A 72,089-nucleotide genomic window follows, 5' to 3' on the forward strand; every position below is an offset into this window, starting at 1 on the left:
CTGCCTGGGCAAATAGTGATACAAGCCAACCTACACTCTTTGAAATTTCAAATCGGTGGAGAAGTCCAGAATCCCAGTCCAGGGAAGTCTATGCTGAAGTGGGCTGATCTGTTTGGGCCCAGAGTAAAGCCAGGATTTCCAGCTTGGGCTGTCTGCTAATGCTAAGTATTGGTCTTTCTGCCTAAAACTCAAGGCTCAGCTCCAAGACAGGGCAATCAGGGTGTGTCTGATTTGATCAAGGAAACAGCAAGACCAAAATCTTGAGCCTAAGCCTGGGGGTAGAATTTGATCAGCCCCTGACCTTACCAAGGTCAGAGTGAAATCAAAAGCTTAAATCCAAGCCTGAGGCAACTCCTTAAGCCATCAGCATCTCATGGGTAAATTGAATCATCAGGGGGAAGGGACTCCCAGACCTCTCAGCCCTCAGATCCAGAAAATAAGTTGAGAATAATATCAAACAAGGACTGAAGTTCAAGATGGTACCCCAACTTTCCAGAAAACAGAGCCTACCTATAATTAAGAAAAGTGAGCAAACCATAAAAAAAGCATCTAACTCTAAAGAATTTTTATGGAGACAAAGAGAAAGGTAAAGACACAAAAGGGGACAGTGAAAGCAAAGGAAACATATGCAAAGTCCAAAAGAAAATGTGAATTTGGCAAAAATTCGTGAAGAGCTCAAAAAAACCCTTCAAAAACCAATTAAGATAGGCAGAGGAAAAGTGGGAAAGAGAAGTGAAAATGATGCAAGAAGAAAGGCAGGTGGTACAAGAAGAAATGGACCAATTGAAAAAGGAGGACCAAAAACTGAATGAGGAAAATTCAAGCCTTAAAAATCAGAATTGACCATCTAGAAAATAATGATTTCATGAGAAATCAAGAAACAATAAAGCAGATTCAAAGGAATGAAAAAAACAGAGGAAAATATGAAATATAATATTGAAAAAATAACTGACCTAGAAAATAGATCTAAGAGAGAAAATTTGAGAATTATTGGACTACCCAAAAGCCATAATTAGGAGAAAACCTTGGACATCATATTACAAGAAATTATTAAAGATAACTGTCCAGAGATCCTTGAACAAGAAAATACAATTGAAATTGAAAGAATTCACAGATAACCTCCAGAAAGAAATTCTCAAATGACAACCTCCAGAAATATAATTGCTAAATTCAAGAGCCACTGAGCTAAAAAGAAAATTCTTCAAGCAGCCAGAAAGAAACCATTTAATTCCATGGAGCTACAATCAAGATCACACAGGACCTAGCAGCTTCTACATTAAAGGATCAAAAGGCATGGAATATGATCTTCAGGAAGGCAAAATATTTGGATTTACAACTCAGAGTCACCTATCCAGAAAAATTGAGTGTATTCTTTCAGGGAGAAAAAATGGACATTCAATAAGATAGAAGATTTCCAAGCACTCCTAAAGAATAAGCCAGACCTAAACAAAAAATTTGAAGGCCAAACACAAGCCAGAAGAGAAGCCCAGAAAGGTAAATAAGAAAGAGAAAATTTAAGGGACTCATTAAGGTAAAAATGTTTATATGTCTACATGGAAAGAGGATTTCTATAATTCTCAAAAATTAAGTAGTAGAGAAGATAGAAGATAGAAGGAATTTTCTCAGAAAGAGGGTGGAGAAGCAAGATGATTATGATATGATATATATGATATGATGTGTATGTAAATGTGATGATATGGAACATGTATATATGATATGATATGTATGCAAATGAATGGTACGTAAAAAATCAGTTGGGGGCTGAAAGAGAAGGTTGCACTGAGAGAAAAGGGAAGGGAGAGATAGAATGGGATAAATTTTATAACATGAAGAGGCATGAAAAATCATTATAGATAGGGGAGGATAAGGATGATGATGGACAATGCTTAAAAATTACTCTCATTTTGGGGCAGCTGGGTAGCTCAGTGGAGTGAGAGTGAGGCCTAGAGACAGGAGGTCCTAGGTTCAAACCCGGCCTCAGCCACTTCCCAGCTGTGTGACCCTGGGCAAGTCACTTGACCCCCATTGCCTACCCTTACCAATCTTCCACCTATGAGACAATACACCGAAGTACAAGGGTTTTAAAAAAAATTACTCTCATTTTAACTGGTTCAGAGAGGGAAAAACAAATATACTCGGTGGGGTATAGAATTCTCTTTTACCCTTCAGAGAAGTAGAAGGAGAATAAAACAAGGGAAGAGGGAGGTAGTTGGAAGGAAGGAGAAGTTGGAGGGGTGACAAAAGCAAAATACTGGTGAGGAGGAACAGAGAGAAAGGGAATAAAACAGGATCTAAAGGGAACAATATGATGAAGGACAATACACAGTTAGTAATCATAATGTGAATGGGATGAACTGACCATTAAATAGAAGTGGATAGCAGAGTGGATTAAAAATCAGAATCCTACTATATGTTGTTTACAAGAAACACATTCGAAGTAAAACAAATTCAAGGTAAAAGGGAAGAGTAGAATTTCTTATTCATCATCTAAAGTAAAAAAAAGTAGAAGCAGCAATCATGATACCAGACTAAGCCAATTGATGTGATTAAAAGAGGTAAGGAAGGAAATTACATTTTGCTAAAAGTTACAGAAGACTATGGTTCAAATTCTGTCTCTAACACATACTATTTACGCAAAACAAGTTCTTTAACCTCTGGGCCTCACATTTTCTATTTGTATAGTCAGAGTTACACTAGATAATTTCTATGATTTCATCCAGTTGTATGCCTGACTGCTCTCTTATGATCTTTCTATGTAGAGTTCTCAAATACTAAATGGGTCTATGGTCTTATTGATGGGATGTTCCCTCTCTCATAGCAATCAGTCAATAAGCATTTATTAAGAATTTACTAAGTGTTGCTTGCCAATAACTTCCTTAAGTTTTCCCCTGGAAGTTGACCCAATGAGTGGAGGTCCTTCTCCTTTACCCCACAACATTCTGAGTGTATCAATCAGTTATTTTTGTTTCTCTCTCTCATATTTAATTGAGGAAACAAATTTTTGGAGATCTGGCAATTTTCTATCAAATATGTTACTTATTTCTCAGAATGCTATGGTTTCAAAGCAAACTAAGAAGACAGCTTTTCATACCCATAAACTATACATTATTCCATTCAATTTGGACATTATATGTGGCATATGGATGTGAGAATTACTTGAGACAAGAAATAATTTTGACATGGTTTCATTTTCTGACAGTAATGGTCATGCATATGTGCTGCTTCTGATACTAGGATAACTCAGAACATCTGACCTTGATCAGATAAAATTAAGTTTAGCTGGTCTCCCTAATGCTCTAGTTAGTTCTTTGGTAGGTGAATGCTGGCTATGAAAACTGTTTCATTACATTTTTATGTTGTGTTTTTCATTCTGTGTTTTTGTGAATAGATATTATTCCAAAGAAAGGGGCAAAAGTTATGCCTCTTCATTTATTTATTTATTTTATATGAACCCTTACCTTTCATCTTGGAGTCAATATTGTGTATTTGCTCCAAGGCAGAAGAGTGGTAAGAGCTAAGCAATGGGGGTCAAGTGACTTGCCCAGGGTCACACAGCTAGGAAGTATCTGAGGCCAGATTTGAACATAGGACTTCCTGTCTCTTAATCCACTGAGCCATCCAGCTGTACCTCTTAAAGAGCACAAATATATCAAGGACTACTAGGAATATATTAGTCCTCGTTGGTAGGGAGAAATAAAGAACTGCAAGAATTATTTAAGCCCACAAATGACATAGGAGCAATCACATTGAGGTGCAAATAAGTGTTGAAAATGAAAACTATGTCAAGAAGTGATAAACTATTGCTGCAAATGAACCCCATTAATACTTATAAAAATCAAAGACCTTCAGAGGAAACTGACAACTGAAGTGGTTGTTAATAGCAATTGGAAGAATTATGATATTAATTTTAAAAAAACAACAAAAAACCTGCTAACGGTGACTATAGGACAACTAGGTATTTCGGTGGCTAAAATGTAGGGCCTCAAGTCACAAAGACTCCTCTTTCTGAATTGAAATATGACCTCAGACACTTACTAGTTATGTGACCCTGGACAAGTTACTTAACCCTATTTATCTTAGTTTATTCATCTGACAAATTACCTAGAAAAGGAAATGACAAACCACTACAGTACCTTTGCCAAGAAAATTCCAAATGAGTTTATGAAGAGTCAGACACAACTGAAAAATGACTAAACAACAAAAATAGCTGTGAAGAAGAAAAATCATTTGGCACAGGTAAGAAAATACAAAAATGGAAGCATGAAGGTTTGGAAAAAGATAATTTTTACTGATGAAAATACAAATTATACCAAATCTTCCATCATATTCCCCTGTAAATTATAAAAATTTTCATCAGACTATAAAAAATGTCTGACCTCTACTCTCCTAAAAAAAAGTTTTCTTCCATTAGTCCTTGAAGTCTTCTCCCAATTAAGGTAATTAAAAACTCTAATAAATATTTTGTTATACTGAGAATTGATCTAGATTACAAAAATTTCCACACCATGCCATTCATCATATAAAGTTAGAAAATGTATCTGAAAAATGGAGAAAAATATATCATGAGCTTCATAGTTTCCTAAGATTATTCTGATGAGATTGATGACAATATTAATGAATATAATTCTTTAATTTATATAATAAAAAATGTGAACATTTGGAAGATCCAAATAGCTCAGTGAAGCAATATTTTCTAAATGACCAGCGAATTATGTTACAAAATCATATATGGGAAAAAGTTATATTCAAAGTACAAGATAGACCCAATGGATTTTAATGGAACTGAGTATGAGGAGTTTATTGAAGTGGTTTTGGATTTCATTATATAACTGCCTTTTAAGAGTGCAACTCCCTATAAAACAATGTATACAGTGATCCCTCACCTATTGCAGGAGTTACATTCCAGAGACCCCCATGATAGGTGAAAATCCACAAAGTAGCGGTGTTATATTTATTTTATTATTCTTTGATGGTAAACATCTTCCTCTGGCGCTTGGGTTCACTGCCAGAAGCCTTAGAAAGTGCAGAACGTTTGGGTGGCATAGAGCTTGAAATAAATTCAGACTTTTACAAAAACACAACACCATAGACCAACACTATATGCAGCAATCAGATGTGGGTGTGAAGTGGAAAAGGAGAGATGCTGACTGTCTGGGCACAGTGTGGGAGAGCAAACAGACCGATGCTGTAGTCACTGAGCCAGTCAGCACCCAACATATAGAACACAGTGCTGTGGTTGGTTGCCTTTCATTCCATAAGCCAATAGTGTGCGTGGAGAATCTTACGTTGGCAAACTTGAGCAGATAGTAGTGGTGTACTGCATTTCCATTGTTACAGTACAGTATTCATCCACAAAATTCTGTGATAAAGTGAAAACTCTGTGATACAGAATTTGATCTATATTTCTAAAAAACCTGTGATGCAGTGAAGCCACAATAAGTGAACTGTGATATAGCAAGGGATGACTGTACCCTTTTGATTCAACAATACCACTGCAAGGTTTGCCTTCCAAAGAGATAAAAAAAAAAAGATGGGAAAAGACCTGCTTGTACAAAAATATTTATAGCTGCATTTTTTTTTTGGTGGCAAAGAATTGGAAACTAAATGGATGACCCTCAATTGCGGAATGACTGAACAAATTGTGACATATGATGGTGTTGGAATATTATTGTGCTATAAGGAAATGGTGAATAGGATGATTTTAGAAAGAGCTCAAAAGACCTATGTGAACTGATACAGAGCGAAATAAGTAGAACCAGGAAAACATAGTAACAGTAAAGTTGTATAATGATCAAATGTGATAGACTTAGCTACTATCAGCAATAGAATCATCCAGAACAATTCTGAGGGATTTAGAAAAAGAATGCTATCAACCTCCAGAGAAAGAACTCTTAGGATAGAAATGCAGATAAAAGCATATGATTTATCATTTGTTTATTTTGGTAAATGTTTTAGGGTTTTGATTTTATAAGATTATTCACTTATAAAAATTAATAACATGGAAATGGGTTTTACATGATAATACATGTATAACCCAGATTGAATTGCTTGTCAGCTCTGGGAGGGAAGAGGGAAGATGGGAGGAAGACAATATGGAATATATGGCTTTGGAAAACTTTTGTGAAACGTTGTTATTACATGTAATTTGTAATAAATAAATTTAAATGTTTCTTAAAAACAGAATGAATCTAGTTTTTGTCTGAGTTTTGGTATATTGAAGAATATCCATGAATCTAAAAAGACTATTATAATATTTTTCCATTTTCTAACTCTGTATCTCTCTGAGACTTAATTTTCTCAAATATTTTGACTAAAACAACATAGCAGAATAGTTTGAAAGTAGAAGCACATTTGAGAGTCTAGCTGCCTTCTATTGTTCAACTTTTGTTTTTGAAGAGGACTAGATGATATCTTGCAGATGAACTGGATTTAAGTGAGGCAGAGTTAACATAGAGTTATCGGTCTCTTTCTCTCTTCCAGAGCCTTCTATCCAAGTCCAAGGGAAAAACAAAATTCAGAGTCATTAATAATGGCCAAGGATTCAGTGGATGCCCAAATAGCATCTTCAGTGTCTGGCCAAGCTCTGAGCATTCCCCAGTGTCTGCTTCAGCCACCTTTTGGGCTATTAGAGTAAATTTTTTTTTCATTTACGCATTCTGCTGGTGGAAGTCTTCACATGTTTGTGGTAGACATCCTTCTAATTCACAACGGGTTTGAGGTTTATAGATTACCCTCAACCTGGTTAGTCCATCTGCTGAAAAGGTTTTACTGGGGTGTGGCCACTGTGTATATTATAGATTCTTGGAGCCACAAGTGAGAACTGTCTTCTATTAAGCCAGATATTAAAGAGATTAGCAAAAATATGTAAATCAGTGCCATTCTTTTTTTTTTTTAACCCTTGTACTTCGGTGTATTGTCTCATAGGTGGAAGAGTGGTAAGGGTGGGCAATGGGGGTCAAGTGACTTGCCCAGGGTCACACAGCTGGGAAGTGGCTGAGGCCGGGTTTGAACCTAGGACCTCCTGTCTCTAGGCCTGACTCTCACTCCATTGAGCTACCCAGCTGCCCCTTCAGTGCCATTCTTCTTATTAAATTATTTTCATTTTGAAAAATATATTCTTTAAAATATTTTGTATATGTTAATATGCAATAGGCTTATTAGTGCTATTTTAAACAAATTAATACTTTAAAAATTTATCATTTTAAATTCTAATATGGTAAATATCAACAGACATAAGTCACTTAAGCACAAGATCTTTGGGGTCTTCAGCAACCTTTAAGATTGTAAAGTCTTGAGACTAAAAAGTTTTAGAATTACTGCTCAAATCAGATAAGCTCCCTAATCAACTGCAAAGCCGGCCTGTCTCTAGTCAGCAAGTCTTGGCTTCTTTCTGTTCTTCAACTATATCAGATTCTCTGACTTTTATGTTCCATGTTGTATCTTTTCTTTGTTTAAGCAGCTTCTCCTTTTAGCTTCTCTATCTCTTTTCAAGGTGGCTTCTCAAGTGACTTCTGTTCTGGCTTTTATCTCCTTAAGTCAGTGTCTCTTCTTTTGTCCTAACTCACCTCAACTTGTGAATGAAGGGTGTATGAGGAGTTCATGGAGGAATAGCATTTCTCCTGTGAAGGCTTGCTAAGTCCTCTTTGGAGCTGCTCATCCACCTTTGCTATACACTTCTCACCCAACTATCACCTGTGGCTCCAACAAGCTGTAGCATGCACAGTGGCCACACTCAAGTAAACCATCTTGGTAGATGGGCTAAACTAGTTTTAGGGTAACCCACAGGCCTAAAACCCATCAGTGAATTGAGGGATGCCTATCCCACGTGCATAAAGACTTCCTGACAGAATGGGTGAATTAATTTTTTCCCCCAATGGCCAAGAAAGCAGCTAAAGCAAATGCAATGTAATTTTAAGACCTGGTCAGATATCAAAGATTCTAATGTCATCCAGTGTGTCTTGGGCCATCACCCAGAGTACTGACTTTTATTTTACCACTAGATCTTGACATGGATGACTCTGGAAGAGAGAGTGAGGCTGATGAGTTTGAGCAACTCTACTTCCCTTAAATCTAACTCATGCACAAGTCAAGATATCACCCTGTGACATCATTGGTCCTCTTTGAAAGAAAGGATGAACAACAGGAATCCGATAATGAAATTCTCAAGCTACCTTTTTTTCAGATATAATATAAATAGACCAGGTATGATTTTTTCATAATTATTATAAAATTCTAATAATCAAGACCCCCTTACTGGTTTTCAACCTCAATATTCTCACAATAATTATTTGAAAATTAACTCTTAGGGGAAAAAAATTCCCAAGAAATCTGCTTATTCCCTTCTTAGCCTTCTAGTGATTTTATCATGGATGTAGAAACTTTTGATTCTGTTTCAGAATCTCTAAGCAACTAGTATGCCTAAGAATTATTTATGTGTTTGTTTAATTGCTATGTAAATGCATCAAATTCTTATAAGTTATATATCTCTTGATCATGTGACAATGAAGATATGCTATAGAAAATTGCCTCTGAAGAAGTTTTGCTAATCATGTGGGAAAAAAATGTTAAGCTTCACTTTGAATCAAAGATATGCAATTTAAAACAACTCTCAGATACCAACTCTGGTCAGCTGGGTGATGCAATGAATAGAGTGCTGTACTAGGTAGTCAAGAGTTCAGATCTTGATTACTATCTGTGTTTCCCTGGGCAAGTAATAACCTATCTCTGCTCATTTCCTCCTTAGGATATGGGGATAATAATAGCACCTACTTTTCAGAAATGAATATACTATCTACCTACCTATCTATTCATACATATGTAGATAAATATTACACATATAAATATCTATATACATCTAAGGTGAGATTTCACAGAAATAAATGGAAAGTCTTACACTGGGCTTCAAAAAAATCAAATTCACAGGTATATAAATGTTGAAACAACTAAGAATTATTAGCCTGAAGAAGAATTGCAAGGATATATTTAGTAATATTCAAGTATTTGAAGAGGTGTCATAGGGAAGAGAAATTAAATTTCTTCTACTTGATTCCAGAGTACAGAACTAGAAGGATTGGGTTAAAGTTGCAAGTGCCTTTAATGTTCATTAAGCTGAAATTTTAAAATATTTTTTTAAAAATTATTGAGTTTTTTTTGTTTTTACATAGTATTTATTTTTCCCTCTCTCTTGCTATGTTTATAAAGTCATCTCATGTTTAAAAAGATTTAAAAAGAAAGAGAAAAGCCATTTATCAAAATTGACCCATACCTCAAATAAAGATGATATTTCTTACCCCTAGTTCCTCACTTATGCAAATGTATTTTCTCAACTATTGTCTGGGGTCAACTTTAGTCTTTATAATCACACTAGATCCGGATTTTTGTTTGTTTATTTTTTTGGGTGTGTGTTTATATTGTTGTGAACATTGTGAATATTGTTTTTCTGATTCTGCTCATTTTACTCGGCATCAGTCCATTTAAGTCTTCTTTCAGAAGGAATTTAAACTATGGGAAGAATTCTAATGAAACACTATTAAAAAATTAAAAACTGACCCAGCACATACAATAATGAGAAAATAAAAATGTGCATGTACATGAATTTTAGATTTTTGTTCATTTCATTCAATCTATAGTATTATCACCTAGGGGTCAAGCAATCATAATTTATGGCAGAAAGTTCTAGATTTTCTATGTTTTTTATTCAATTAAGTGGGTGGTCATAATTATTTGATCTAGAACACATAACCTCAAGGATGAACAAAAGAACAAACCTCAAAAATAAAAATAAAAATAATTTAAAAAAGAACAATCCTCCTTATTTCGATGACTGTTTTTTACTAATAAAGCTTCAATGCAAATTCCAGTTGTTGACCATATGTGTCACAACCTTTATAAACAAAATTCTTTCTTCAGTTTTACTTTAAAATATACAAAAAATGTATAATCAAAAGGTTCTTTTTGGGGGGGAGGGGACATGAGAAGGGCTATGGATAGATGATCAAAGTCTACAAAATTGATCAAGCTTTGTGTAATCTTGTTAGAATATAATCATCATCTTCTGCATGACTGGCATGTCAGTCAAACCTACCAACAGGATTTTTTTAATTAGCAAGAGATCCAACTACTGGAGTTGTGATGTGGGGTAGGGAGTGAATGTTTTGTAGGCGCCAGAAAGACTATGAAAAGGTCAACAAGGAGGAGGCATTCTCTAATTTTATAAATGAGTAATTTCTCCTACATATTGTATCACAGAATATTTGGATATAATTTGGGTCTATCTTACATATTTTAGTTTCATTTTGAGGAAATTGGTATAAATGGTTACCATGTAAACTCTCTTTGTTTTCGGTTTTCCTTCACTTCCTCTAGTTTATTGAAAAAGATATTGAAGTAGAAGAAAAGCTTTAGTCAAATTAATTGGATCCAGTGTTACATGCCTTGTGCCTGGTTCCCTTTAGAATCCATACCTTCTAAATTCAACTCTTATTTCTGAGGTTTTCTTTTTTGTACCATTTTGGTAATTAATGATTAAATTCTCTTAAGTAACTTTGCAATTTATTGATATGGTATCATCTCAATTTAAAAGTACCTATTGATGTTGACTTTTCAATTTGACAACAGCTGACAATTGGGAAATATTAAAGCACACTAAGAAACTATTAACAAGAAATACATGTGTCTGTGGGAGTTTCTTCTGGATGAGTGGGAGAGAAGGGAATAACTGTTGTCTTACTCAAAAACAGACTTATGGGTGTGGTAGACATTTTCTGGTTACATTACTCAATGGTCTTAACATTGGGTATCAATTGTAACATAGCACATTTGAATTTTGACCAGGAACAGTTATTTTATTACTTTGTTAGATTCCAGGGAATATGGAAGAAAGGAGAACTTGGACCCCCAAAAATACTTAATTTATGACCAGTTTAAACTTGTCTTATCTCTTTATTATCAAACACTCTTTATATATGAAACATTATATCATGTGTTTGATATGTCCATGCATTCCTTTCCTCTTTACCCTCCACCTATGCTTCCCCCCAACTTGACCTTGCTGACAAATTCTATTGTTATGGAATCTATATTTTTAAAATTAAAATTTATTAAAGGTAGTACTGTGTTGTTATTGTTGTGTGCTTTGGGTGAAGAATTTTATGATGTCCCTTGTAATAGCTAGAGGCACAGAGAGAGGTACAGTAATACCTTGTTTTTCATTGACATCAGTAATCATCGGTTTTGGTTCTCCTTGATTTTTTCCACAAAAAAAAATTGTTTCTTCTTTCATCAGTTGTCTCAGATGCCCACTTGACCGACCTTGATGCTAATTTTGTGAAAACAAAGGGTGACCCAAAGTTCTCCTGCTCAGCATGAGCAATATATATATATATATATATATATATATATATATATATATATATATTTAAAAACTAGTAAATTTGTTTANCTTTACCCTCCACCTATGCTTCCCCCCAACTTGACCTTGCTGACAAATTCTATTGTTATGGAATCTATATTTTTAAAATTAAAATTTATTAAAGGTAGTACTGTGTTGTTATTGTTGTGTGCTTTGGGTGAAGAATTTTATGATGTCCCTTGTAATAGCTAGAGGCACAGAGAGAGGTACAGTAATACCTTGTTTTTCATTGACATCAGTAATCATCGGTTTTGGTTCTCCTTGATTTTTTCCACAAAAAAAAATTGTTTCTTCTTTCATCAGTTGTCTCAGATGCCCACTTGACCTTGATGCTAATTTTGTGAAAACAAAGGGTGACCCAAAGTTCTCCTGCTCAGCATGAGCAATATATATATATATATATATATATATATATATTTAAAAACTAGTAAATTTGTTTATCAATATAGATAGAAAAACATACAGAGGAGAATATATACCTGACTATACAAAATGAATCAGCTCTCTCATTGGGAGTGAGATATCTCATCTCAGTTAAGTAGAAATCCCCCCATAGTATATCAGCTGAGAAGAGGGACATAATCAAGATAACAACTTTTCTATATGTCAGCTCCTATCCAAAGTCTTTCCATATAATGCCTTGATACCTAAGGTCCTTATGGAGGGGGATTCCCCTTCAAAACAATAACCTCTCTCTCCCCTCCTTACTGTCTTCCATACACCAAGAAGAATCTTCAGAAAGTTAAATGACACGCTAAATGTTCATTTATTCTTTACATTGGTTTTTTATATTCATTTTACATTAATTTCTTATTGGTTTTAGTATTAAACACTACATTTATTCTCTATAAAATGTTTTGGTGTGTATTCTGGAGTGTCTAGGATGAATTAATTGGATTTACATTGATTCATATGGAAATAGTTGCCTCAGTTTTCTTTGGTTTCAGATTTCATTGATTGTTTTTGGAGGGATTATTGATGAAAACCATGGCATCACTGTACTTTTGCCTTTGAGAAGAATGCAGAACTTACTGAGTCAAAAGACAGATGTTGTGTCACCAATCAATTCTATAATATTCAGTTAAAAACATTTAAAACTGAGCACTGTGTTGTTAATTGACTGTCTGGAATAATAAAAAAAAAAGACCTTGGTTCAAATCCTGACTCTGAAACAAAATGGATTATGATACTAGAACAGGAGAGAGTAAGCATTTATAGAGTGCCTACTGTGTTAAGCATTTTATAATTATTATCTCATTTAATCTCCACAATAACTTTGCGAGGTGGATGTTTTACAACTGAGGAAACTGGGGCAGGTAGAGGTTAGATAACTTGCCCAGGGTCAGACAGCTAGCAAGTATCTAAGGCTGAATTTGAACTCTGGTCATTTGAACTCACTTCAGGTCTGATATTCTACTGAGCTACCCTTAGACTAGGTAAATCTCTTCAATCCTTTGTGTCTTCAGGCAGTTCTCTGACCCTCTAATTTTCAGAGCAGGTGTTAATCTGCATCCAGGGAAGGAAGAAGAGAGCTCCAGTGAAATCACAATTCTGCTTTTAAAAAAATGCTTAATGCAGTTAATTTAACAGAGAAAGAATGTTGAATGTTTAAAAATACCATAATCTGATGGTCTGATTGATCAGGACAAGGAATTAAAGTAAGAATATTAAAATATTTGGAAGCCCTGTGTCTTCTGACAGACTCAGATGATCACCAGGGTGATCATTGCCTACCTCTCCCCTTTGAGTGTCATACTTGTGGTCATCAACATGTCCTGATTTGAGGGGGACTGGAGAGCCTTTATTCCCAAATGGATCTCTATTTGTTAAGAGAAGTTATGGTGTCAGTAAAAGATTATTGGTTTAGCTGGAATTTTTCATTAAAATTCTAGGAAGTTCAGTGGTAACTTCTGGATAGTACATGAACTGAAGGGGAGATAAACTTCTGGGGAAATTTCCCAAGGCTGAGAGATTAGTAATCTTAATGAAGTATCCACAAACTATCAAGTAGGGTCCTTCTTTTCTGTTTGCCTGTAGTGATTCTGTGATAGAAAATTCCACCCTTCCTCTCAGAATTCTTAGTGATTTACCTTATTTGTTGTATCTCTTTAATGACTGATTTCTGGTGGCCACACATGTAGTTGCTGTTTCTATAGCACTGTGTCTTTCTCTGAATTTTTGTCTCATCTCTTTATCCCTTGTTTTCTATCTCTTTTTAGTTTTCCCTCCCTCTGAATGTCTATCCTCTCCTTTTCCTCTTCGTAACCATCTCTATCTTTCCATCTATGTCTCTGACTGACCCAGTCTCTTTCAATGTCTTTTTCTCTGGCAATTTCCATCTTTATCTATAACCCCCACCTCCAGGTGAACAAAGGCAGTTTATTTCCCAGTTCAATGAATGTATTTCATTGTGTTTTAAAAAAATGTGTTTTACTCTGAAACATAATTAACAACATTTCAAGTATAGTTGGGTTATTTAATGTTGCTTTTATTCGATTCTTGAAAAAAGTTTGTATTTTGTATATATTTTTTCAATTGAGAAAAAGACTTAATTGACTATTCAAAGCTTAAATAAATCCATTTTTTTCTTTAAATTTCTTAAGCTTTTTATTCAATTCCTGCATTAAGCTCTGGAGAATAAGAAGGAAGGATGCATTTATGTTCCTTAGGGCAGTAAGTAATTCTTGACCCTTTTGAAATTGTCATGCTATTATCATGCCTTTGATCTTCCAACACATCCCTCCTAAGGCCAGCACTACTCTCCCCCCACCCCAACTCTTAATAGTTTTGTAGGATTCTCATTCATTTTAAGCTAAAATATATAAACATAGTGCTTTTAGAATTTTTATGACACTCCTTGACATCATTAGGGACTGGGATGCTGCAAAAACAGGGCTGGGAATTCTGCCTTAGAGAAAAAAAATCCAAATAATTTATCAAACTGAAGTGAAAAAACGGAAAGATTTAACTATCACACAATCAATCATTAAATCAGCAGGCACGTATTGTCTTCTTTGTTCCAGGCATAGTGATAGATTTGATTTTGATTGAATAACTATATATACAAATTATATATAAAACTAAATTTTGGACTATCCTCAGTTAGATGCGAAATCGCTGAGGTTAATTAACCATGAAATAGACATATGGGAAACAATGAGAGTTAGGATCTTTTTTTTCTTTTAATCCCAGATTCTAAACCATAGTTCTTATTCTTAGGTTCCCCTGCCCCATACAGTTTCATATACCCACTAGTCTGGTCTCATTGATTGGAATTCCATGAGTGATCCATTTCTTTAGACTGCTAAGCATCCACTTTTACAGTGCACACTAGTTTAGACAGATATTTAAATGCTTTCCTTGAGCATGAGTTTTCTTCTCAATCAGCTTAAGTCCTTAAACTGAAGGAATAGAGTTTGGAATGGGGAGTGGGGAGGAAACAGTGGTCCTTAGAGACCTAAGTAAGGACTGGGCATCCAGAAGACAACATAAGAACACTGAAGGCTTCATGCCTCTAAGTCAGTCAGTCAGTCAATATTTACTTTGTGCCATCTTTGTGTACAAAACATGCTATGTACTATGTTAACTATGCTAAGTTCTGTCTCTGTATTGCTGTGTCTTTCTCTGAATCTTTGTCACTTCATCTCTTCATCTTTATCTCTATCTTTCCCTCTAAATGTCTATCCTCCCCTTTTCTTTTCCATCTCTGTTTCTCTATCTATATCTCTGTCAGTTCCCATCTCTTTCTCTTGGCAATGTCTCTTTCTCTTTGTCAATATGTTGTGGGAAGCCAATAAGGGAATAGATAAAAATCTGAGACTCCTCTTTTGACCCCTTTTGTGATCCTTGTGATTTCTTCTTGAAAAGTATTATGGCCTTACTGAAAAGCTTTAAGTTCCTATCAAACCTGAATTTAAAGGGTTAACACTGTTAACACAGCAAGGAATGCTGCTGCCTGTTATAGCTAAGGCCAAGATACTCCCCAACTTGGCTTTCTGATAAGAACCTAGTCAAAATTCAGCCTTAGCCTTGGTCTATTCTGAAGCCAATGTTTTGTGTTTTGATGTGACATAATTTGTAACTTCTGCGCATCTGCAAAGTTTCGGGGGGGGGTTCTTTTGTGTGAAATGAGTCTTGAAATATATATAATAAACTCCATGCTCCTGGAGCCAGAGCTGGAAGCATGAAGTAAAAGACATTTCCCTAGTCCTGTCCTTATTTCCTTATCAACTAAACTGTCACCAGATTATCAGAGATGATAAAGAGATCTCCACAATATGTCTGTTCTGGCCTTTCTTTCTTTTTCTTTATCTACCAACCCCAAAATTTCCACCAACCCCCAAATATCTACCAACCCCAAAATTCTCTCTCCTAAAGATCTTACAATCTAGTGGGGAAAGACAATACACAAAGGTAACAGAAAAGTGGGGAAGTACCAATCAGGTCCCAACTTTCTGATTTCCACCCTCCAATCAGAGGAAGGGAGGTACAAGAGGATACTGATGAGGTATGAGGTCTAGGACTGATGTGATCTTGAAAGGGAGAGGAGCACTGGGGAGATTGAAGAGAAGAGATCTGAGGCAATATGCAGAAGAAGAAATGAAAAGTACTAAAAAAGAATAATTAAAGAGACAACGAACATAGTTTTTCCTACTTCTCAACAATTCTGTCAGCCTAGGCTTGCATCCACATCTGGTGGCCAATTCAGTTCAGGGCTAATACAGAAACCAAAAATACTTAAGGAGCCCAGACTGATACCAAGGACATCTTAGAGCTTGAGATTTACACTAATGTGATCCTGACATTCTCCATTGTGTTTCTCAAATGAAAGATGTGCTAGTGCAAATGATTCTTTATCATAAAATTGACAAGCTCTGGGGAATTATATTTAAATGATGCCAATAGTATAAATCTTGAAAAAAAATTAGAATTGATTTACTTCTAAAGAGTAAATTCCAATTGGTTGTAGCATAGTAGCTTTAGTGTTTGGGATTGTCTTTCTGCACAAATGGTCCTAAACATTAAATCAATTAAACTGAGATAAACTCTATAAATGAATTCTATGTTTACATAAATTAAAAAAATAAATTGTACTGATCAATTAAGTATTTAATACACATTAAAAGTATATCCGGCATTTTTACTGATCTGGATTTTGTCAAGCTTACTAAATTCACTGTTTTGTTTTTATTTGCATATGGAATATATATGTAATCTCATCATTCTGATTGTGCCAACACACACAAATTAATTTAAGAAAAGTTTAGTTAATTCAAACTACCAAGTTTAAAAAACAAACAACTGGTTGAGTTTACATTTCCCTAATCAGCTCTTTATCATGATTAAATTATAATTAAATTGATAGTAAATGAGTATTTAGTTAAACTGAAGAATAACATGAGTCAGTGTTGCTATATTTGAGCTCTAGCACCTCTTTTGCTTGGCTGTCCCACAAAAATTTAGGTGGTGTCACTGTATTTTTAAAGTGAAATGGAATGATTGTGCTGGTGGTTGGATGTCAGTTGAAAAAAATAGCTTGCTGGGAAGTGTTTCTCCTTAAGCAGTCAAGGGAGTATGTGTTTTCTCTTTTCTCTAAGATCTATGAAGAATGTGTGGAAAAGACATAAAGAAGGAGATGAAAAACTTCTCGTCAGAACTATCATGAAAAAATATATAGATAATCCCATGAATATTCTAGGAGGATCTAGTTGTTTCAGCATAATTTGGACTTACTATTTCATGTAATGGCTAGTCAGAGGACAAAAATAAAAAGAACTAGCATAACCAATTTCCTTAGAGACTGAATTTAACTTTTAACTTGAAGAGAGATAGATATTAAGATTTCATGAGAGATTTTAATCAGTATTTAGCATTAACTGAATGGCGGAGTAGCATTTTTTAATATAAAAATTTATGTGTGGTTACAGTGTGGTTTTGAGATGAACTCTGGCTGCAATAGCTAAAATATTATTTTAAATTTGGCTATGCTCTTGTTTTATTATCAATTTAATTAAAATAACTAATACACGAATAGGTTGGCTAAAGGGAGTTTTTCTCATCTACTAAATAATATTTAATGCACTGGTATGAGCATTCACAGAAACTGATTACTTGGTGAGAATTTTTTGGTGGACAATTACTTGGTAGAATTTTAAAATTAGAATACATATATTTATTAACCTTGGATCTCTTTAATGCTCAAGATGATGAAATTAAATATGGGAATGAGTCAAATTGTAGCCTGAAGAATAGCATATAATGAATGTTGAGATATCACCATTGACCTCTAAAAATAGAGGCTTGTAACTTGCTACAAAGCCCAAAACCAAATGGATACTAATGTGCATTAATAGAATAGTACTATGCAGAATGGTCAATCAAACAGCAAGCATTTATTAATTCTCTATTATTTACAAGGCACTAATGCAGAACACTACTGATGGTCTCATTCTCTTACACTTTGATCATACAATATGGAATAAGATGTTCAATTCTTAGAGCTAAAATTTTATTTTTTTATTTAAAAGCCTATTTTCCTTTTTCCTACCTGTCCCAACAATGGGGGGAAAAAGAAAAAAATAAAACCTTTATAACAATATGCATTGACAAGCAAAACAAATTCTTGCCTTGGCCATGTCCAAAAATATGTATGTTTAAATATACACCCTGAGTGAATCAGTTTTTTATCAAGAAGTGGATAGCATACTTTATGACTGGTCCTCTGAAATAATAGTTGATCATTGTATTTAACTAAATTCTTAATTTTTAAAAGATATTTGTCTTTATAATACCATTATTATTATAATTCTTTTCTTGGTTCTGCTAATTTCATTCTGCATCAGTTAATGTCTTCCCATGTTTCATTGAAAGTGGCCCTTTCAGGGGCAGCTGGGTAGCTCAGTGGATTGAGAGCCAGGCCTAGAGACAGGAGGTCCTAGGTTCAAATCTGGCCTCAGACACTTCCCAGCTGTGTGACCCTGGGCAAGTCACTTGACCCCCATTGCCTACCCTTAACACTCTTCCACCAAGGAGCTAATACACAGAAGTTAAGGGTTTAAAAAAAAAAAGAAAGAAAGAAAGTGGCCCTTTCATCATTTCACATAACCCAGTAGCATTATTACATTACATTCAGAGATCATAAATTGCTCATTCTCCAACTGATAGGCACCCCCTTAATTTTCAGTTCTTCAACACAAAGATTTGTTATTTCTGTACATATATGGATCCCCTTTCTCTCCTTTGGGGCAAATGACTAGTAGTGGTATCACTGAGTGAAAGAATATGCATAGAATAGAAACTTTGGGAATCTTAAATTGCTGGACCAATTCATAGCTCATCATTTGTTATTTTCTTTAATAAAAATAATTCCCAATCTGATAGGTGTGAAGTAGAACCCCAGAGTTGCTTTATTTATCTATTTAGGATTTGTTTGGGGCATTTTTTCATATGGCTATTAGATATCTTGCATTCTTCCTTAGAAAATTGCAAGTTCATATTTTTAATGCCTTTTCAGTTCAGGAATGGTTCCGAACTCTTATAAATTCCTATGATCCTCTTATTAAGAAACTTACTGTGAAGTTTTACCCACCTTGTTGCCTGTTTCCCTTCTACTTAGAAGAATTAGAATGGTAATCTGTAAATAGTAAATATCAGTTTCATGTAAAAATTTCTAAATTTTAGATAATAAAAGTTGTCCATTTTATTTTCTTTGATCCTTTTTATTCCCATTTGAAATCATCCTCTATGAAAATATCAAAAATATAATAAGTATAGCCAAAAGGCATAATAGATTTTGCTCCAGTCCATTGTTTTAACTCCATGTGAAACCTTAAGTTTTAAGTTTATTTCTTGTAAATAACATATTACTGAATTTTGCTATTCTTTTCTGTTTTATGGGTAAGTTTGCCATTCACATTAAACATATAACAATTAACTGTATATTTCCCTTCTTCCTAGTCTCTTCTACATTTTCTTTTGTTTCCATTCAACTCCCTCTTTACAAAGAATAAGAAAATGGTAAGAAAGGAAATGAAGGTAATACCAATATACTATGATTGATGTATTCTGTCTGCTCCTCTACTCCTCTTTCTCTTTCCCAGAATCCAATGTCAGCTCCTTATCCTTTATTTTTCATTCCTTTTAAACTCCTCTTCATGATCTACCTACAATGGCTAGAATTTATTTGCTTACTACAAAACCATTCTTCATTCTATTCTAGCTCTCATTTTCTCCTCAACCCAAACTCCATTCTTTTTTGCCACTATTTAGTGAAATGTATATCTTCTCCTATCTTTAGAGCTATAAATTAGGAAGAATGTTGAAAAACTGAAAGGAGAATAACCAGTATTGTGAGAGAAATTAAAAGTAAATCACTTAAGTATTATTTAAAAGAAATGGGCATGCCTTCCTGGTGATATGAGCAGTAATATTAAAGACCAGATATTTTTCTTGATACTATGACTTCTCGAGTTTTTCTAAAAGAAAAAAATTACATACCAAAGATGAATCTACTTCAACTTTTTATATGGTATAGAACATCCAGAATCCAAAAGAAGGATTTTTAAAATATCTCCAAATCCGAAAACTGACATTCACCAAATCTGAGTTCACTCAATGTCAACTGCCTCTCACCTCCCATACTACTGACATACTAAATGACAGGCACTCAAATACATAAAAATCTACTCTTGCCCACTGTTCTCCTTTCCTTTGTACAATCCCATGGATTAGGTTTCAGGACTGAGCTTGATTACAGCCCATCAAGAGCAAAGATTGTCAAGGACTGCAACTTGAAAGTACCAATGCTAAAAAGGTTTTGAACTGCCTGGACAGAGCCAAATAGGCACTGAACTTCAAGTGCTGAGTTGGAGAACAAAGAAATAGAGGGAGTAGAATAGGTCACCAAGAAAGGACATTGTGTATGTGGGGAATGGTGTAGCAATCCACTGAGTCTGAGAGAAAGAGCAAATCTTTCAGGCATGTCCAGTTTTGATCACCCAAAAGTCACTTGAGGTGGAGACCTAGTCTGGTGAATACTGAAATACCTACTGTGGGAGAAGGCTGAGAAAATTTTTCACCATGAAACCCACATTCAGAGGGTCTAGATCTAGTGAGTTGTTATATATGAATAAATATTGGGGGAGTGATAAAAGTATCAGCAGTTGATGAGACAGAGGATCCTATGGAATTTAAGGAGAACACAAAAACACAACATGCTATGCTGAGAGGTTTGAAAGAGAAATTGGTATGGAGGTACAGGGTCCCTGGGACAACCCACTTCTCTAGGGAATCCCAGGTCAAAAGAATACATGAGGAATTTCCCAATCCTGGGCCCCAGGAATGCTGGTGATTAAGAAAGCTGGCCCTGATGCAACTAAAGGAACACACTGATAAACAAAAAATTCTCTGAGAGATACATTTCCTTCTGTTTTAGATGCATTTCCCCATGTCTTCTGATAAGGATTTTAGCATGGATGCACACTTTTTGTTTGTATCTCAAACATCACTAGAGTCTCTGAGATATGCAACTCCCTCTCCTTTATAATCAGGGCTTAAGATGTCATAAACAATATATACCTGTTCTTCTACCCCAGACACCAAGCCACCCTACATGGGAATGTCACCTAATCCTTCTTATTTGTCCCCCTTACCATCTTCCATTACTGTTCTCATAGTTCCTGTTCCTTTATGGCATAAAAATCCTGGATCCCTTCTCCTCAGGCAGGCAGACTTCACCTGCACCTGTCTCCCAGTCATTCATTCAGTAAATTCCTTTATTTTTTAAAGATTTGTTGGACCCTGATAATTCTTTAAGAGGATACCCTCCCAAATCAGATAATATTAAGCTTTCCCACAACAAAATGTGAATTGGAAGATCAAAATTTATGTCCTTCACAGCAAAAGTAATTAATAAGTTAGAGAAACCTTTTGTCACCAAAGAGACAAAAGAAACAACAACAACAAAAATAGATTGGGATATAAGTATACAAAACTAAGTGGGCAATCTTGAAGAAGGAAAAAAAATTATAAAAAAAATACATTAAATATTGCTCGCTATATAATTAAAATGTAGTGAACTTAGAGAGGTTGCACAGAGACAACCTAAGGATCATAGGTCTCCTAGAAGAACATGATAAGTTAAAAAATCTTAACACAATAAGTAAGGAAATAATAGAAGACACTTCCTTTTTCTAAACATAGAAAATAAAATTTCAGTGGAGAGAATTCACAGATGACGGGGGGGGGGGGGGCAGAAGAGTGCAAACTCAAAAGGTTAAATTTAACAATTCAAGTTAGAAATGACAAGTTCTGTAAGCTATCAGGAAAGAGAACTTCAAATACAAAGGAAAAAACATATGAATAACACAAGACTATTGCACACCCACTAGAAAATGGAGGAGGAAATGGAATAATGTATTCTGAAGAGCAATAGATGAAGCCTGGAAATCTGAGTTTAACTATACAGGGGGAAATGGAGGACATGTATTAATAAAGAAAAGTTTGAAATATTTATTTAAAAAAATAGAATTAGAGAAATTATTTGCCTCTGAACATCCCACACAATAGAAATAAAGGAAAAGTGAATAAATTCAACAAGCAAAGATAGCAACAGCAACAGTATGACAACAGACAACAATAAGAAAAATTTTTCCCCATAAATGTGCACAAAGATACAGGAGCAAAAACATCTGAAATGGACAGAGGGCATAATGGATAAGACCTAGAAACACCTTGCCTACAGGCAAATGTTTCTTTTATGAGAGTACATAGGAAGTTCTATAAAATGGAAGGAGGGGAACAGGAGGATAGAAAGGAATGAATGCCACATTGTGGACAATGTTGTTTTATAAAACCCCAAATTTACCTTTGTCCCAAAGAAACTTACCCTCAAGAAACCCCCAAACCAACTCTTTTCCCAGACTGAACAGTAGGCTCTCTAGTACCCATTGAGCATTCTGGATAAGAGTGGTGGATATAGTCAAATCTTAAGTACCCTTTTTGTTTTCTTAGTTTTTCTTTTTGTATTTAGGTCTCTCTCTCTCAGGTACCCTAGTCTTGGTCTACAGCCTCTTTCCCAAACCTCTATGTAACCAGACAGTTGTCCTTCTTTTCATATATTCTCAAAGGGTATGAATATAATCCCAAATTCTCTACTTCAATGAAAATTCCCACTCTTAGTGTCTTTTCCGAAGATAGTGTACACTGAATCTCAGAACTGGGTGGCTCTGTGTGATGGTCAAAAGAGCATTGTCTCTCTTCTCTTTATTAAAGAAATGTTCTTTTATAACTGCTTTTGTAGTTCTATGTTTTTTTCGGGGGGGGGAGGGGGTTAATAGTGGTCAAATCAAGAGGTTACAATGAAGGAAAAATGGCCTCTGTGCTCTCAGAAAGAGAAGCGTCTACTGGGGAGTGGGTGAAGGGGAAAAGGAAAATATAGAAAAGAATGGAGAAAGAAAAGGATGGAGAAGGAGGACACTGAGAAATGTTCCTTTGAGTGAAGAGATTATCAGTAAATGGATACACAGACCTTATCTGGCTGAGGCCTGGGCAATTTGGTTCTTGAAAAGTCTACTTGTCCTGAAAGAGAGATTTGGGTGCCCCAAGGGCCACTAGAAGTTGGAGGAATGAAAATGAATGGACACAGGGAGATTTCCAGGTAAATGTCAGAATGGGGGAAAAAAGTCAACTAGGTAGGTATAGGTCACTGGTGGGCTACATAATTAGGGGTAAGGGGGTTGGGTTCTATCATGGAATAGTGTCTTCTCTGACATCTTGGCATTGTTCACAATGGAAAAGGGAAATCCATGGGGCAAGATATACAAAACAATTGCAGGAAGCACTGAGGGGAGAGTCTAGAATGGACATCTTGCAACCTTTGATTGCATGGTGAATACAGAGAAAAGAGACACTGAATAAGAATAGGGGCCATGAATCAGAGAACTATAGTCCTTAAAATTAACAGAAAGAAAAGATGGATAATGGGGGGGGGGAGGAGGAGGAGGAAGAGAAGATAGAAAGAGAAAGAGAGAGAGAGAGAGAGAGAGAGAGAGAGAGAGAGAGAGAGAGAGAGAGAGAAAGAGAGAGAGAGAGAGAGAGAGAGAGAGAGAGAGAGAGAGAGATCACACAAAAAAGTGATTTAAAGAAACTAAAAGAAACTAAGGAGCATGATTAGCTCAAGGGGAAGTGGGGGGGATATCAAACCAGAAGAAGGAATGAAGGGTAAGGAGAAGAGAGTCAGTGGGAACTTTAAAAAAAGATTGAAGTAATTGAAGAACGTAATACTGTATTCTGCTAGGATAAGAAGGGAAGTAATGGAATGGCAAAAAAATAAATCTTTGTATCAAATGACTGATTAAGATTTGACATCCTATGTATATAAATAATTTAAAAATACACATAAGACTAATGGTGAAAAGGTATGAACAAACAGTTCTCAAAAGAACTGCAAATCATTCACAATCACATAAAATGCTTCAAGAAACTAATAATAAAAGAAAAGGAAATCAAAAGAACCCTAAAGTTTCACCCCAAACTGAAAAGTTGTCAAAAATGGCAACAATTAATATTGAAGAGGCTTGAAAAGATAGGCACACAAATGCAATCATTTTGGAAACCAAATTGGAATTATACAAATAAAATTACTGAAATAATTATCCCTTTGAACCAGAGCCTCTTTTATTGAGCTTAAGCTTCAAGGAAACCACTGATAAGAAAAAAGTCCCCATATATTCTGAAATATTTATAGCAACACTTTTTTTCTGATGGCTAAAAATTGGAAACAAAGCTGATGCTAATCAATTGGGGAATAACTAAACAAATTGTGGTATATGAATATAATGGAATATTATTTTGCTCTAAGAAACGATGTATGTAATGTACACAAAGAGATGTAAAGATATCCATATGAACTGATATAGAATGAAATAAACAGAACCAAGAAAATAATAATAGTCATTATATATACATACATATTTATACAGTAAGTACAAAAATATAGGAATGAACAACAATATCAAAAATCAAAAGTAGCTTCCCTGAGAAAACTATGTTGGCTATTTTGGATCAAATCCTCCTTCCCTCTGGTTGTTCAATAACTATCCCTTTAACAACTTATCCAAGAAATCTCTCAGAAATCAAAGCTGACCTCACTAGACTATAAACCCATTCTCTTCCTTTAAAACCAAACAAACAAAAAACAGGACAGTGCACATTCATCTCCATCGTGGCATCACCTTTCCTGATCACTGTTATAATTCAAAAAATTGACAGTAGCTCTACAAACATAGTCTTTTCAATACCCAATCTGTGGCTCATTTTGGTCAGCAGACTAACTCATCAAGGATAACTAGGTTCTTTCTGTTTTCTATTGCCTAATTATCATGTGTCAGATGCCTGCTGGCCAATTTTGTTCTGTTCTTTATAGTTCAAAGGGAGTTCTCTTTAGTGGAGAAAAACATAGCCAAATCAAAATTAAGCTGTCTGCTTTCTCTGCTTCATCCATTGTCATCATTTAATCTGCCCCAAGCAATAAGTCAAGCCAACTAGGATGTCTCCAATAGCTGCTAAATGCTAGGCACAGTGCTAAGCTCTAGGGCAAAACCAAAGGTAAATAATGCTATTCCTTCTTACATCTCCCTATCCTCCCTAATATACTAATAAGAAAAAGCCCGCACAATGTATTTTGTGACCCTCAGATTTCCTCAGCATTCTCAGCTTTTTTGGAGCCTTAACCCTCTTGATGCTTTTCTTACTGTGTTGTTCTTCCCTTGTGTAGAAATCCTTCATTGATGGTGCCTTCCCTTCCATCCTCTTTGTTACTTAAAAAAATAATAACCCAAACCAACTTTTTTATTATGAGTTTAACAATCATCATCAAACGCAAGCATTTTAGTATATAAAGAGGAAAAGAAAGATTGCATAAGAAACTGTAAACTTTTGTAATGTTTAATGTTTTTGAAGGGTACATTAACATTTAAAAGGCAGTAGCAAAACTGCTCCATGTGTGTCCCATTGTATTCTCCCGTCCTGTTTTCCTGTTTATGATATATTTAAAAATGTGTTATTGGTGCTCCTTTTCTGTTCTATCACTACCTAATAATTCACTAACCTCCCACCCAATCCATCCCTTGTAACTACAGATGAGGAAACTGAGGCAATGACAGTAAGTGTCTTGTTCTGAAGCCAGATTTGAAACTTCTTGACTCCAGGACTTTTGCTCTAGACATAAGCCACCTAGCTGCTTCCCTAATTGTGGTATATCTTTATTTAAAACATAGGTTTGACTCATGATTTATTCAATTTGTTCAAAGCACCTGTTAAGAATAAACCAGTTTCGGGGGCAGCTGGGTATCTCAGTGGATTGAGAGTCAGGCCTAGAGACAGGAGGTCCTAGGTTCAAATCCCACTCGTCCACCAAGGAGCTAATACACAGAAGTTAAGGGTTAAAAAATACAAAAAAAAAGAATAAACCAGTTTCTTTAGTTTTGGGGTTGGGATTTACAGAAGTGGGAGTCAGTAGTTACTTATTACTCCATATACTGTCAGAATTGGTTCATATCTTGGTTAGTTTTCCCAAAGTAATTTTTTTTCTCCATTTTATTCTTTGCTATAAAGAGTGAGAAGGGGGAAAGAGGTTGAATTAGAAGATGTTGGCTGATGTAATAGCACCTCTCAATCATTTTGAGCATCTTTGATAAATGGCATAAGATTCTAATCTTCATTTCTGTCAAAATACTTTTAATTTTCTCACTAATTCTTGTCATATAGTGAGTTCTTTCTCCCCTAAATTATTATTTTAACTTAGTGAAAGCCTAAAGTTAGTGTAGAAATTAATGGAAGAAAAGTCACTTTCATTATGAATCAACAAAAATGTGCTTTCCTGGTCTTTATTTTTGTCCTAGACTGGAAAGCTCATTGGGAAGCCTAATGGCCAGTCTCAGGAAAACTTCTTTCATATTTTCTCTGTCACCTTTCCCTTCAAGGTCCCAGAACCACAAAGGTGACAAAACTAAGAAAAATATGGCATTAAATTGGGAATTGGAAAAAAAATCATTCTAATTTTTTTCAGGCACATTGGATGTGTTAGAATGTCTGAGGAGATTGAGATCATCTAACCCCTTTAAGAAACTTCATCTCCTGGTCTAAACAAATGATACGGGGGGGGGGGGGAGGTTGAATGGGCTAGCAGATAAGATTGATGACCTGCTGCCAGGAATTGTGGAGAATGTGATAAATACCAACAACTGGAGATGGTCAGATGTTGTCCTAGTTTTTAAACAAGGTGAAAAGGTGGATTTTGCAATATATAAACTGATGACCTTGACATAAAATCCCAGCACAAAAATATACTTAGAAGTGGAATCAAATTAAATGGAGCCAGAATGAGTTCTTTAAGAATGGATCATGTAAGACTAACCTCATTTCCGTTTGTGATGGATTGAGAAGTGCCATAGATATTTTTATTTTCAGAAAGCACTTGACAAAATTTCTCATGATGTGTTTGTGGAAAAGATGGAAAAATGTGTGCTATGTAAGAGAATGGTTGTATGTTTTTGCAACTGATTGTATGACTGTTACCAGAATGTTGGGGTTAATGGATTAATATCAACCTGAAAGGAGCTCTTTTTCAGCATGCTGTAAGACTACCCTTAGCCTATCTGGGTCAATATTTTTATTAATTATTTGGAAGAAGATAGAATAGATATACTTTTCAAATATCAAGATAACACAAAGTGGTCATTGTAGGGTTAATGACAGAAAGGTGGGGCTCATCCTGTACTTGAGTATTAGGGTATAATGGAATTTAAGGGAACTTAGAGTAAAATGAAAAATGATTGGAGTGAGTGGACTTGTGAGTGGAGAGGCAGACATCAATGATGTTATAGAGTTGGTATCTAGGTGGTACAGGAGACAGAGTATTGAATTTAGAGTCAAAAGACCTGAATTCAAATCTTTCCTCTCTAAATAATAACTTTGTTATTCAGTCATTTTTCATTCATGTCTGACTCATAACCTCATTTGGATTTTTTTAGCAAATATACTGGAGTGGTTTAACATTTCCTTTTCCAACTTATTTTCTAGATGGGGAAACTGAGACAAATAGGGTTAAGTGACTTGCCCAGGGTCATACAGTTAGTAAGTATATGAGACCAAATTTGAACTCAGGTCTTCCTGACTTTCCATTTACTCTCACTTACAATATATAACTCTGGGAACATTACCTAATCACTTTCAGCCACAATTTCCTCAGCTGTCAAATGAGGTAATAAATTAAATGTACTTCACAAGGTTGTTTCAAGCCTGGAAATGATAGAATATGGTAAGGATGGTGATGGCTAGAGAGGGAAGAAAAGGAGATGACAATGAAGTGATAGACCTGAATGACTAGAAGGAGAGTTGTGCAATCATAGAAAGAGGGAAGGTAGAAAAAGGGTTAGGATTAGCAGGGAAGCTAATGAATTCTGTTTCGCACCTACTGAGTTTGAGATGCCTTTGGGACACCCATATAAGAAAGTCTAGCTGGGAATGAGAAATTCCTTACATATCTCTCAACTGCAACAACCTTCTGAATGATCTCCCTGCCTCAAGTTTCTCCCCAGTCCAATTTACCTTTCATTCAGCTGCCAGTGATCTTCCTAAATCCTTGTGCTAGCCATATAGTTATCTGTAATTCAGCTCAGTTAACTATAATGGCTTCCTATGAACTCCAAGACCGAACCTAAAATCCTCTGTTTGCTGCTTAGAGTCCTTTATGACACCTTTCTGGTGTTCTAACACTTGAATTCCTCCATGCACTCTATAGTCTATGTAGCCTAGCATATTTATTCTTCCTTACACACCATCCTCCTAACCCTATGCCTTCCCCTGGCTTTCCCCCATCCGTGGGATGCTCTTCCTCTTCCCCTCTACCTTCTGCTTCCCCTGGCTAAGATTCAGCTCAAATTTCTACCTCTTCTCACCTTCCAGTGCCTTCCCTCCAAGTTAGACTGCATATCATTTGAATGTTCTTAGGTTTTTAATGTATATTGTCTTCTCCGTTAGAATACGAGTTCCTTGAGAGTAGAGATGTTGTTTTACTTTTCATTATATCTCTAGAACTTAGCATAGTGTCTGAGATATATTAAGTGCCTATTGACTGTTCACTGATTGACTGACTGACTGAATGAGAACTGGAGACATCAGGGCTATCTCTCCACAGAAAATGTAATAAGAGGCTCGGCTCCAATACAGCACTTGGATGAACAATCTATCAAAGAAAGAACAGGCTTATTTTTGTTTCTGTTTTGAATCCCATAGCCTTGTAGAGGAGTCCACTAACACCAAGCCAATTCTCCTTCCATTTCTAGCAAAGTTTATTTCCCCAGAGACCCATTCAGTCCTGCAGATGTATAACACTATGCTTTGACTAAGGATTCCTCTTAACTGAAATGAAAAGAGGGCAGTCAATAAAAAATTTATTCCTTATCTCTCCCCAAGGTTACCCAATGATTGAAACTCTCCTGCTAGTCAAAGACACTCAGGGTCACTAGACTCTTTTCCCCAAGACCTACAAAGTCTGCATAGTTCACAATACAAGTAAAATACAAAGCTCAAGTCTGCACTACCATATTGTGTCTGATTCCTCCCTGTTTCTTGGCTTTAGCTCCTACCTGTTATCAGTTCTTCTTTGTTTAGTTTACTAGTTAGTCTTCATCTGGCCAGGAGGCATGGTTCTGGAATAACTTTGCTTTTCTTCTAAATCAGTTGTTTGGTCTAGGAATTCCTTTTCTGGAGCCAAGGATTCTTTTTTCTTCTTTTTTTTCCTGCCCTACCATAGGCACTCTATCACTGCCACATGATTCCACTTCTAGGACCTCAAGAAGAATTATACACATGCCCTGGCATGTTCCTACTCCCAGGGAAGACCATATTCTCATGGGGAGAAATAACACAAATGGAAGGTTTTGTCACAAAGTCAGATAGAAAAGTCTCATGGTTCTTAGGGTGCACCAACAAAGCAAATAGTACTGACTCTTCTTTAGTATGTTCATGGATAAAACTATGTTTCTGATGTTGAACCATTTGATAGTGCCAAAGATTTAGTTAAAAAAAAAGGAGCTTTCTTCACTGGGTCTTCAGGAACTATCACTGTAGTAGTTGCCAGGCTGCATCTCTACAGAGTTTGCTTCCCAGGAGGATGGTTGGGTATGGAAAACTTGGAGGGAAGCTTTGCTCTTCCAAGGCTCTAGGTTCATGTTACTTGGCTGTTCCCTTTGCAATCTGAAGGGAGATGGTGGTCCAGGTGGTGATAGTGGTTTGATTTCCTCAGCACATGCTCCCTTTTGCCTCTTTCTCATGGTACCTTGATGCTTCATTTGCGTTCCCCTGCCCTATGGATGGCAGTCAATCATGAGTCAATGGAGAAAACTAGTCCTTTCTCCACAGGAGTTACTTCTATGAGTTTTTAAAGGTTAATGCCAGTGATGAGCTTCAGATCTACACTAGCTATGGTTCAATCAATTAATCAATCAACCTCAATGCCTTGACTCAATTGTCATTGTGGTGACAGGGTATTATGGTTCAATGGGAATAGGGTTAAATTTGGAATTAAGATCTGGGTTCAAATTTGGCTTTTGATACCTAGAACTATGTGAAGATGGTCAAATCACTTCATTTCTCAACCTCATTTCCTCATTCATAAAATAAATTAATCAAGAAATATTTACTAAATAGTTCCTATGTGCCTGGCACTGTGCTAGATTCTGGAGATACAGAGATTATTTTGAGAATTTAATGAGATGACTACTACAATGAATTTTTAATTAACTTTTGAGGACTCTATAAATAAGTTATTCATATTCCACCAGAGATCAAAAGTCTTTGACAAGATGTGTCTTGTCCAAGGAGAGATCTTCAAGACCAAAACAAAATCAACATCTTTTGGCCTTGTTAAATTGATCAACATTATCCTGGTCTTATTCTCCATGAGTGTCTGTCCAAACCATCTCTGTTCAAAGCTGTATTTTTGCTTTCTGACTTCATTATGATGTTTCTAATTAACTGATGAACAAACAAATATTTATTAAGCATTTAGTATATGCCAAGCACTGTGCTCAATGCTAGAATCAGAGCTCATAGTGAGAATTTAAGGAAACAATTTTGCAACTGCAAATCCACATGTTAAAAGGTAAAAATATTATATAATTAAATTATAGGCCTTAAAGTAGTAGGCTCGATGATAAAACACTTTGGTATGAGGCCTTACTTCCTAACAGAAAGACCAGGTTTTGCCAAATGGCTGTCCAGCTTTTAAAGCAGAATGTACAAATTGAAGAATTTCAAATCCATGCACAGTGCGTATGTGGAAGGAATTCACAAATGTTGCTCTGTCAAAAAAGAAAATGAAGTTAATTCAGGGAGGGTTTGCCAAGAGTAATGGACATCTCTGAGGAAACTTGATCAACAAATTAGAGCAGAAGAATAGAGTTTAGAAAAATAAGACAGCTCCAATAATTTTCTCATAAAATGACACCAAACACATGCCACAGGGTATCCTGCTTCAGATGAATCATTGTGGAAAAAAAGATCAATGAGCATCAGAGACATCCTAACCTAAGAAGTAGCCTGGAAACAAAGTCCTTCGGTTTGCACCAAGCATCCAAGCTGCCTGACATTTAGATTCCTCCCAGGATTGGACTTAGAGCACACACCTGTCCTCTGGAGGTGGAGAGAGGGGCTGAATTGGCATCAGAGCAGAGTGCTCAGGGCAGATGCAGGCTGGGACAGGGCCCTTGGCCTTTCTCATCCTTATTTATTCCACTGTCTTGGTCCAGAGTTCTCCAAATGACTCCAATTGCTTAGAAGCATGGTTTGGAATTTCCTCCCAGCTTGCACACACAAAGTACTTTGGCAACAGAGGATCCCCTTCGGCCCACTGCTAAAGCCATCCTTGGTCTGGCAAGGACACCAGGAAATCTGGTAGCCAAGGATTACCTGGAAAGTATGCACTTAAGCCACCACAAATGGGAAAGCAGATATTTCTCTTTTTTTCCACATAGAAAAGAGTCATTCTGGGAAACAATCAGATATTTTCATGTAAGAAATGACTATACCTATGGATAAAGAAAAGAAAAAAAGATAATGGTCATTAATGCTCTTGCCTTAGACTGGTCAGCGTTGGCAAACTAGGGTCAGGAAGATGTTTTTCTCTCCTGGATTAGTTTTATACAATGGAGTATGTTACAAGACAGATCTGGTTTCCTCTGAAGAATCCGGCATTGGCTTCTCTCCAAATCCTGTTTATACAGCCCAGTCATGTAGTCAGCTCAGAGCCACAGCCCTCTAAGGCTCTTAAAGGAGATCTTTTGGTGTTCTTTGGTGTCCTATTTATTTATTATCCATGCTAAAGGAAAAGCTGTCCCAGGTCACCTGCTGTTTTACAGGAAAGCCACAATTTTGACAAGTAGTTATTAAATACAGGCTTTTGGTTATTTATAATATGAAATCTATGTTAAGAAAAGCAGATGTCTATCTAATAGTAACTTTCCTGGATAGGTTTCTCCATAGATAGATAGATAGATAAAAAGAAAGATAGAGACATACATATCTTTCTCTCTCTCTCTCTCTCTCTCTCTCTCTATATATATATATATATATATATATATATATATATATANTCTCCATAGATAGATAGATAGATAAAAAGAAAGATAGAGACATACATATCTTTCTCTCTCTCTCTCTCTCTCTCTCTCTATATATATATATATATATATATGTGTGTGTGTGTGTGTGTGTGTGTGTGTGTGTGTGTGTGTGTGTATGTATATTATGTATATTCTAGCCCTAGATTTTCACATTTAAATAAAATTTAGGAAGCCCAGAATGATTTAGCATGAACTTGCATATGTAGATACTGCATAAATCCAGGAGCATATTTTGGTTTTTTGACTTCATTTTTTTCATACCCTATACATTTTTACAGTTATTAAGCAATGTGGGTGTCATCTGGCGCCCTAAATCATTCCCCTTGCTTCCCACACTTTTCACAAGACATTCTATCCTCAATAAAGAATGGTTTGCAAGGGTATTTAGTTCAAAATCCCTTTTCTTCTTTTTTCCCCCTCAAATTCTTTGTATTGTTCAACCTAGTTGGTATCTAAAAAACCACGGATTTCCTCTCTTTCAAGATCTTTAAGCTTCTTCCAGGAAGCTCATTCTGGACCTCATTAATAGATCAAAAGGCAACATGAGGGGAGGAGAAGAGTGTTTTCTTCACTCCCAAACTTCACTATTCTTCTATCCAAAAAATTAAATGAAAACAATTCACAATCTTTCTCAATACAACACAAAGGCATAATCAGAAAGGTAACATAATTTTTCACCTGCATTTTTGTAAATTTTTGTTCATATTTTCCTGTCTCACCTTTTTAGGCTGGTGTGTATAGTGAATAGAAAACAGACTTTAGAGTAAGAAAGAAGTGGTTGTGAATTTGGTCTCTGAAACATGTGTCAATGTAATGGCACATGTCATTCTAAGCAAGTAGATTAAACTCTGGATGTTCCAAGTCACTATCCATGATGAAAGATTCCAGAATAGTTAACTGTTTTCATTTCTAGAAGGAGATTCTTCATTGGGAGATATTCTAGACTGATGGTTTCATAGGTTCGGTTTTTAAAAAAAGTTTTATTCTAACAGGAATAATCTTTTATTTTTTTTTAAACCTTACCTTCCATCTTGGAGTCAATACTGTATATTGGCTCCAAGGCAGAAGAGTGGTAAAGGTAGGCAATAGGGGTCAAGTGACTTGCCCAGGGTCACATAGCTGGGAAGTGTCTGAGGCCAGATTTGAACTTAGGACCTCCCGTCTCTAGGCCTGGCTCTCAATCCACTGAGCTACCCAGTTGACCCAGGAATAATCTTTTAAATATGACCTGAGCAACTAGTTCTTCATGACAGGAGCCCATATACTGAGCACTGAATAAACATTTTATACATAATGGTAATATATCCTATGTTAAATCCGTCCTTGAAACTCAGTATTCAAGCAGTTAACCAATCCCAATTGGTATATAATGTTTAGTTTTTGAGATTTTTTTTTTTGGTAAAATAACCACAGCTTGACATTCAGAGAATATTTCCTCTTTCTCATGAACTTTTATATTAGACCATTTGGTGACTAACCTCCTTTGTCATGCTATACATAGAGAGCATGATTAACAATTTTGGACTCGATAGAAAATCATAGTCCTTTGCCAGCACACATTTTTGCATTGACAGCTTTAATAACTGATTTTAGAACAGCAATTTTAGAGCAACAATTTCCTTCTCTGTTCATGGTTGCCATTTTTTGCAGGAATTTTCATTTTTTATATGTGACCTGTAAGAGATTCTCTTTCTCCCAAGACATTTTATTTCATCTCATTCAATTTTGCATATGTCTCATGTCGATTTCTTGCTTGATTGGTCCAAACATGATTTAATTTACTTTTTTAATTTAAAAATTAAATATGATTGTTGTACTTTTTGTGAAATAACACCCTGAATTGTATATGACTGTTTAGGAGGCAAAATTCTCTTCATATCTAGTGAGAGGAGATGATTGGCTGGATTATTTAAGTAAAAAGAAATAGAAAGACATAAACTCCAGTAAGTTTCTCTCTCTCTCTCTCTCTCTCTCTCTCTCTCTCTCTCTCTCTCTCTTTCCTCTCTGTCTCTCTGTTTGTCTGTCTCTCTCCCTCTCCTTCCTTTCTCCACCTCTGTCTCTCTCTTATATTTAAGTTGTGGGATTATTCCTGGGTACATAATTCATAATGAAAAAGTGAAGGTTTGAAATAAAATGAGAAGCTGAGCTATACACATTCTTGAATTTTTCAAAAGTATTCCCTTGTATTGCAAATATGAATAACATGGAAATAGGTTTTGAATATGTATAACTCCCTTCCCCCCAAAAAAGTATTCCTATCCTCTCTGTTCCTAAGAAATGATGAGGGAAAATAAAAGTTAGGGAAGATAAAACAGGAGAGAGAGATAGAAAGAAGATAGAGACAGAGGAAGAGACACACAAAGAAAGAGAAAAACAGACAGAAGGAAAAAATGAGAAAAGAGAAAGAGTGAGACAGTTCTAAAGATTGGGTGAATAAAGAAAAAGGGACAGGAGAAAGACAGAGACAGATATTGCAGGAAAGAGAGGTTCCTCTCATAAGTCAATGCAGCTATTGGCAGGAAAGGCATTCCCTGGCTAGCTTCATTCCTTTTACAGGCTCAGCTTGTCTTCTGGTATCCCTAGAAATTAGGAGTTAGTGAGATCAGGGTTATCTTTCCCCAGAGGGGAGGAACTTGAGACCTTCGAAAATGAAGAGAGGAAGGCCTCCCGGGCCCCGGCTTCGAGGACTTGAAGGCACTATGTACCTGCAGATGAGTTTAACAGTTGGGTCTACTCCGACCCAGAGAACTCACATTTACCGTGATGCAGCTGGAGGAGCTCAAATGCCTGGGGATTGAGTGGGTCTTAGTAATGGAAGCTCACACTGACAACGAGTTGGCTCCGAACAGCACTTATCTTAAAGCTAATCCAGACTGTCATTGGACCTATCCTATTGGAATGAGAGTGGCAGGATCATCTGACAGGAGGGAAGGCTCAGGGTGTGCTTTAAGTTTTAAGAACTCGATGGCTCAAGTCTTCAATTCCACTAGTCTCTGGACATATCCAAAAGCCACTCTGTGGTAACTCATCATGCCAGAAGAATCCAGATTCCCTTTAGTTTTCCTAAACTTAATAGCCAGGAATGAGCTATTAACTGAGGCTCATAACTAAAATTAATATGGGGTATGGATAAGTAAGACTCTGGGGGAGTCATTATCTGTCTTCCAGATGCAGGGGGTGAAGAAAGTATGGGAGTAACTGTGCATCTTAAAATATTCATATTCTTTTGGCCTTAGGCCAGGTCCTGACTAATAATTTTGAAATGCTGAGGACAGAAGTTAAACAGGCATCTAGATCCAGGTCCACCAGGGAGCCCTTGATCAGCAAACAACAGACCAGCAGTGAGGAAAGCTATGAAATTTGAAGCCAGTCCAATGGAAGGAAACCCCGTGGGTCTTCCCCTATCATAGGTACTAATACAGAGGGAGCGTCCAAAAGAGGGTAGAGAAGAACAAAGTGAATGGAGAAACAAGGAGCTCTCCTTGAGGGAGAACCAGAGGTGTAGGAACTGTAGAAAGGCATCATCTGCCTGGTGGTTACTCAGGCATCACCTGAAGCAATGGACACATAGCTGAGATCTCCGGATGGTGTTTGATGTGTAGGTGAGAAATCAATGAGAGAATAACAGTTGGGAGAATCCAACCCACCAGAAAACAAAATGGCAGAATTAAAAATGGCCCCCAATAGAAAATTTTAGAGTTTGAAGGTCACCAAAGAATAATTATCATAAGATCCCCTAATTATAACTGGATGAAGCCCTAACAGTCATCCTTCTCATTTAATAGATGAGAAAAATGAAGTCCAAGGACATTAAGTGGCTTTCCCAAGGTCACACAGGTAGCCAGTGGGATGCAAATCTAGGTCCTCTGACTTTGGAGCCTTGCCCTTCCCATTGTACCACACTGCTTTATATTTAACTTGCAAGAAAAACTAAAAAAAATAAAATAAAATCTCACATTTTTTTCAAAAATTGCAAAAACTTATTCTGCAATCAATTCTATATACATATATATTTGCTACCAATTTTACATATATATGTATGTGCATATATATGCTATCAATTTCCAAAGGAAAAATGAGTTTTAAAAAATGTAAAAATCCTGGCCAACATCAAGAAATACATTTGAATTTTAGACTCGGAGTCACTGACTTCAGTGGTTTACAAATGGAAGAAGATATTCTAGGCTATTTGCAGGCTTTGGTGTCTGAGTATTGCCACATTTAGGAAGTGTCTCTGCTCAAGCCATAATACAGATTGTGCATGGGACAGGCAGATTGAATTTCCAATCCGAGGAGACATAAGGATATGAGGAGGTCATGGCAGTACACTTGCGGGACACCCTATCAGACACCAGTCACAGCTGGAAGCACATGAGTCAAAGGAGATATTAAGAACATTTAGCTTCACCTGTGGATTGCAGTGAGATGGAGTCAGTGGCCTGAAGTGATGCTGAGTAGACTGTTTGGACAGGCACTCACTGAAGTGGAGAAATCTCTAGTATTCACAGACACTGGAAACCAAAACAGCTGCTCACCAGAATGAGAGCCTACCCAAGCAAGGAAATAAATCAAAATGCCACAGGATTAAATAAAAGAAAGAGGACCAATCAGTCACTACTGACCTAAAATAAAAATAGACCAATTTTCTAAACAGCTCTGCTCTTCTGTGGGCTGGGGAGTCGGGGCTCTGGTTTCAGCATTGGCCCTTCCCCCTGTACATTCTGGTTTGAAAATTTACATTTAAACTCCCAAATCATTGGAGGGAGATCTGAAGGAAGAATTTCCCATCTTGAGCCATGCCATCCATCTCTTTTTTCTTTCTTTCTCCACTTCTTTTTCCCACTTGGTAGCTAAAAGACCAGTTTTGAAGCTGTTGATGTTCTATTAGCAAAATTCCATTCCCATGCCAGAAGGGTACTGTTGTGCTACACAAGTCAAAGAGAAAAATGCACACACAAACCAAAAAGGTAATGAGCACTTATTAAGCTCCTACTAGATGCCAGGTTATGTGCTAAGCACTTTTCAAATATTATCTCATTTGAAACCTAAACTATAATCCAAATAATTTGGGTAGATCAGGATTTTGTCTGAAATTTTCATATGATTGTTTCCATCTATTGTTTCATCTTTACAGAAGTGTTCCTGTCCCATTATGCTCCAGTGTCACCAAATTCAAAATCCACAGATATTTAAATACCTATTACATACAATGTACACTGATAGTTCTGGGGGAAAATTTATATCAATAGGTATTCCAATCATACTATTAAACATTTATAAAATGAAATAGTATTTGTAAAGAGCTTTGTAAACCTTGAAGGACTATTTAAATTCTAATTCTAATGATGATGATAGTATAACTTTCATATTATTGATTATCATAATAATCATTCATCATCTTTATATATGGTCCCCTCCTTCAAAAATAATGCAATCTAGGAGCAAAAGAGTAGGGAATAGTGTAAAAAACACAATACCACTGATTCTAAAGTCAGAGAATTCTACTTTTGCTTGTGACTTTATGACCTTGGACAAGTAATTTCCTTTTGTTGGTCTTCTTATTCATAAAATGAAGGACTTGGAGTATATGGTCCTTGTGGTCCTTGCTAGGTTTATTTTTAGGATCCTATGAATTTACTTCAAATCTCATTTAAATGTAGAAAATGCCCTATAATCACCTGAAAAAAAGGGGGGAAAACATCATAAAAATCAGTTCTCTAAGAGAGAACAAATGAAAACAGAGGAAAGAATTCTCAAAAAGGGAAAGATAACAAGTAGTCATATGGAAAAGGATGCTAAAAAAAAGAATAGGGAACTTGATCATTAGAGAAAGTAATTAGGGCAGCAAGTTTGGATAAGGGAAAAGGTGAGACCTATGAGGTCAGAGAAGAAATAAAGAACAGGATTTATGAGGAATGAAGGGAAGCTTACATTCTTGTTTCCCTACCCATCATAAGGCAAAACCAGTAAATTTTAGAAAATGATAATAACTAGGAAAAAAATGCAAATTTCAGAAAAGGGAGAAATACAGAAGAATTGAAAATATAGGGGAAAAAGTCAAGCATTAACGTTCTATATTAAAATCTTACAAGGTGTACTTTTAATTGTTTAACAAGACATTTTCCCAAACTGATCTGCCCTGCACTCAGAAATTATTTGGAAAATGGAAATTTTTTCAGAACTTTTAAAATAAACATAAATATATAAGCATGAATTATTTAAAGTTTCTTGCACCTTAAAAGATAGTGTTTATTTTTCTAACTGCTTAAAAGTTATGACTATTGTTGATCTTAGGAAGATTGCTAGCATGGTATAGTAGCTACAAAACTTCCAGGCTAGAAGCAAAGAGATAGAATTATTTTAGATTGCTGCTTCCTCCTTGTGTGACTCCAGGCAAATCCTTTCTTCTCTCTGAAACTTCATTTTCTCATCTATGAAATGGATGGGCAAGAACTACATAATCTCACAGGCTCCTATTTTGTTCTAACAATCAACAACCTGTAAAATAATACTTTTATTCTTCAGTGAAATTAATATTATTTGATTTACATTATTACTTTTAAAAATAATTTTCTCCTATCCACAGGATTATGGAGTTTTGTTACAGTAAAATATTAAATGTGTACCTAATATCATATATATATACACATATATAATAAAATTATATATAATAGAAATAAAATATAATATACAAATATATATACATGATATGTAGTATCCCAGTTATTGGTAAAAAGTATTAAAGCTTCATCCTTACTTTAAAAAAATTTCATAGAGAAGACTTGCTTTCTTCATTTGACTACTGAATTAAAGCAGCTTGCTGAAAGTAAGCTTTACTTATGTTGTAAAGACTCATGTTCTCAAATTGGAATTTTTAAAAAATTCTCGAATCTCTTCTTAATGAGCAAGTGTTACCATGGCCATATATATGTATATATGTTTTTCCATAGTCAAAGTGACCAGAATATTTATAGATAATTTGTTTCTCTTTCCTTTTCGATGGCCTTGCTTTCAAATTTTCAGAGCCAGCTGCGCAATAGGAGAGGAGTAGTATAGGACTTTATGGAAGATATTCATGGAGGGTCCACATTCATATCCCTATCAGGAAGACAATGGCACACAAGTTAGTCCTTGAGGCAATAAATATAGGATCTAGGGATAGAGTAGTCAGTTAATAAGTGTTTGCTTAATTAACACATTCCTAGTGGAAATTGTCTAGAATCTCCCATGAGGATAACACATCTTCATAAGCTTCCTTCTTTACTCTGGAGTCAGAGAAAGGTAGACAGAGATAGGTTCCATTCATTCATTGATTACTATGTGCTGGCAAGTTACTAAGCACTGAGAAAACACATAGACGCAGAAAGACTGCCCTTGCCCACAGGAATCTTACATTCTAATGGTGGAAGACAATACATAAAGAAGAAAAGGAGGGGAAGGGAAAGCACCTATTTAGGTACATTTGGAACAGATCAAAGAGAAATGAAGGCATGAAAGTGGCTGGACCTTCCTAAAAATGGAAGAATTGAGCACTTAGACAAAAGGTCCATATGAATGGTTAGAATCTCTCAGGGTAAGCAGAGACAGTGACAGAAAATGACATATATAGGGAGATAGAGAGATAGACAAGCAGAGGGAGAGGCACACAAAGAGAAACAGACACAGAAAGATGGAGACAGAGCCAAACAGAAAGATTGTCACAGAAAAAAAATTCAATCAATCAAGATGCATTTATTATATACACCTAAGTTCCAGGTCTTGTAGGTATTGGCAAAACAAAGCCAGAAAGGAAATGAAATGAATGTTGCCTTTAAAACACATATATTCTATCAAAGGAAACTTGGGCACATAAATAAATATTGGAAATATATGGCTAATAAGTCAAAATTTTATTTAATTACTCATTTACTTTTATTTATATAGTTTATTTTTTTATTTATTTATTTTTAATGTATTTAATATATTTTATCTTAATTATACTATTTAAGATATTTAATATATTTATATACTATAATTTAATTTTAATATATAATTTCATTATAATATTTTAATATACATCTTTTTAAAACCCTTACCTTCCCTCTTGGAGTCAATACTATGTATTGGCTCCAAGGCAGAAAAATGGTAAGGGTAGGCAATGGGGGTCAAGTGACTTGCCCAGGGTCACACAGCTGGGAAGTGTCTGAAGTCAGATTTGAACCTAGGATCTCCCATCTCTAGGCCTGGCTCTCAATCCATTGAGCTACCCAGCTGCCCCCTTTAATATACATTTTATTAAGTGTTAGGCATATAAAAACAAAACCAACCAACCAACCAGACTCTGACTTCAAGGGGAAATAAAACATACAGAATAAACTGGTGATTGTCTCAGAGGGAAAGACACTAAGATTAAAATGTTTTGGGAAAGACATTGCAGAAGCCCTGATTTTAACTGAGATTTGAAGGAAGCCAGGAGTCTGAGTTAAAGAATAATTATAAGATTATTTTCATTGCAGATAAGGAATAGAGGAAAGGAGGAGAAGGAAAGCTTAATATAGAATGTGATATTTGATCCAACATTTGAAAAACTCTAGGGATTCTAAAAAACATAGATAGGGAGGCAATGCATTCTAGTCAGAAGGGTTATCCCATGCAAAGATAGAGATAAGAGCTAGAATGTCCTATGCAGGAAATAGCAGTAAACTTGCCAAAATTTGGCAAGACTGCAGAGTTCGTGAATGGGAGTGATGTATAATTAGCCAGGAAAAGTAGATCAGAATCAGAATGTAAATGTCTAGCACAGGAGTTTGGATTTGATCCTCGAAGTAATGGGTCATTAAAGTTTGAGGAGCAGGAGAGTAATGAAAGGAGAGGAGGCACACCTGCCATTTAATTTTGGCCACTATTGAGATTAAGATTCTCTCTCTCCCTCCATTCCTCTCCTTAGCCCCACCCTAAGGAGGTAAAAAGACTGGTCTAAGTTATATAAGTGCTGTCATGCAATACGTATTTCCATATTCCTTTTGCCATGAAAAAAGACAATATCACACATACAATAAAAAAAATTCACGAAGGAAATAAATTGAAAACAGCCTGCTTTGATCTGTAATCAATCAGACTCTATAAGTTCCTTCTTTATCTGTGGACAGGATTTTTTCGTCATGAGCTCCTTGTACTTATTTTGACACCTTGCATTGCTGATAATAGTTTTTGTCTATATTTGGTCATCATACACAATTTCTGTTACTGTATACACTCTTCTGGTTCTGCTCACTTTGCTGTGCATCAATTCATATGTCTTCATGAATTTTTCTGAACTCATCCTTTTTATCATTTTTATCATCTCTTAAGGCATAATAATATTCCATTATGACCATAATTATGACAACTTGTTAAGCTAGTCCCCAACTGATGGATATCCCTTGAGTTTCCATTTCTTTGCCACTACAAAAAAAAAGTTACTAAAAAGATTTTGTATAAGTAGATCCTTTTCTTTCCCCTTTCTTTATTCTCCATGGGATATAGACCCAATAGTGATATTACTGGATCAAAGGGTAAGCAGAGTTGTATGGTCCTTTAGAAATCATTCCATATTTTTCTCCAGAATGGTTTTGTCAGTTCATAGTCCCACCAATAGTGAATTAGTGTCCCAATTTTCCCACATCCCTTCCATCATTATTATTTTCCTCTTAGGTCATATTAGCTAATCTGATAGGTGTCACAGATCTTAAGATTTTGATGTGCATTTCTTAATAGTGATTTAGAGCGTTTTTTAATATAACTATAGATAGTTTTAATTCATTCATCCAAGAACTGAATGCTTATAACCCTTGAACATTTATCAATTGGGGAATGCTTTGTATTCTTATAAACTTGAGTTGGTTCTCCATATACTTGAGAAATCAGGCCTTTTTAAAAGATACTTGCTATAAAATACCCTGCTCCCCCACCCCAGTTTTTCGTTTCTCTTCTAATCTTGTTGCACTGGTTCTATCTGTACAAAACGTTTTTAATTTAATGTAATCAAAACCTTCCATTTTCCTTCTTGTGATGTTCTCTATTTCTTATTTAGTCATAAATTCTTCCCTTATCCATAGGGCTAACAGATAGATTTCATATTCCCTAAGTCTATTTATGACATCACCCTTTATTTTCAGATCAAGTACCCATTTAGACTTTATCTTGATACGTGGTGTGAGATGCTGGTCTACGCCTAGTTTCTGCAATACTGATTTCTCATTTTCTCAGCAGTTTTTGTCAAAGAGTGAGTTCTTCCTCCAAAAGCTTGGATCTTTGGGTTTATCGAACACTGGGTTACTATGGTCATTTAATAGTGTGTTGGTTGTCTAACTTATTCCACTGATACACTATCATATCTCTTAACACCAGATTGTTTTGATAATTACCGTTTTATAATACATTTTAAGATCTGGTAAGCCAGATTTCTTTCTTTCATTCCACCTCCTCTCCCCACTGATTCCCTTATTCTTCTTGAACTTTTGTTCTTTCAGATGAATTTTTTTAATTTTTTCTAGTTCTATGAAATATTTTTGGGTAGATTGATTGGTACGGCACTGAATAGATAAAATAATTTAAGTAGAATTGTCATTTTATTAAATTATTGGTGTTTTTTGGTTTAGGTCTTACTTTATTTGTGTGAAAAGTGTTTTGTAATTGTGTTCATATAGTTGCTGGGGTTTTTTGGTAGGTAAACCCTTAGACATTTTATATCATCTACAGATATTTTAAATGAAATTTCTCTTTCTCTTGCTGTTGGACTTTGTTGGTGATAAATAGAAATGCTGGTGATTTATGTGGGTTTATTTTATATCCTTCAATTTTGACAAAGTTATTAATTGTTTCAATAAGTTTTTTGACCAATTCTCTGGGGTTCTTTATGTATACCATCATATAATTTGCAAAGAGTAATAACATTGTTTCCTCATTGCCTATTCTAATTCTTTCAATTTCTTTTTCTTTTTTTATTGCTATAACTAGCATTTCTAGTATAATATTCAATAGTAGTGGTGATAATGAGCATCCTTGCTTCATCTTCGATCTTATTGGGAAGAGAACTAGCTTATCTCCTTTATAGATAATACTCGTTGATAGTGTTAGATAGATGTCATTTTTCTTTCTAAGGAGACCTCCATTTATTCAAAAGTTTTCTAATGTTTTTATAATATGTGTTGTATTTTGTCAAAGTTCTTTTTCTGAGTCTGTTAAGATATTCGTTTTCCATCAGTTTTGTTATTAATTTTTCAGTTATGCTAACAGTGTCTCTAATATTGAACCATTGCTGCATTCCTGCTGTAAAACCCACCTGAATATGGTGTATTGTCCTTGCTATAATTACCTTGGTAATATTTTATTCAAAATTTTTGCATCAATATTCATTAGGGAGATTGGTCTATTATTTTCTTTCTCTATTTTTGCTCTCTTGGTTTAGATATCAGCACCATTTTTTGTGTCATAAAAGGAATTTGGAGGAATTCTTTCTTTACCTATTTTTCCAAATAGTTTATGCAGTATTGGAGTTAATTGTCCTTGGAATGCTTGGTAGTATTCAATTGTGTAAGGTTCAAGCATGTATGCCTCTTCTGTACTTCTTCATGTGAGATAATTTATTTGATCTCTCCTTTTCTCTTCTCCAAGTTTGTTCCTCTAATTTATCCCTTGTTTTTGTTAAATTGGTTACAAATTCCTTATCTATTTGACTTATTCCCTTCTTTCTATGTATATTTGTTTTCACTGCCCTAATAGTGTTTAAACTCTTAAAAATCTTGAGTACGTTAAGTATCTCAAATTTCATATATATCTTTAGTATCTTATCATCTTTCCATGTAAGAATGTAGTCAATCTAACTAAATTGAAACTCTTAAGTTTTTGCTTTCATGTTTACCTTTTTAAGTTTTTCTTTTTTTAAACATATATTAATATTTATTTTTTAGAAAAGTTAACATGGTTATATAATTCATGCTCTTACTTTCCCCTTCATCCCCCGAGCTCCCCCGCCATGGCTGATGTATATTTCCACTGGTTTTAACATGTGTCATTGATCAAGACCTATTTCCCAATTGTTGTTAGTTGCATCGGTGTGGTAGTTTCAAGTCTACTTCCCCAATCATGTCCACCTCAACCCATGTGTTCAAGCAGTTGGTTTTCTTCTGTTTCCACTCCTGTAGTTCTTCATTCATTCAGAGGAATGTGGGTAGCATTCTTTTCCATAAGTCCCTCAGAATTGTTTAAGTTTTTCTTGATTATGAAATCTTATCATAAAATTTTCTTTTTAGTTCTGTTTTTTTCTTTTTTTGTCAGGGAGTCCTTTACTTGAGATATCATTTTCCCCCTGGAGGATTATGCTCATTTTCACTGGGTATATAATTTTTGTTTGTAATTCTGGATCCTTTGCCTTTCTGAATATAATATTCCATACATTCTGGTCTTTTAATGTAGAAGCTGCTAGGTACTGTGTAATTGTGATGGTGGCTTTATGATCTTTGAATTGTTTCTTTCCACCTGCTTGCAGGACTTTTTCCTTTGTTTAGGAATTCTGGAATTTAGCTATTTTAGTCCTGGAGTATTTTATTTTGGGGTCTCTTTAAGGAAGTGCTCAGTGGAATCTTTTTTTAAAAACTCTTACTTTCTGCATTAGAATCAATACTGGTTATCAATTCCAAGGCAGAAGAGTGGTTGATAGAACACTCCTCCTTCCCTAATCCCTACTGAAACTAATAGGCCCTCACACCAGTACCTGCCAGCCCCAACAACAGTCTGGTAGGACACCTAGACTCTTGTTCATTCCTAGGTCTGCCCTGCATGCCTGACCATCAAGCCTGAGAACTTTCCCCCACCCCAAGAGTTCCACACCCCTTTTGGATCATCCAATGGAATTGGTCCAAGTAGCTCATGTGAACCAATAGAGGCAGTCCAGGTTACCTTATCCCTGACAACAATCCTATAAGATACTGGACCCATCTCAACTCAGGTGGAGACTTGGAAGTCATCTTTTCTAGTTTTAATCTCCCCATCACACCCCTCTGCTATTCACCCCTACCCCCAGGGGATTCTGTAGCCATCTCTCCTAGGGTTGGGCCTCTATCCCTCACTGCTCCTCCCTTCCCTTCCCCTCTTGACCCTCTTTTCCTCCAATAAAGATTCACTATACCACCTCACTCTTTTCTCTTTAGATAGGTCAAATCCCTATCAGTCAGGACTGACAGTGGTAAGGACTAGGGAATTGTGGTTAAGTGACAACCAAAGTCAAATAGCTAGGAAGTGTCAGAAGTCTGATTTGTATTCAGGACCTCTAGACTCCAGGTCTGGCTCTCTATTCACTGAGTGACCTAGCTGCCCTTGATCAGTGGATTCTTTGAATTTCTATTTTCCTCTTTTGTTCAAGGATATCAAAGCAGTTTTCCCTGATAATTTCTTATAATATGGTATCCAGGCTCTTTTTGAAGAATTATGGTTTTCAGGTATTCTGACGATTCTTAGATGAACTCTTTTGGATTTATTTTCCAGGTCAGTTGTTTTTCCAGTGAGGTATTGCAGATTTTCTTCTATTTTTTCATTCTTTTTATTTTGTCATGTTTCCTAATGTCTTATGGATTTGCCCAATTCTAATTTTTATGGAGTTTTTCTTTTCTTCCTTGAGCTTTTGTGTTTCCTTTCTTATTTGCTGGTCAGTAATCTCACAGAATACATTTCAAGGAACATTTCTTGCACTGTGTTTGGATGTAGTGGCAATACTTATGGGGGAGTGGTTTATCTTTACTTCTCCCTAAAGGCCACTAACTCGAGAATTGCCATTTCCTTGTTCAGATCATTTTGTAAATGAGGAAACTGAGGCAAATGAGGTTAAGTGATTTGCCCAGGGTCATATAGATAATAAGTGTCTGTCATCAGTTTTGAATTTAGGAAGATGAATCTTTCTGACTCTAGGAATGGCATTCTATCCACTACACCATCTAACTGCCTACCCTGCCTGTTGAAATTCTATCCATTCTTTAAAGCCCATCTCAAAAGGTTTATGAGAAGCCTTCTTTAATTTCCCCAGTCAGTAGCAATTTCCTCTCTCAGAGCCATATAGCATTTTGCACATATTTCTTGAATGCATTGATATTTTATTTTATATTTATTTATGACTATCACCTTCCCCTATCACCTCATTAGACACTAAGTTTCCCGAGGGCAAAAACATGACTTATCTAGACTTAATAACTACCCTCAGCAGCTATCTAGCATAACACCTTATATGCAATAAGAGACTAATATATGTCAAATTTGAAATTAATTAAATTAATGACTATCACATCCTTGACAAGATGAAATATATATATATATATGGGTGTGTGTGTATATATATATACATATATATATATGTTCTTCACTTGGGGTTACATTTTTAAAATTTTCTTGAAAATGGAATAGCGTGTTTCAACTTATATATTCTGTTTAGCATTTATCTTATTCATCTTAATAAAATATAGGAACTAGGGTAAGAAAAAGGAAAGGGAAAAGCAATAAATAATTATATACTGTATGTGCCAGGAGCTGAGCCAAGTACGTTTTACAAATATTCACTCATTTGATCCTCACAACAACCCTCTGAGGTAGATGCTATTCATTATCCTTATTTTATAGTTGAGGAAACTGAGGAAAAAACAGAGGTTAAATGATTTGCCTCCGGTTACATAACTGGTAAATGTATAAGGCCAAATTTGAACTCAGGTCTTCTTGGCTCCAGACCTATCAGTATATCCATCATTCTGCCTGCTGCCAGTCAGTAAGACTTGTCAGGGTAGCAGAAAAGAAAATTAAAATCATAAAATCAGGGATGCTAAAGAGAAAAAAGAATTGATACAGGCAGACAAAGAGACATAAAAACAGAAGCTGAGACAGAGAGGCAGCAAAGAAAGAGGAAAGGTGGAGAGAGAGAGGGGTGTGGAGGTGATGTGACTATAATCTGTTCTTCTTATAGAAAGAGCAATGTCAGCATATTTTCATTGGCCATAACGCTAATGTCAAATAACCAGAAGTATATATTTGAAGTGAAATAGAACCTGAATCCCTCGTACCATCCCCAATAGAATAAAATAATTTCTTTGAAATGGTCTGCTACAGTCTTTGAAATGCCTGAAAAACAATTAAAATCTCTATTCCTTGAAATGTTCTGTAAATTTCAAACATAACTACTCATGTTCATGTTCAGGAAGAAATGAAAGGCAGGGATGTTCAGGGAAAACAGTTCTTCAAGGGGAAACTGTGAATCTCAATTTTGGTCCCGGACTTGTGGATTAGTTTGGGGATCATAGGCACAAAATCACAAAACCAGGGGCCATCTTCTCTAATTTGTTCTTAAATAAGAATCTTATCTGGACAGCTAGGTGATGTAGTGGATAGAGTGTCAAGCCTGGAGTCAGGAAGACCTGAATTCAAATCCAGATTCCTATATTTAGTGGGATGTATGACCCTAGGGAAATCATATAACTTTGTTTGACTCAGTCGCTATATTTGTAAAATGAGCTGGAGAATGAAATGGCAAACCACTCCAGTATCTGTGCTAAGAAAATCTCAAATGGAGTCATAAAGAGTCAGGTGTGACTGAATAGCACAAGAATTGTATTTGCAAACAGCAGGAGGTTATTCAGTGAGTGCTTTAATCAGTCTAATGAGGAGGAACTTGCTTCCTTTAGAGGTAACTAATTCCATTTTTTCCCAGTTCTCATTGTTGGGAAGCTCTTTTCATTGCACTGATTTAAAATTTACCTCTCCTTGACTTCTACCTGCTATTCTTAGTTCCCTGCCTGGAACAAAATAGATCAAGTCTATTCTCTTTTTTCCTGTGATGGCCCTAAACTATTTAAATACAATGTTCCTCAAGCCTTCTCCTGGCCAAACATCCCCATTTCCTTTTATTTGGTCCTCAAATGGCATGGTTTCTATTCCCTTCATTATCCTGGTTACTTCCCCCTGGATAAGTTCCAGCCTCTCAGGGTTCTTCCTAAAACATGTCACCCAGAACTGAACCAGCTCTATTCTAATCAGTGCTCAAAATAGTGGGCTTGAGTCAAATTCTCCTTGTGAGTCTTAGCTGTCCAATCCCACAGTGAAACAGTTGGTTGAGATGATCTCTTGGGTCCCTTCTGGATCCTCATTTCTATGTTCTTCAAGCACAACTCAGAGCCACAGCAAACTCAAAGAAGTATTTCCATATTAATGGATTTTCTAGGATGAAAAATGAGAAAAAGGGATTAAAGCATGAGAAAACAGCAAAAAGGGGGAATAAACAAATTGTGCAAGGGTTGCTGCTTAATCAAGTTTTCCTGGAATAATTTTGGGTTGACTGTAAATTGCATGTGGGTGGCCAAACCACAAACGAAGGATGCAATTAACGATAAAAAGTATATATGACCTCATAATGGTTTTCAGAATACTTATCTTAAAGTCTGTCTTTTGTATTTCTTGGCTGTTTATAATAATATTTCCTTCTCTCCTCCATGAAGTGTAAAACTTATCCTGGGAACAGTGACATCATTTTCAAAGATGACACATTTCATGAAATACTGTATAAAATTAGCATCTCATCTCAGTATTTACTATTGCATTAAAAAGTAGTTGCAATCTGATAATTGTTTGAATGTTCATTTATCCCTTCTGTACACATCAAAATCTTTCTTGTCATCATGAAAGCCTGATGATCCACAATACTTTAATAAAGTTTTATTATTACCCCTTTTATATGACAGGCACTTCCTGATATATCCCAACTTCAATGAGATTTCTCTTGAAACAAAGAAAAATAGTGGGACAAAACCAATCAAAAGAGACATCTCTGACAATGGATGTAACATAAACCACTGTCAAGTTCCCACCTCTCATTTATAGAAGAGCATTCTGGTTATAATCATATGCTCTTTGGGTTTAAGATTTTCACAGGCTGTCCCTTCATTTGGAACTCTTTCCTCATCTCCAGCTCTTGGCTTTGAATTTTTGCTAAAATCTCCCCTTCTGCAAGAAACTTTCCTCAGTCTCTCTAAATATTAGTTCTTTCCTTCTGAGATAACTCCAATTTATCCTATATAGTTTGTATATAGTCATTTGCATGTTGTCTCTCCCATTAGATTGTGAACTCCTTGGGTGAGGAATGCTTTTGTCTTTCTTTGTATCCACAGCCCTTAGCACCGTGCCTTAATAAATATTAACTGGAGCTGATTGTAATTATTCAGAGAGTTGACTTCCTTTAGTTTTCTTTTCTTTTATATTATTGTAGTTTTAGTACATGTTATCCTTCTGGCCCTGCTTACTGCGCCTTCTCCTAGGTCATATAAATTGTCTCAGATATTCCTAAATTTTTCATTATCATCGTTTATTATGGCACAATCATATTCCATTACATTTGGATATCACAATTTGTCTACCCATTCTACAGTCAATAAACACTCATTTTACCCATGTTTTGGTACCACACCAAACATATGCTGGTATGAATATTTTGAAAAATATTGGACTTTTTTCCTTTAATGACCTTAGGTCATATGTCCATTAGTGAGTATAGATATTTAAAATACATGTATTTTAAGTCAATATTTATGTTTTATTAATTTATGAATATATCCTTCCCCTCTCTAGCTCCCACCTATCCAATCACCCCTTGTAGGAAATATTAAGAGTTAAAAGACAGTTTAAAAACCAATGATTTAGCTATTCCTAATAGCACATGCAATAATATTCTATGCTTTTAGTCTTCCTCTGCAGAGAAGGGAGGGGGAGAATGATTTTCTTAGCCCTTCTTTGGGGTCAAAGTTGGTGATTATCATTACTCAGTGGACACAGACAATGAATTAAGAACTGTATCTTCTTTTAAGTTGTATTCTTGTAATAAGAATATTAGTACATAATTTCAAGATATTGGAAATGCTGATTATATTCAAACACAGGCAGACAGAGCTTGGCAGTAGTTCTCTCCCACAGTCTCCTGGGCTTGACTGACCAAAGCCAGTAGTATGCACTAGGAGAGATGTGGATGAAAGAAGGGATAGTCAGAGTTGCAGAGGGCTGGTCTACATGCTGAGTGAGGTCCTGCCCATCTTCCCAGCCTGTCTGTGGGTCTGAAAGTTTCTCAGAAGGGTGGTGTCTACTTCCTAGCAGCCCCTTGCTATAGGCAAGCAAAATCCCTTTCATGATACCCAGTAGTATAACACAGTTAGCTATTTTCCAGAAAAGAGCCTCTCCAAGCTTCTATGCAATACTAAGTGTCTTGACAAGTTCAGGTTAAGAGTGCTAGAGATTGGAAACCTGTTATTCCTTCTTAGTAATAAGGCCTTCAGGGTCTTTAGAAAATTCCACCCAGAAATCCATATGTAATGAATGAGATATGAGATATGTCCTTCTTCCTATTCCCTTCTTCCTAGCATCTGTAGAGTACTTGAAGCTTTGTAAAGCAATATTATCTTATTTGATCCTCACAACAATCCTGGGAGGTCGTTGCTATTATTGTTCCCATTTTACTGATTAGGAAACTAGAGGTTAAGTGATGTACACAGATCTTGTGTATGAGGTCCAAGTTGAACTGAGATCTTTCTGATGGCAAAACTGTAAGAGACCGAGTGCCCAAACTGCAACTTTCATGCCACAAGTGAGTCCCCTGCCTTACCCCAGAGAGGGGAGAGAGGAAGTGCTCCATTTGGGTTGTTGGGCAGAGGGGCAGGTGACATGAGAAATGTCCAGGGGTGGTGGAGAGGTGTAAAGGAGCAGCCCCTTCCAGCATGCACCAGTATGTATGCCATAGCATAGGTTCATGGCTTAAGGTCCTCTATCTATTGGGCAATCTAGCCTTCTCAGGACATAGGAATTTAGATCTGGAAAGAACTTCTGAAATCATCTAATCATCTAAGATATTGTCTGCTGTCCTGCTTAGTGGTTTTTATTTCAGCCCCAGCCACACTACAATTTGACTCTACTTTTTTCCCATCTTTTCCAAAGCTTTGCTAACCACAGTGGCATAGGTATCTAACCTTTCTTCCTCCCTTTCCCCAATTCCAGAACTAAGATGGAATGAATTCTGCCATTTTTCCTGGATGAGGTCTATAAATCTACTTCCCCTTACACTTAGGGCTCTATTCATCATCTCAAAAATTTTCAGGAGCCAAATTCCACTCCTTGATATCATTCTTCTTTGTAAATTGTCTCTCCTTCCTAGAACGCAAGCTTCCAAAGGGCAAGATCTGTTTTTGCTTTTTGTTATATGTATTCTCCACACTCAGTACAGAGAATGATACTTAATAAATATTTGACAAATGCTCCTCCATTCACTCATTCATCCATCTCTCCATTCATCCATCCATCTTTCTACCCATTTCCTATAATTGTTCCATTTCACATTTACCAATAAGGAAATAAAGCAAAAGAAATTCCACCCTTCCAGGCTTGATTCAAGTGTTACTCATTCAGAAGACCTTTCCCGATTATGACTGGTGTTAGTATCCCTCCTTGGAATCACTGTAAATTTATTTTCACTAACTTGTGAACATATTAACTCCTCAAGAAGAGAGTTATCTCATAGAGGGCAAAAAATGTCCATTTTTGTAATTGTATCCTGATGCTGAATATATAGGATCATAGATTTAGAGCTATGATGAACCACTGAGGTCAGTTAGTCCAGTCCCTTCAATTTTACAGATGAGAAAATTGAAGCCCAGGGAGATCGTGTTGAATTGGAGAAAGGATTTATATCTAGGGACTATGAGTTCAGAGTCAGGACTCTTTCCACTGTACCACAATGCCTTCTTAGAGTTGTTATTTGTCCTCCATTTTTTAAGAGGACCAGTGACTTCATGAGTTGATGTGTTGACTTAAGACTGATTTGGATTTAAGTGAGGCAGAGTTGCCTCAAGAGTCTCTCTTCCAGTCATCCAAGTTCAGCAGCAAGACAAAAGTCAAGAAAACTATTGATATCCTGGATTGCAATGGATGACTGTGGCATCTTCGATAGCTGACCAAGTTCTAAGTGCCCCACAGCACCAACTTCAGCTGCCTGCTTGGCCGTTGGAACAAATTGTTCTCACCTGCCCATTCCACTGAGGGAAGTCTTCACCTGCTTGTGGTAGACACCTTCCTAACTCACTGACAGGTGGTAGTTATGCTTTACTTGGTCCCTCTAAGCTATCTACTGAGATGCTTTTACCAGGATGTGGCCACTGTTCCCAAGACAGCTTCTTGGGGCCATAGTTCTCCCTGGGAGGCTAGGTGATACTATAGTCCATAGAACTCTGAACCTCACACCAGAGGTGCTGGTTCTTCTACGTACTTCTTAGAGTAGGTGCTTAACAAATGTTGACTGATCAATAAAGGCAGTAGGTGAGTGAGGAACTTTGAAACAGTTCTAATTTTGACTCGGATACTTTGTGACACTGAGCAAATTACTTAATCTCTCCATGCCTCGATTTCCTCATTTGTAAAATGAGGACAATTTTGGCACTTACCTGAAAGAGTTGTAAAGATCTAATGAGTTAGCCTATGTAAAATATTTCACAAACGTTAAAGATCTAGAGAAATGCCTTCTATTAGTGTTATTGTTAGTGTTAGTAGTAGTAACTCCCTGAGCCACCTTAAAATGAATTCTCCCTTTTAGAATATGTGAGGAATTTTAGGAGGATTTAGAAAAAGGTGTGACAACTCTAGAGTAGTTTCTTACAACAATCCCTGGAGGTAGCTATTTTATTATCATCCTTATTTTATAGATGAGGTGAGAAAGAAAGAGTTTAAGTGACTTGTCCAGGGTCACATCTCTAGAAAGTAGATGAAGCTGAATTTGAACTTTGGTGTTCCTGACTCCAGACCCAGTTCTATCCATTGTCCCACCAAGCTGCCTAATAATACTAAGACATTATTTGCCTCTTAAAATCCCCTCCTTTTTCCAGCTACAGATCTGTGTGAGGTCAGATTTTCTTGATATAATTCAAGCAAACATATAGAAACAGATTGAATGCAGAAGCAACCATGAGAATCCATCTGTGTTCTATTAAACCAGACATTAAAGAGATTTGCAGAAATATGTAAAATAATACCACTCTTCTCATTGAAATTTCTTTTGGAAAATAGTTATTCTTCAAAAAATATTTTATTTATGTTAACATTTCACGAGTTTATTCTTACTTTAAATGAATTAATATTTTTAAGATGTGGCAGTTTTAATTTCTAATATGGCCAACGTCAACAGATATAAACAGTATTGATCTGCAATTGATAGATATAAGCAGGTATGCTGCTCAAGAGAGCTGATTTTCCATGTAAGCATTTACATCTCAGAAAAACTACAAATCAAGACTTGATTTGTTGTTTTTTTGATTACTTAGACTTCAGAAAGTGGTGGAGAAAATGTTAACAACTCAGATTAAAAGTACATTGTGAGGGGCAGCTGGGTAGCTCAGTGGATTGAGAGTCAGGCCTAGAGACAGGAGGTCCTAGGTTCAAATCCAGCCTCAGACACGTCCCAGCTGTGTGACCCTGGGCAAGTCACTTGACCCCCATTGCCCACCCTTACCACTCTTCCACCTATGAGACAATACACCAAAGTACAAGGGTTTAAAAAAAAAAAAGTACATTGTGAGCACTTTTTTTTTTTTTTTAGAAAGCTGGTTGTTAAACATTTAAAGGATATCCCTAGATATGACCCACATAAACACAAGCTTTTGGGGATCTCCATTAATTTTTAAGGTGCAGAGGGGTCTGAAGACCAAAAAACTTGAGAACTATAGCTCAGGAGCATCCACTCTCTTCCACAAATTGATTTTCCCTTTGCATTTTGTTTCTGAGCTGTATGTGACTTTGCTCCTGTGTGTTTTAGGACTCTGGACATGTAACATCGCCCTCTGCTGGATAAGCATAGGTTGCATTCAATTCTGCCCAGATTTGTGCTCTAAATTTGTATAAAGAAAAAATATTATACTAATAAATGATCCTATTAACATTTTGTGTTTTTCCTTTGGGAACTAAATGCAAATTAAATGACTAATAAGACTTTCTTAACTCTCTACTTCAATAGACCATAGAGTGCCATGGATTTTTATTTTTTTAATTAAAAAAATTTTTTTAATTGTTGCTGTTCAGTCATTTTCTAGTTATGTCTGACTCTTCCAAATGGAGCTTTCTTGGCAAAGAAATACTGGAGTGGTTTGCCATTTCCTTCTCTAGCTCATTTGACAGATGAAGAAACTGAGGCAAACAGAGTTAAGTGACTTGCCCAGGGTCATACATAGGCCAGATTTAAAGTCAAGAAGATGAGGCTTTCTGATTCTAGACTGGCACTCAAACCCCAATGTACCACTTAGTGGCACAAGTTAAAATATGGATCATTTCAGGTTTTGGTCAGTGATTGGTTGGAGCTGATGATTTTTGACTTTCTTAAAATGAAAAGTTTCTGGAATATCCTTTCGCAAGGAAAAATCAATCATAATGATAACTTTTTACCCTTTCAGCCTAAATTTTGACTCCCTCCATTTCATATGCATTATAAATACATTATAATTATGATATATGATATATATATATATAAATATTATTTCCTCTGTCTCTGTGTACTCATTCAGTTCTGTCACTGAGCTCTCTCTGAAAGTGGAATCTGTTTTCCCAGAGAAGTGATTACTTTCCCATTTTTGAAGACAGCTATATCAATCTGAATTTTTCTTTGAATCTACAAAGCAAAACAACAAAGGTATTTCTCAGGGAAATAACATCTTATTTCAAAAAAACAGATGGTAAGCTATCTAAGGAAGTGAGACTTGAAAAGAATCTTAATGCTAATAATGCTATCAGTGTCTTGGATAAAGAATCTCTTCCTTTTAAAAACCACAAGGGGAAAAATACATTGTCTTAGTTATGATCTTAGCTAATAATGAGACAAAATGTAAAGTTAAAGTAATCTCAAAAAAGTTGATTTTGATTAATCAAAAAGGTTACCATAAGTAGCATATCAATTGTTATAGTTTGTAAATTCAGAAATGCTGAACTTTGAGTAAGGAGGATCAAAGTTTGAATTTTGCCTAACTAGCTATGTGATATTGAGCAAATCAATTAATCTCTCCTTGCCTCAGTTTCCTCATTCCTACTAAATGAGGAAAAATGAGGCTAATAATAACAAGTGGGGATAATGATGGCAACTATATTATAATTTTGTGAAGATAAAGTGAGATACAATATATAAGATGCTTTACAAGACTTGAAGACTAGCATAGATACTAATTATTATTTTTAAAATTAATTTACCATGAAAATTATAAATTTAAAAGTGTTCATTTCATAATTATATAGAATACATTGATAAATTAAAACTTCATTATCAGAAATATCAATTCAGAAATATTAATTTTATTACATTTTATTTTGAAGAATTAAACTGAAACATATCTGCACTGTATTACACTACAAGGACTTTTTCCCCCCCAGTGGCTTATTTTGGAATGTCACATGCCAATGAAAATCCTCACCACATTCAGTCATTTCAGTTCTGTTAAAAAATAAATGATAATTAAAATGGACATTTCTGAGCCTACAGCTCTGTTGATGAGTCAGGAAGTGATTAATGGTTTTTATTATAGATGAGTAATGTTCCACAAAATCTGCCACCCTGTTTCTTCGAGTATCAGAGGCTACAAGACTTAGTAGAAGAGTCCTATTACATTAAAGATGAAGGCAGGGAGACCCCAAAAGGTCTCTGAGGGGAAACGTAATGACAGGGTTCAAGTTTGCAGGGAAGAATAATGCCATGGGAAATGGAGAACAGTTGTTTCCACAGAAGGAGGGCAGGATACAAGGGAAGCTCTACAGCTCTAGTAGGAGTCAGTTATCCTTCAATCAATCAATCAACAGGCATTTATTTATTAAGTGCCTACTATTTGCCAGGCACTGGGTTTAGAGCTGAGGATATAGAAACAACAGAGAATCAGCCCCTTACAATCTAAATGCCTTCAAGCATTTTAAAGGCTGTCATCCACATTGAGTATATAATGTATATAATAAATATATAATCTGAACCAGATAATTGCATATACACAATAAAATCAAGAATTTGGAACAAAGGACTTGAGACAATAATAAAAGGTAGCATTTGTGTAGTCTTTAAGATTGGTAAAGTAGGTTATCTCATTTGGTTATCACAACAACTCTAGAAGATGGGTGCTATCAGCATTCCTATTTTGCAGATGATGCTGAATTTTAACTCATCCTGACTCCAAATTTTGTTATATAGCCACTGAACCCTTAGCTGCCCCTATTAAGGAACAGAGGGATAGGCTAGAAACAGCCCGTAAGTCTTTATTGTTTTTGTTTTCATTTGTAGAACTCCAGAGGATCTTAAGGAGGGAGAGGATACTTCAGAGCTCAAGAGCAATAGGATTTCTTTGCCAGGGATAGTACCCCAGAGGTATCAGGCCAGCAGTTCCCCATAAGTGCTGAAATGAGAATTACTGGGAATATCTAATTTTAGGTTACATGGTTGTCTGCAATGGAAGCCACCAAGGAAGTTCAAATGTCAGAATGAATCTCTACAGGCTCTAATTTGCTGGCTGACTTTAGTGTCCCAAAAGGCTATCTCCCAGCTCACTTGCCTTCAAAGGTAACATGATACCGTGTGAGTAGAACACTAGACCCTAACGTTGGCCCTTGAGCAAGTCATTTAACCAGTAGGTGCCTCAATTTTCTTCTAGACAAAAGGGCTTAGGGTAGATTTGATGGCCTCTAATATCCTGTCTACAACTAGATGCTATTATATTCTGAAATAGGATCTTGGTGTAACTGGTAGTCTTGAATGTCTTAGAGCATTGAAAAGTTATTTTCTGTTGCATCAACCTGCTCATAGATTTTACTTCTTGGTGCCAGATCACTTTGGACCAGTTTTACATACTTTGATAATTATTGCTTTTGTTATTGTTTTGTTCTGCAGCTACTTTAATGGCAAAACATCAAGCCCAATCTCCATGAGAACAAGGCTAGTGAATGTCTTCTACAGACTGTATACTTGATCAACATTCTCTGCAAAGGGATCTCCAATCTTAACGCAATGTCAGAGACCTTCTATCCTTCATATTCCATGCCCTCTGCTTCTCTGGTACAAGAATGAAAGGCAAATTAGATGGAAGCCCACCAGTTAAAAAGCTATTGTATTGTATTATATAATATCAATCAGGGAAGTTTTAATTTTTTTATCAAACTTTTATGTTACTTTTAATTTAAATTTTTTACATGTTGATACAATTTTTAATAATTTTGTGATCCATATCCTCACTTTCATTTTTAGCCCTCCTCCCAAAGACAGCAGATAATATGATAAAAGCTGTACATGTGTTATTGTACAATATATATTTCTATGTTCATCACATTATGAAAGAAGACATATATCATTTAAACTAGAGAAAATTTCACAGAGGAAATAAAGTGAAGAATGGCATGCTTCAATCTGCATCCAAACTCTATCAGTTCTTTCTATTGCAGTAGATAGCCTTTTTCATTGTGAGTTCCCTGGAGTTGTTCTGGATCCTGGCATTCCTGATAATAGTTGTTATTCACAACTAATCATACATTTTTTCTGTTAATATGTATAGTATTTTCCTCGTTCTGCTCACTTCACATTGCATCACTTCCTATAAGACTTCCCAGGTTTTATTTTGCTTTGTTTGGTGATCATCTTATTGGTCATTTCTTATGACATATTACAATCATATACATAACTTGTTCAGACATTCCCCAAATGATGGACATCCCGTCAGTTTCCTTTTTTTTGTTTTGTACTCCAAAAACTGCTGCAATAAATGTTTTTTTATAAGTAAGATACTTTCTCCCTATCTTTGATCTCTTTGGAATACACACCTAGTAGTGGTATTGTTGAGTCAAAGGGTATGCACGATTTTCTAGCTCTTTTGGTATGGTTCCAGATTGCTATCCAGAATGGTTCTATCAGTTCACAGTTCCATCAACAGAGTATTAGTATCCCATTTTTACTATATCCTCTACAACATTTTTCAATCTTCTTTTGTTGTCATATTAGTCAATCTGATAGGTGTGTAGTGGAAAGTCATAGTTGTTTTAATTTGCATTTCTTTAATAGTAATTTGAAACATTTCCCAAATGATTAAAGATAGTTTTAATCCCTTCATCAAAGAATTGCCTGTTCATACCCTTTGACCATTTGTCAATTGGGGAATGCTTTATATTCTTATACATTTGACTGAGTTCTCCATATATATGAGAAATGAGGACTTTGTCAGAGATACTATGTGCTATAAATTTTTCCCCAGTTTTTTATTTCTCTTATAATCTTGGTTACACTGGTTTGCAGGCAGGTATTAATGAAGGCTTGGATGAATAAGGTGGCAGTAGGAACAAAGAGGCAATGGATTTGAAGTAGCAATGCTGGGCCTGGAATCGGGAAGACCTGACTCAAATCTTGCCTTAGACACTTATTAGTTACTTAACCCTATTTGCCTCAGTTTCCTCATCTATATAATCAACTAGAAAGGAAATGGCTAACCACTCCAGTATCTTTGCCAAAGAAAACTCATAGACACCACTGGCATGGAGTCACAAAGAATCAGGCGTGACTGAACAACTGAACAGCAATAATAATAACAGAGCGATTTGTGAGATATAGTAGAAGCAGAAAAAATAGTACTAGATAAATGGGAACATGAATGAAGCAAGGACAAAGGAAAATTCAAAGATTATAGCAAGACTCTGAAAAGGAATGGCTGGACAAATGGCTGTGCCAAAAACAAGTATAGGGAGATTAAGAGGGTAAATGGTTTTTCAACTTTCTTTTCTAACTTTGGAAATAGGAGTTCTCATTGCAGCTCTAAAGAAATGAGGTCTACAGTAGTTTGAAATACAAATCTTGAGATGTGGATTTTCTTACAATAATTTATTTTGCTTCCTTGTATTGTTCTTTGTGACTAATTCTGAAAACTGATACTTTCCAAGAGTCAAGGCTCTTGGAAATATTTAAAGTTTGTATTTCTGGAACAGTCAAATCCAGTAACCAAACTAACTTTGTGGTCTGATAATCTTGGGCTACAACAGAAAAAAAAATTTTAACCTTTACCTTCTGTCTAAGAATTGATACTAAGTATGAGTTCTAAGGCAGTGAGGGTTAAGTGACTTGCCCAGCATCACACAGCTAAGAAGTGATTGAGGCAAAATTTGAACCCAGGACCTCCAGCACTCCATCTACTGTGTTACTTAATTGTCCCTATTACTGAAAAAAGTTTGTTCTTCTACAAAGGAATTTGAAAGAATAAGTGAAGTTAAAATGGATTGTTATTCTACTTCTTCTCACTGTGTTCTTCATTATTTTCCAGATCCAATTACTTCATGAACAATTAACAGAGAGCCATTCTACTTTGAGGGAAGGCAATTTCTATATTATTATGTGTAGAAGAGCTATTTTCACAATAGGCATGAATTACAATATTTCAATGGATTGGTTCAGAACTGTGGATTGACCACAACTTAGACTTGGGCACAGACTTCTCCCTCTCTACAGATCCCTTTAATGGACTTGATTTCTTTGTTTTCCTCTTTTCATGCAGAGGAAGGTGGCTGGTTCTTCTAATTAATAGTCCCTGCATTGGAAGTTTTTGTGCCTTTTAGTCTTCTACCTTCCCTACACCATTCATTCCCATACCCTATTTTGATCCAACTCCTTACCTACTCATCTACCATGTTTCAATGGTTGTACCACTTCTCTTTTGGGAATCATTTCCTCTTTACTCCTGTGTCTTCAACTACTATTTCCTCCACTATGACATACTAGAGTTTTCAGAACTGATGTTTGAGATGTGTAGCCATGCCATGTGGGAATAAGGCAGACCAATCATTTTTTATAACCTCAATTAAATCACCAGGACAAGAAATCCATTAGGTATCCATGCCATTTTTCATAAGGAATGGCCAAGACCAACAGAGATGTTAAGATGCACTGGTCAAAGTGGTATCCACATGGTTTTCCTCAATTTGAGTGACCCTAATTAGGTCTCACACAATACCCTTCCCTGGTGGTGTCACTTACACAGGATTTCCTAGGTTTCTACCCATTAAGGGGGTCCAGAGGGCCCCATCTCTCTCCCTTCTGGAGATTTCTTTCCTAAGGTTTGAGATATATTTTATGACCTAGCTCAACTCTTTCCCACATATTCCTAGTTATGAGCTGGTAATGTTATTACTGTGGGTATTTGTAGAGACTTTTATCAATCTGTTCCTTCTCTCTCTCTACAGATCCTTTTAATGGACTTGATTTCTTTGTTCTCCTCCTTTTTGTTCACCCTCCCTTTCTTCTTTCCTTATTGGGTAAGAGAGATTTCTATACCTGAGAGTGGTAGATGTTATTTCCACTTTGTGTCAGTTCCAAGGGGAGTAAGGTTCAAAAATATTGTCTGCTCTGCTCTGCATCTTCCCTTCCATTGTACTGATTCTTTTATGCGTTCTCATAGTAGATAATTTACCACTAACTTTCTCTCCTTTTCTCTTTTCAGAATGTATTATTTTTTATCTTTAATGTTTAAAAAATAATCTCATTATATTCAACCAACTCCCTGCTCTCTGTCTATGTATACTACTATTCATTGCCCTAATAGTTATAAAGTTCTTAAGTATTTTCAGTACCTTAAGTTTCCTAAATGATTTAGGAATCTTACATATTTTAAGTATCATAGATATTTTAAGCATCTTAGTTATGTAATAACTTACTAGTAATGTAATCTGTTTAGTCCTATTGTTTCCCTTGATTACTTTAATTATACTAAGTACTTTAAATATCTCATACTATAGAAATCTAAAATATCCTAATTACCACTTTCTCATACAGGGATGTTATTAGTTTAACCCTACTTATTCACTTGAGTATTTTTTTCCATTTATCTTTTTATGCTCTTAAGTGTCTAATTCGGACATTGAGATTTCTCTTTTGCTCTGATTCTTTTGTCAGGAATGCCTGGAATTCATCTATTTCATTAAATGGCCATTTCTCTGGAGTATTATGCTGTTTCACTGAGTAGGTGATTTTTGGTTATAGGCCTAGATCCTTTGCCTTGGGTAATATATTCCATGCCTTCCAATCCTTTAATGTAGAAATCACTAGGTCCTGTGATATTCTGATTGTGGTTTCACAATATTTAAATTTTGGGGGCTACTAAAAACTAGTGTTTTCTCCTTTGTTTGAAGATTTCTAGAATTTGTCTATAATAATCCTGGAATTCTAAAATTTGGAATTTCTTTCAGATGTTTTTTGGATTCTTTCAATTTCTACTTTCTCCTCTTGTTCAAGATCATTAGAGCAGTTTTCCCTGATAATTTCTTTCAATATGGTATCTGGATTCTATTTTTGATCATGACTTTCAGGTAATTTAGAGAATCTTATATTGTCTCTCCTAGATCTCTATCTTCCAGGTCAGTTGTTTTCCAATGAGTAATTCATTTTTTTTTCATTCTTTTGAATTTGTTTTATTGTTTCCCACTTTCTCGTTAACTTGATAGTTTCCATTTGTACAATTCTAGTTTTTTTTAAACCCTTAATTTCTGTGTATTGGCTCCAAGGTACAAGAGTGGTAAGGATAGGCAATGGGGGTCAAGTGACTTGCCCAGGGTTACACAGCTGGGAAGTGCCTGAGGCCGGATTTGAACCTACGACCACCTGTCTCTAGGCCTGACTCTCAATCCACTGAGCTACCCAGCTGCCCCCACAATTCTAGTTTTTAAGGAGCCATTTTCTTTTTAAAGCTTTATACTTCCTTTATTAGGGAGTTATTTTTGTGTTTGAGGTATTGCATTTCCTTTTTTAGGATACTGTTTTCTTTGATAAGTTTTTTCTCTAAGCTGTTCATATTTTCTGTCATTTTATACTAAGTTTCTTATTATTTGTTTTTTATCCTTTTCTGGAGCTCTTCCAAGGGTTCATGTTGGACTTGACATTCTTTTCACATTTTCCTTTGAGAGTTCACATGTTTTTGTTGGGGTTTTTTGTATTTCTATCTTTTTCTGAGTTTGATCATCTTTCTTGAGATTTTTTTCTATGATTAGACTTTTTTTTTCATTTGGGGGTTATTTTTTCCTTAAATTTTGTCTACATGCTAAAGCTTACCTCTCATCCTGGAGTTAAGGGAGTATTGTTTGGCACTTGTACTATCCCTGGAGTTAATTCAGCTGTTTGAATCTCAGATTGAGAGCTCTGCAGACATGGCTTGGTTGGCTTGCTGTGTGAAGGTTTGTAGCTATTCGGTTCTACTTGTTGGATTTGGGTTCTGCCCAATTCCAGAAAGGCTGGAGATTGTTGGGCTGAATTCCTCCCACTTTTGCCTTTGCTGGGTCATGCCTGGTCTCTGTTTAGACTGGATTATGCAGGGATATTTTCTTCTCGTTGCTGCTTATTCTGTATTCTGTTGGTTTCCTTTCTTACCTTGCTGAGGTGAGACCAAACAAGACCAAACTGACTGGCTTCTTGTGCTAGGGTGCATCTAAGTCTTACTGAAGCTTGTTCAACTCTCCCTCCTGGTACCCTAGTGAGATGAGTTCTTGCTATCTCTCAGTTTTATTTTGGGCTGGAGCATTGATTCACCCCTTCTAATGGTTCTGCAACTCCAGTATTCATTTTGAGGTGTTTTTATTCTTCTGTGGTCATTTGGAAGGTACTTGTTGGGTGTTTCTTACTTTGCCATCTTTAATAAACATCTCAATTAGCTATGATTTGTTCCAAATTATGTGATAATTTGTTTTCTTCTCTACAAGGCAATATTTCTTATAGCCTTCCATTTTTCTATTTTAAGATATTTTGTAAACTAGTTTATACTCAAAACCAGTTTTTTCTTTACTTTTCAAGAAAAGCAAGTATTTATGGCTAAGATAGGTTTCTGAGGATTTTTTTAAAGAAATTATAAGAGAATCAATGTCTTTTTTTCTCTTTTTAATTTTTTTAGAAAAATTTTCCATGGTTACATGATCCATGTTTTTACTTTCCCCTTCACCACCCCCCATATCCAACACACATTTCCACTGGTTTTAACAAGAATCAATGTCTTTACTTTTTTCCATTTCACAATTAATATTGTGATATTAATATTATTAGTAATTGTAATTAATAGTAATAGTAATTAAAAGTAATATTAATACCTTATTTCTACAAGTCACATCCATGTCACTTTTATTTCATTCATCACTATTCTTTTTATTTGGCATTGGTATTTAACTTAATCAGCTGATGATCAGATTGTACATGATTGATACTGAAATGACTCTCAGATGTCCCATCAGTTAAGAAATAGTTGATTTTATCTTTCTATAATATTTTTCAGAGCTCTCTATCCAGTGTTTTCTGACTTCCATGTGGGGGAATATTTGGGATATGGAAAACCTGAGTTCAAATTTGGCTTCAGACACTAAGTAGGTATGTGACTGTGTAAGTCACTTAAACTGTTTGCCTCAGTATCCTTATTTTAAAATGGGAATAGTAATAGCACCTACCTCCCAGAAAATAATTATATAAAGTGCTTGGCATAATGTCTGAAACATAGCAAGAGCCACATAAATGTTTTTATTATTATTAACTAATAAGTTTTTGGTGTCTACACATCTTTGAGAATCTTGAGAATTTTATAGAATTTTATAGGATTATAGAATTATAGAAAATTATAGAATTTCTCTGCTTCTTTCTCCTATGCTATAGCTATTGGAAAATAAGTTTTGCTCACAATGAATCCTTCAAGTTAAGGAGACCAAATTTACCATCAAATGATGTCTTGCCGTTTCATCTCCTCTAATCAATCTATCAACAAGGATTCATTGAATACCTACTGTGTGGCAACAATTGTGCTAAACACTGGACATATGGGGAAGAAAGTAAAATGGTTCCTGTCCTTATGGAATTCATATTTTAACATGCAGAAAATGTGCCAAATGTATACAAAATAGTTTTGGGAGGAAAGAAATAGCAGCTAGAGGATCAAGGAAGATCTGAGTTAAAAAAATACAGGATTACAAAAAGCAGAGGTGAGGAGGGAAGTCATTCCAGATAGAGGGAATAGGCTGTGCTAAAAAAAACCAAAGATATGAGACAGAACATAGTATATGGCAAATAGTGTGTGAGTAGATGAATGTGGTAGGACTATAGAATGCATGGAAGAAGTCATGTATTATGAAAACTAGTGCAGTAAGAGGGGGCTAGGTTATGAAGAGTTTTAAATGCTAAACAATTTCATAATTCATCCTATAAATAAGAAATAAGAGGGAGCTTTAAGAGGTCTAATATCTATTAGGATTCCCTCTACTCCACATGATTTGGATTAGACTAGCTCCCTCCACCCCCAAAAGGTAACAGAACTGTCCCCTGATCTTGAACAGGGGTAGGGAAGGTGGCAAAGCACAAGCTACACCTCCCATGATGCATCCATCTAGTAGCCTCAGACATATTGAGGTGGCTTTTTGCATCACCTACTGACTTAAAAAGCCCACTGACATTGCATTAATTCCCTTTTAGCATTGGAGGATAGCCCATGGTCTGCCAAGTTACCACACTCTATCCTAATGACTGGGCACAATTCCACAGATAAAGAAAAGGGGGAGCTTCTGCCCAAACTAAATGATGGATATGGATATATATATATATATACTTGTCAAATAGCCTTTCTACATTATGGCTTAGCAAACCTCCTTTTATTAATTGCTGAATGACATAAAAGTATCTTATTTTGTCTCTACGTCAAACCTGAGCTGACATGATACTAGTTTGAATCAGGAACTCTTAACAGCAGTCACTGGAGTTCAGTGAGTAGACAGTGACATGGATAGACGTATGACTATTCCTGTACTTAATACATAGTAAGTGCTTAATACATGCTTATTACCTTATTTATTTGTCTCTCCTGGGAGAAATGTGAGCTACTTTATTTAGCCATAATTTGGTTGTATCTTTTGAAGGTGATAGTTGGAATAGGATGAATTTTATAGACCTTACTCCATAGAAACAGGATGGGTGACATAGACTTGTGGAGTAGTAATTTATATTAAGAAGATATACTTGGAGGAAAAAAAGACCTACTTGGAGAGAAAATCATGAAAAGCAGAGGATAGAAGTATGATTCTGATAATATGGGTAAAGATCTTAGAATAGCTGTTCAGACCTTGAACATACTGTAGACATCATCTATTCCAACACTTTAATCTTGTTCTTGTTTTTCCTTCTGCCCTTCCCATAGCAGTTAAGAAACTTGCCCAAGTTCTCTCTCAGGTGTAGGTACCAGAACTGGGATTTTAACTCTTACTCTGACTCCAAATCCAATGTTCTTTCCACTATTCAATTATGCTGCTTCTTACCCTGTTTAAGTGCTTACAAAATCTGCGTAAGTGATGCAGATCCTTGAGAAATTCTCAATTTGCCTTGTTAACATTTCCCCCTACCCCCAAATGATACATTTTATTCTCCCTCCATTTGAGAATCATAGTGAGGAAGAAATAGCTTGCATTGTGTTAAGAAGAAAAAAACTTTCATTCTTTTAAAAGATGGAAGAAACAACAAAGTTGGTTCTTTTTCTAGACCTGATTTGGACCAACCTGGACCAACTATGCCCTTTGTGTAAGAAGTGGCAATGTCAAAAAGAATTTGCAAAGAAAAGGAGTGGAAGTTTGCTTATTATTCAATGCACTCATATTTTGGCAGAGTGATTTTTGAAGAGATAGTTTTCAAAAGGAAACACTTCAAAGAAAAACATTTTAAAAACAGGATACTATGGTATATACTAGGGAAAGTTCACTGTAGTAAAGAGGAAATTTTCAATAACTAAAATTTTTAAATGTAAACATTTCTTTTTTAAAAAATTGCTCTAATTAAAAGAATATGTTGTGATGTTTTAAAAAATTTTATTACATAGTATGGATGAATAACACTATGATCCCTAAGAGCAAAATGTATATACCAAACAGTTCCAAACTCCCATATTATTTGAATTGTTCTAATTAAATCTAAAAGAACCATCATCATTAATAATCCAGCATCTTAATTCAAAGAGCCAAATTTTCATCCACTTGTACCAATATCTTGTCATTCTCTGGACAATATGAAAAAACTACCAATGTAAAACAAGTTACACAGATTTGCTCCAAACTTCAGTGAATAAAAGTAGGTAGTTTGTAAACTTGCATTACTCAAATCATCAAATATTCCCTAAGTGCTTACTATATACTAGCAGCCTCTTTTCCTTTTAACTATAATTTCTACCATAAAAATTTTCCTCATTTAACTGAACTTAATTTAAGATTAACTTGAATTTTCTAAATGATGCATTGAATAATTTTCTCTAATAATTTTCTCTAATAATTTTCTCTAAAGAATTCTTGAGATAAATTTAAATGGTATCTCTGATATAGATTTTTAGCGCCTCAAATTAAATTTGATATCTTTTTAGTGCTTTAAATTGATTGGTGGAGAGGAGAGGAAGAGCCTTGCTTCTACTCTGGGGCCATCTTAATCTGGAAGTGCCTGTTTTTTCATTTTCTAAAAAATTATGCCATTTTCCTATTTTCACTTCTATATCATCTCTTATTCTTCTTCATTGTTCAGAGACTATTTAGGAAGGGAGTTGTGGTCTTTCACACTCCACATTTGAATTGTTACCAAAGCCTACCTATTTTGTCATCAAGACATCTCTCACATACTTCTTTTTAACATTGTCATTACTTTTATCTTTTCATACTTGGACTATGGCAATATCTTTTTATCCCCACCTCAGGTCGATCCTTTTATTCATCTGTCATCTTCCTAAAGCCCAAATCTAGCCAGGACTCCCCCAATTCAATCAACTCCATGGTACCCCATCATCTCCAGGATCAAATATAAAATCCGTTTGACATTCAAATCATAAATCTAGGAAGTCTCTGAGGTAAGATTTGAACCCAGGACCTCCAGTCTCCAGGTCTGGCTCTCTCTCTACTGAGCCATCTAACTACCCTTGAGATAATATTTGGAAAGGGTTTAATATAATGCCTGACACATGGTAAGTGCTTAATAAAAAATATTCTCTCCCTTTCCTTAATAACCTGCTACCTCCTTTCCAGTCTCACTCTATCTTTCTCCCTTCTATGTATTATGTGATCCAGGGATATTGTGCTCTTTGCTGTTCCTCAAACAAGGTAACTCTCTTTCTTCAATCCAGGCATTTTCATTGACTATCTCCATACCTAGAATGTCATCTGTACCTCTTGGATTCCACAGCTTCTTACAAGTCCCAGCTAGTCTCACCTTATACATAAAGCCTTTCATCTCTTTTTCTTCTACTGTATTCCATGTAATGGTTATTATAATTTATCTTGCATATATCTTGATTATTCAGAGTTATCTACATTTTGTCCCCCTATTAGATTGTGCATTCCGTGATGTCAGGGACAGTCTTTTGCCTTTCTTTGTAGCCCCAGCGTTGATCTCAGTAATTGACTAAATATGAACTAATGATGTAAAACAGAAACCAGGAAAAAATGTTGCTATTCTAGGTTTCATTAGAAGAAACATAATGTATAGTATAAAGGTAAAATTAGTCAAGCACTTACTCTGTGCAGACATGGTGCTAGGTGTTGATAGTGGTGGATGGATGAAATAATACACTGATAAAACAACAACAACAAAAATAGTTCCTACCTTTAAGGAACTCAGAATTTACTTTTACCTACTTAGGTAGGTCTCATAGAATATTGTTCCAGGTAGGATATTTTTAAAAGAGTATTGATATGCTGGAAGATATTCAGAGAAAGATAGTTGGCAAAGGGTTTTATAGGACAGCATCTGTTGAAGGACCTGGGAATGTTAAGCCTGGAGAACACTCCTAGAGTACATAATTGGCTTCAAGTTGAGGTCTATAATGTAAAAAAAACTTTCTCTGATTGGCCACAGAGGAAAAATGTAAGAGAAATGGTTAGACGTTATGGAGAAGCAGATTTTTGGCTTAATTTAAGGAAAACATTATTTTAAAAATGAAATAAAAATAAATTTCTATTTATCATTTTTACATTACCATAAATCTCCTTAATATTCATTCCAGAGAAGATAAAATATATATATGTATATATATGTGTGTGTGTGTATGCGTTTGTAACACATAGATACATATATGTCATAACAAATAGTATTTGTAAAAAAAGAAAAGGAAAAAATGAACATAACCTATCAATACATCAAAAAAAGTCTGAAAACAGGTGCAGTATATGATTTATGTGGACTTCTCACCTCTGTAAAAGAATAGGGTGAAGGTATCCTTTCATATATCTTCTTTTAGGTTGTGCTTTTTCATTGTAATTTTGCAATATTCACTTTTTAATTTGGGGTTTGTCTTTTCATTTACATTATTGTTGCCCTCAAGTACGTTCTGTTTTCTTGATTGTGTTTCATTCCCTCTGCATCAGTTCATGTAGATTTTCTCATGTTTTTCTATTTGGTCATATATCATACAGTATTATTCCATTGAGGAGACCTGAAAATTTGTTCTTCTTAGTATTGGTGTTAGTCTTTTGTTATTGAAGAGGACCAATGGCATGACAGGGTCAAGTATTGACTTGTTTGTGAATTGGATTTAAATGAGGCAGATACACACAAAGTAATCAGATTCACTCTTCCATAGTCATCAAAATCTAGTGGTAAGACAAAATTCAAGATGACTGGTAACAATATGGGCTTTTGGGCTTCTCTGATATCTAAGCAAACTTTAAGGGCTCTATAGAGCACATTTCTGCCAACTTCATGACCATTGGAATAAATTTTTTTCATCTGCCATTCTTCCAGGTGAAGTCTTCATATGTCTGGAATAGACATCATCCTAACTCACTAAAGAGTTTGAGATCTGTTGGCTACTCTCAACCTTGTTTAGCCTGTCTCCTGAGAGGGGTTATCAAGCTGTGGCTGTTGTGCATAGCATAGCTTCTGGAGAGGTTCAGGTGAGAGCTGGGTGGCATGTGGATAACAAAGGAAGAAAGAAGCCCTGAAAAAACAAGCCCTCACCCCAGAGGTGCTAGTCCTCTCTGAACACTCCATAAATAGGAAAGCATTAACCCCTTGTACTCTGCTTTGGCAGACCATATCTAGAATAGTATATCAAGTCCTAGAAACTGTATTTTGAGAAGATATTTACTAACTGTAGTATATCTATGAAAGTGCACAAGGCAGTGAGAAGACTAGAGACTTCCACATATGAGACGTGTTTCACAGAACTGGGAATGTTTAGCTTACAGGTTAGAAAACTTATTGAGAATATATAATTGAGGTGCTGATCAAATACTTCAAGTATTTCTCAGATGGAAGAGTGACTGGTTTTTTTTTTCCTTCTTGACTCCAGAGAACAAAACTGGGAAAATGTTGCAAGAAAAAACAAGCTTTCTGTTCAGAAAGAAAACAAAACAAAAAACTCACAAGAGATGTCCAAAGTTCATTCAAAAGAATTAAAGATTATGAGATCATATATCTAGAATTAGAAGGGACTTTAAAGGCCAATGAATCTAAGCCCTTCTTTTTAAAGATCAGGGCACTAAAACACAAAGACTTAAGTGACTTTCCTCTTATCCCACAGCTAGTAGGTGTTTGATATAGGATATGACCACACCGTGCTCTCTTTCCCATCCCTGGAGATTTATTTTTGCTTCTGGTTTTAAATTTTGTCATTGCTCTTGAAGGCAGGATAACTATTTCTTAGAGATGTTAATGAAAAGGGTACTCCTCCTTAGCTTTGGTTTGGATTAGATCATCTCTAAGAATTCTCTGAGTCCTGAGATTCCATAATTCTACTTTCAGTTAAAGCTAGAATGTTAGTATGGATGTAATTCAATTCATTTCTTCACTAATCATTGCACAAAGATTTCACATTTAGAATCGAATCCTGACATAATGTTTTTAGATGGTCTAAAAACTATCGTGTTTTTTGTACTCTCTGTTTCCCTTTGGACCATTGTAGTCCTATAACTATGAATGAGGAAAGGACTAAGGGATGCTACCATACATTTTTCTCTCTTCTATAGGGTTTTGTGGAAAAGAAAATTTGTTTAAGAGTAGATGGACCTTTTAGTGATCTGTCTTTCCTCAATAGTTAGTAAGACTGATTCTTGGACAAAAGGATTTGTTTTTAGAATCTATCTAACTTAATGGAACATTGCAAGACCTTGTTTTCTCTTCAAGAATACAGCATCACCTTGTTTTCATGCTCTTCACTCCTCTCTAAAATATGATCCAGTGACATTTGGCCTCCTTGCTATTATTTTCCATACAAGACACTTCATCCTCTGTGTCCTATATGGTGAGGATGTTCCTCCTCCTCATCTCTGTCTTCTGCTTTTCATCAAGACTTAGATCAAACTCCAGTTTTTGCAAAAGTCCTTTCCTGAATTATTCCACTGTTAGTGCCTCCTCTCTGATATTACCTTCAACTTACCTTGTAAATATATTTAGTTGCATCGCATTTGTCCACCTTCCTTCTACTTCTATTTAGAATGTGAGTTCCTTGATGGCAGAGGTTGTAATTGTAATCTTTCCCTGAAGTTGGGAAGATCTGAACTCAAACCCTGACTCAGATATTTACTGACTGTAGAGCTATAGATAAATCATTTAACTTCCTTCACATTTAGTTTACTCACCTGTAAAATGGGTATAATAATAATACTTACTTCATAAAGTTATTGTATAAGGTTTTACAAACCTGACATTGCTATTGTAATGCAACCTATATAAAGGTTAGTCTTATTATAATTATTTCTAACTATTATTCTTTGTATGTCCAATGCTTAGCACAGAGCCTGGCAGAGAGTAATAAATATTTGGTGGTGGTAGTGGTGGTGGTGAAGCTAATCATCATAAAGCACCTGAGTAAGACTTTCCTAGACAGTTTAAACTATTTCAGAAAACAAACCAAAACAACTAGCCCTTTCTGGCTAATTAATTTTGATTGGGAGGTATCACTGTGAGGTGAGTGTTGTTTCAATAGTCAGGGGATCCACTTTCAAATCTTTTCTCTAATATTTGTGTGATTTTAAACAAGTCATAGCCTCTCTGTGCCTCAGTTCTTTTATTTGTAAAATGAAAAGGTTGGGCTAGAAGACCTTTAAGCTCCCCTCCAGATTTGGAACTATAAGCCAATGATACCTCCATCACCAATTGCTTAGCTTAGACTTCTTAACATAATTCACATTGGCAAAGAAACCCTTGGAATTGTCTCAATAGCTGTAGGTTGGGACAGGAGATCCATTTTCATTGACTGGGAACCTGACCACATAGGGCCCTACAAATCAATATCCCAATCTTGAATCATAAATAGAAGGAAAGTCAGTTTGGAAAACAATTTTAACAGGAAAGTATGAATTTTGAAGGAGAAGCAGAGATGAGATTACCAAAAATGGAGCTCTGGGTCTGAGGTGTAATGCATTGTGTTACTAACATACCCTGAAAAGTTCAGAAAAGTAATTTGGAGAGTGATTGCACACATATTTCCTCTGTCTGAGAGTATTCAGGTGCATAATTTCAAATTAAGATCAGTAAGGCTCACTTCTCTCCATATGCTGGGAGTCAACAGTTCTGCTCAACAGAATTTCTCAGTGTATTCATCAAATTTCCTTGTGGACTGTAGTAAAAGGGCCACAAATGAAATCATTCTGTTTCTTGAAGTGACAAATTCTACATTCTCCAAAGTTAGCTTAACTTTCAGGAGAACTACAAGATCTGAGAGCAGGATCTCAAACACTCTTGCTCCAAAAGGTAACACCAAAGCACCTTTCCACTCAAGCAGAGAGATTACCTGTCAGTAAAGAGAAAAGAATGTGTCTCATTGGCCCATTTCCATTCTGGATCAATTTTAACAAAATAAATATTGCCAAGTTGGACCAAAGTTGAAGTTCAATTGTTGTGTGCTGGGAACTTCACTTCTCTGGGAGCAGGGCCAAGACCACCAGACTCAATGCATTCAGAACTTTTCACTATCACATCATCAGAATGAGTTCAAGTCCCTGTGGTCAAGATT

This window comes from Gracilinanus agilis, chromosome 6, assembly GCF_016433145.1.
Source record: "Gracilinanus agilis isolate LMUSP501 chromosome 6, AgileGrace, whole genome shotgun sequence".
In the NCBI taxonomy this organism is placed as follows: Eukaryota; Metazoa; Chordata; class Mammalia; order Didelphimorphia; family Didelphidae; genus Gracilinanus; species Gracilinanus agilis.